The sequence below is a fragment of the Salvelinus alpinus genome, chromosome 10, assembly GCF_045679555.1.
Source record: "Salvelinus alpinus chromosome 10, SLU_Salpinus.1, whole genome shotgun sequence".
Classification (NCBI taxonomy): Eukaryota; Metazoa; Chordata; class Actinopteri; order Salmoniformes; family Salmonidae; genus Salvelinus; species Salvelinus alpinus.
This window is the reverse complement of record NC_092095.1, coordinates 22672067-22744155: the sequence shown is the minus strand read 5'-3', so window position 1 is coordinate 22744155 and position 72089 is coordinate 22672067. Positions and strand designations below refer to the sequence as shown.

At 41.6% G+C, this 72089-nt stretch overlaps 3 protein-coding genes across 3 annotated transcripts; all 3 read left to right on the top strand.

The window, feature by feature from the left end:
* The first annotated feature begins 40451 nt into the window (after positions 1-40451).
* Positions 40452-45154, top strand: LOC139531341 (E3 ubiquitin/ISG15 ligase TRIM25-like). The gene is made up of 7 exons (XM_071327817.1): positions 40452-41027; positions 41674-41769; positions 41989-42222; positions 42327-42486; positions 42586-42602; positions 42705-42747; positions 44616-45154. The coding sequence occupies exons 1-7, from the start codon at positions 40452-40454 to the stop codon at positions 45149-45151; spliced, it is 1662 nt and encodes a 553-aa protein (XP_071183918.1). The 3' UTR covers positions 45152-45154.
* A 7010-nt stretch (positions 45155-52164) lies between these two features.
* LOC139531728 (E3 ubiquitin/ISG15 ligase TRIM25-like) lies at positions 52165-57023 on the top strand. Its single transcript, XM_071328455.1, has 6 exons — positions 52165-52773; positions 53175-53270; positions 53506-53739; positions 53860-54019; positions 54416-54574; positions 54709-57023. The coding sequence occupies exons 1-6, from the start codon at positions 52195-52197 to the stop codon at positions 55224-55226; spliced, it is 1746 nt and encodes a 581-aa protein (XP_071184556.1). The 5' UTR covers positions 52165-52194; the 3' UTR covers positions 55227-57023.
* A 6655-nt stretch (positions 57024-63678) lies between these two features.
* On the top strand, positions 63679-70450 carry LOC139531727 (E3 ubiquitin/ISG15 ligase TRIM25-like). Its single transcript, XM_071328454.1, has 6 exons — positions 63679-64773; positions 65390-65485; positions 67150-67383; positions 67485-67632; positions 67863-67934; positions 68035-70450. The coding sequence occupies exons 1-6, from the start codon at positions 64198-64200 to the stop codon at positions 68541-68543; spliced, it is 1635 nt and encodes a 544-aa protein (XP_071184555.1). The 5' UTR covers positions 63679-64197; the 3' UTR covers positions 68544-70450.
* The last annotated feature ends 1639 nt before the right edge of the window (positions 70451-72089 follow it).

Sequence of the window (72089 nt, the reverse complement as noted above, 5' to 3'; positions counted from 1 at the left end):
GCTGCAACAGGAAACATGAATTGTTATGTGGATTATAATTAATGGACATTTTTGTAGGGGTTGATACATTTTTCATAAGAGGAAATCAATACTGAAATTTCAAAGCGGAAATTGCAAACTTTAGAATCCATTTTAAACCTCAAATACACTATAACTATGTGCTTTTCATACAACAGTACATTGCAGGAAAGTTGTCCCGCAACAGGGTAATCAAATTAAGATCCTACATCTGTATTGGTAGATAGCTTTCATCAGGCAGCGATGGATAAATGACTTATCGTTTGCCTAAAACGCTCACACACATGCCATCTCTACCTTCTACACTCGTTTAGTTCTCCCTGAGCAACGCAATTATCTTTTCATTCATTTTCAGACAGGAGGGAGAGCGCCGGCCAGGCTTTGTGGCACCATACAAAGGCAGCAATCGATATGCAGCAATAACTCGTGATCATAGGGAATGCTGTATGGGATGCTAAAACTCGAACATGCAATCTACCATGATAACCAGGAGGATATACACCCCAGCAAACTACTAGTGATACAGAATTAAGATTAAACGAAAACAAAATGGACAAATTGTGTTCATTGCGAAGATAATAAAGGGCTTCATTTTTTCTAGAATGGTACAACGGTCGCAAAGATGATTTGAGGTCTTCAATGTGAATTTTTGAGTCATAGCTGGAAATAAGAATATTTCTCCGTATGACACAATGTATTAATAAAAAAACGATATTTCTTCATATTAATCCTCTCTTCAGTTTAATGGCCTATTATATCTTGTGATGAATCATAAGTCATGTTCTGGGATGTACCTCTGCTTCTGTAATGTGAAGTTAATGGTGTATTTGCATTTCAGCCCAGTGTGCACTCTAAGGTAATATAACATGTCAAACACTTATAAATGCACATAAGTGTAGTGAGTGTGTGTATGCGTGATTGATACTGCATTTGTGTGCATAGACGTTTGTGTGTGTGTCTTTGTGTGTGTGTATGTGTACTTGTTGATACCACAGTGGCTAAGATGGGGAGAAGTCTGTCCATAATAAAGCGCTGCTCTGCCTTCTTAACAACACTATCAACAAGGCAGGTCCTACAGGCTCTAGTTTTGTCGATCCTGGACTACTATTCAGTCGTGTGGTCAGGTGCCACAAAAAGGGATTTAGGAAAATTACAATTGGCTCAGAACAGGGCAGCACGGCTGGCCCTTAAATCTACTGTACACAGAGATCTAACATTAATAATATGTACAGTATGTACATCTCTCATGGCTCAAAGTGGAAGAAAGATTGACTTCATCACTACTTGTTTTTGTAAATCAAATGAAATTGTATTGGTCACATACACATATTTAACAGATGTTATTGCGGGTGTAGCGAAATGCTTGTGTTCCTTGCTCCAACAGTGCAGTAGTATCTAACAATACACAACATTACATACAAATTTAAAAGTAAAAGAATGGAATTAAGAAATATATAAATATTAGGACAAGCAATGTCGGAGTGGCATTGACTAAATAGAGTAGAATAGAATACAGGATATACATATGAGAATAGTAAAACATTATGTAAACATTATTAAACATTATTGTAAGAAGTGTTGACATACTGAATGCACCGAGGTGTCTGTTTAAACTACTAGCACACAGCTCGGACACACATGCATACCCCAAAAGGCATGCCACCAGAGGTCTCTTCACAGTCCCCAAGTCCAGAACAGACTATGGGCGGCGCACAGTACTACGTAGAGCCATGACTACATGCAACTCTATTCCACATCAGGTAACTGATGCAAAAAAATTAAAAGATCAAAATAGAACTTATGGAACAGCAGGGACTGGGAAGAGACACACACATAGGTACAGACACACACATACGCACACTCACGCACTCTACACATATGTACATTGTAACATTGTTGTATGGTGGTATTATACATTTTGTGTTGTAGATACAGTATGTAGTGGTGTAATAATGTTATGTGATGTACTGTTTTATATTTTATCTTATGTGTAATGTAAGTGCCTTAATGTGTTTGGACCCCAGGAAGAGTAGCTGCTGCCTTGGCAGGAACTAATGGGGATCCCTAATAAATACAAATACAAATTCAAATGTGTGTAAACACTTAGTTTTCATGCAAAGCTTGCCCCCTCTCGTTATTCCCACAAAAGACCCCCCCCCCCCCATCACCCCCTCACTATTCCTGAACACTTGTACATGTGTGAAATAGGACAAATATAAGCACCCATACTCTGTAGACTCAGTATTAGCAACATTAACACTCCAGTCACACACACACAGCCTCGCTCTCTCTCTCTGCTTCTTAACCTGCAGCGTCAACTCCCATTGGGGAGGCATAATAGAGAGAGAGGGGTATAGAGGAGAGGAGAGAGGGGGATGGATTGAGAGATAGAGAAAGAGAGGGAATAGAAAAGGAGAGAGGAGGCGTGAAATAGATTGAACTCATATACAGAAAATGTTTTATTGTCAAAACCTGATAGGTGCAGTGAAATGTGTTTTACAGGGCCAGACATAGTTGTACAGCGCCCATGGAGAAAATTAGGGTTAAGTGCCTTGCTCAAGGGCACATTGGCAGATTTTTCATTTTGTCTGCTGGGGTAATTCAGTTACTGGCCCAATGATCTAACCGCTAAGCTACCTGTCCAAGATGAGATGAAGGGGTCCTTGTGGATGAGTGGTGAACACCTGTGTTTTCTGCAGCTATAAGTAGTGAGGGATGGTGCCCAGAAGCAATATGTATTGAGGGACGGTGCCCTACAGCTATGTGGCGTGAGGGATGGTGCCCTACAGCTATGTGGCGTGAGGGATGGTGCCCTGCAGCTATGTGGCGTGAGGGATGGTGCCCTGCAGCTATGTGGCGTGAGGGATGGTGCCCTACAGCTATGTGGCGTGAGGGATGGTGCCCTACAGCTATGTGGCGTGAGGGACGGTGCCCTACAGCTATGTGGCGTGAGGGATGGTGCCCTGCAACTATGTGGCGTGAGGGATGGTGCACTGCAGCTATGAGGGATGGTGCCTTTCTCCATCCTTTTCAAATCAAATCAAATTGTATTGGTCACATACATATGGTTAGCAGATGTTAATGCAAGTGTAGCGAAATGCTTGTGCTTCTAGTTCCGAAAGTGCAATAATATCTAACAAGTAATCTAACAATTCCCCAATAACTATCTAATACACACAAATCTAAAGGGGTGAATGAGAATATGCACATTTAAGTATATGGATGAGCGATGGCCAAGCCGCATAGGCAAGGTGCAGTAGATGGTATAAAATACAGTATATACATGTGATATGAGTAATGTAAGATACGTAAAAATTATTAAATTGGCATTATTTAAAGTGGCATTGTTTAAAGTGACTGGTGATCCATTTATTAAAGTGTCCAGTGATTGGGTCTCAATGAAGGCAGCAGCCTCTCTGAGCTAGTGATTGCTGTTTAGCAGTCTGATGGCCATGAGATAGAAGCTGTTTTTCAGTCTTTCGGTCCCAGCTTTGATGCACCTGTACTGACCTTGCCTTCTGGATGATGGTGGTGTGAACAGGCAGCGGCTCGGGTGGTTATTGTCCTTGATGAGCTTTTTGGCCTTCCTGTGACATCGGGTGCTGTAGGTGTCATGGAGGGCAGGTAGTTTGCCACCGGTGATGCGTTGTGCAGACCGCACAACCCTCTGGAGAGCCTTGCAGTTGAGGGCGGTGCAGTTGCTGTACCAGGCTGTGATACAGCCCGACAGGATGCTCTCGATTGTGCATCTGTAAAAGTTTGTCAGGGTTTTGGGTGACAAGCCAAATTTCTTCAGCCTCCTGAGGTTGAAGAGGCGCTGTTACGCCTTCTTCACCACACTGTCTGGGTGGGTGGATCATTTCAGTTTGTCTGTGATGTGTACGCCCAGGAACTTAAAACTTTCCACCTTCTCCACTGCTGTCCCTTTGATGTGGATAAGGGGGTGCTCCCTCTGCTGTTTCCTGAAGTCCACGATCATCTCCTTTGTTTTGTTGACGTTGAGTGAGATGTTGTTTTCCTGACTCCACACTCCAAGTGCCTGTCCCACCAACCCCTACCTCTCAATTCTCATTTACCCATCAATAACCCCCCTCCAGCCCACGCCTTCCACTCATCCCTGACCTCCAACCCCCACACTAACCCCCCGACGCGCTGAACCCACGCCCTTTACCCCAACCAGTAATCAACCTTAAAGGGATAGTTTACCTAGTCGTTACCACCAACCACTAACTTTAACATTGTTTAACCAAAAACCAACCGTCAATGTAGGCCAAATTAGCATGCTTTACACTTTCATGCTAACTGTCCATATCATTACCCACTCAATACCCACTCAATACCCGCTAAATACCCACTCAAAAACCTTCCTTCCCCTACTCTCCGGCCTTGTCCATCCTCATCCCCTGAAAGACAGCATCCATGGTATGCTGTCTTTCAACCATACAGATGTCGGATCTTCATTTGACCACCCTGTTACAGGAGAATTTCCTTCCAGGAAATGTAAAACTTGTAGTGAATTTGAGGTTTAGAAAGGCTTCTGAAGTTAATAAAAATCCACTTTGAAATTTCAGACTTGATTTTCCCGGTATAAAATGTATGAATTAAATTAAATATTAAATACATTATAATTTACATTTCCTTTTGCTGCCAGATTATTTTCCTGCTGTTGCAAACTGGCTCAAATTATAATCCTAAATCTGTATTACCGTGACCACACTTCCCTAACCACCAACACCTCAAACCTCTTCCCTGCTATCTTTTCCCATCCCGTCTTCCAGTGCCTTGCCTCCCATCTGGCGTCTTTTCCACCCACCTCTTGGCCTGCCACCATTCCTGGATGGCTCTGTGCAGTCATGCCAGCACTAATGTTAATAGGCAGCTCCCTTTAGAGCCACTCTGACCCTGATGTCTCATAAATAGTACGGCTATCAGAGGGACTGGCAACACAATAGCTCACCAAGCAGGCACAATGTATCTCACACGCCCATCACCAGCATGTGAATGTCTAGACTCTACTGTACATAGGCTCAATACAGACACAGCAGACATTAACATTTAATGGTCTTGTTGAAAACAGACTGACATGTGTAATGTGCAGTGCCAGGAGTTTTCAATAATGCATGGTTGTTTGTAAGATACTGTAGGACGCTCTGTTTGACTGTGTTGTCTCTTGAGTGTGCTAAAAATAGGAGCACATTGGAATTTGTGGATTTGGATTCCAGTTTGAAATGTTTCAGCTTTATTACTGAACAAAAATATAAATGCAACATGTATAGTGTTGGTCCCTTTTTCATGAGCTGAAATAAAAGATCCAAGAAATTTCTCTCAAATTTTGTGCCCAAATTTGTTTACATCCCTGATAGTGAGCATTTCTCCTTTGCCAAGATAATCCATCCACCTGACAAGTGTGGCATATCAAGAAGCTGATTGAACAGCATGATCATTACACAGGTGCACCTTGTGCTGGGGATAATAGAAGCCCACTCTAAAATGTGCAGTTTTGTCACACAACACAATGCCAAGTTTTGAGGGAGCGTGCAAATGGCATTTTAGAGTACAATTGAATGTTAATTTTTTTTACCATAAGCCGCCTCCAACATCGTTTTAGAGAATTTGGCAGTACATCCAACCTGCCTCTAAATCCGCACACCATGTGTAACCACGCCAGACCAGGACCTCCACATCCGGCCTCTTCACCAGCGGGATCGTCTGAGGAGGGGGAGGGGGGTGCTGAGGAGTATTTCTATCTTTAATAAAGCCCTTTTGTGTGGAAAAACTCATTCTGATTGGCTGGGCCTGGCTCCCCAGTGGGTGGACCTGGCTCCCAAGTGGGTGGGCCTATGCCCTCCCAGGCCCACCCATGGCTGTGTCCCTGCCCAGTTGTGAAATCCATAGATTTGGGCCTAATGAATGTATTTCAATTGACTGATTTCCTTCTATGAACTGTAACTCAGTAAATTCTTTGAAATTGTTGCATGTTGCATTTATATTTCTGTTCAGTATACATAAGCTTTGACATAAGCATTAATGAAATGTTTTGCACCTCTTCTGGATTCAGTATTGGTTAACAAGTCCTTATGTAGGTACCCTTAAAGATGGAATCTGCATTAGGGGAAATCAGCGCCACTGGTCGCCCCACCGCCTTTGTTATTGCTTTGTTGACGAACTGACATGAGGAGCTTTGCGCAGCATGGTAAACGTTTTTGCAGTACATGTTATGCTGTTCAATTGTGCGTGCAATGGTGTCCGAGGGACTAACTTTTGGGGTGTTGTAATATCCCAAACGGACGTGTCAGTTTCACCATTAAGGATTCCAGCTTTAAGTAACATGTAAAAAACGAATATTTGGGGTAAAGATATTGGTATTCGGACTCCAAACCGAAGAATGTCAGATTGCTACTGGAACTATAACATACCAATACAGAAATAAGACAATATCTGACTCATTGATTGCAGCATCTCAAATTACAACAGTGCCATAGGAACAATGCAAACAATACATTAATCCAATGAAATGTGACCACGGTTTTAGATGAGGATTTGCAATTCAATATGAATTGAATGTTTGTCCATTTCCTGAATTGATTAACCTTGAGCTAATCACACACATATGCACATATCCATTGATAACTAATTCAACATGCTAGTGTTTCAGTAAATACACAGGCAGTTTAAAAAGCAGTGGTGAGCATGCTTTGACTTGATAAGCAGACCACTATGCAAAACATAAGTATGAAAAAACACCCATTTGTGTGCCTAAGAGTGTCACACACACAGACACACACGCAAAACACACACCCACACGCAGTGGTTTTGTCACACCCGAGAGGCACTTTCTTGATGCATGAGGGAGCCTGTAAATAACCTGTAATCCCTCAACAAGATCTCTCTCTCTCACTTACATACTTACACACAACCACATACACATCTATGCATAATGGAATCATCACCTAGGGTAACGCACCAACAGAACTAGCGATGGGGCCTCAGGGAAGTCTTGCCTATGCAAGATAAAATGCCAGCTCTGCTTTCAACAGAGGGCGAAGGAACATAACTACAAAACACTTTCAGACACATACACATACACTCTTTGATTTTGTGAATTTTTGGGGACTTTTTGGGAGTAAAAATATATTCCCATTCAAAATCCTATTTTCCCTAACCGTATTCTCAACCTTAGCCTTTATTTTGTTGTATTTTTTTTTTAATCCCTTTTTCTCCCCAATTTTGTGGGATCCAATTGGTAGTTACAGTCTTGTCTCATCACTGCAACTCCCATACGGACTCGGGAGAGGCGAAGGTCGAGAGCCGTGCGTCCTCCAAAACACAACCCAGCCAAGCCGCACTGCCCGCTTAACCCAGAAGCCAGCCGCACCAATGTGACAGAGGAAACACTGTACTCTGGGTGACTGTGTCAGCATGCATTGAACCCAGTCCACCACAGGAGTTGCTAGAGCACGATGGGACAAGAACATCCCTGCCAGCCAAACCCTCCCCTAACCCAGACGACGCTGGGCCAATTGTGCGCCAATTGTGCACCGCGCCATGGGTCTCCCGGTCGCGGCTGGCTGCGACAGAGCCTGGACTCGAACCAGGATCTCTAGTGGCACTTAGACAACTGTGCCACTCGGGAGGCCTCCTAACCTTAACCTTAACCTTAACCCATAAACCTAACCCTAACTCCTAACCCTAACCATAACTTTAACCCAAAACCAGTCAGGTAGACTAGTCGTTAAGAGTGTTGGGCCAGTAACCAAAAGGTTGCAAGTTTGAATCCCTGAGCTGGCAAGATGGAAAAATAGCCCACTCTGCCCTTGAGCAAGGCAGGTAACCCCCAACAACAATTGTTCCCCAATGGATTAAGGCAGTCCCCTCACCTCTCTGATTCAGAGAGGTTGGGTTAAATGTGGAAGACACATTTCGGTTGAATGCATTCAGTTGTGCAACTGACTTGATATTGCATTTCCTTAAGCCTAAAATAGAATTTTAACAAATGAAGGACATGAGTCATGACTTTTCAAATATGTTCTTGTTTTCCTTTCTGGTCAGGACATTCTGGTGACTTGTCAGGAAATTGCGGTCCTTAAAAGGTAGGAAAACATGTACGCACACACTTTCTCTCTCTCTCTCTCTTTCTCTCTCTCACACACCAAAGTCATAATTGCTCAGAATCCTCACAGCGCACCTGTAAACTTGTTAAACTCTGGAGGACTGTAGGCTATAGCAGCAACATTGTTTCAGGAGAGAGAAATATTCACCAATCCACCACGGATCATGATTCACCTCAGGCCTCTCCATCTGGTGCCATGCAATCAATGTGACTGTTATAGGACAAGGCCTGTAAAAAGAGGGTTATACTGTATGTGGGTCTCGTAAGGGCTAGATTACAATGGATAGAAGCTTATCCTCAAAGGCCCAGTGCCCTGTGGCTTGGCTCCACTGTGTTCTTGTTGTTGTGCACACACACACATGTGGTCTTGGAGGGTTCAATTCCAACCCTAGAAGCTATTTTCCCCTTTTCTTATTTTTTCTGAGAGCAGAATTCCCAAAAAAGGAAACAGAAGACATGAAAGCATCTACTGACATTCCCACCTCACTTTGGGAGCACGGAATGGAGGGCTGGAGCGAGGGAGACCTCGGAGGACCTGGAGAAAAGAGGAAAGAAAAGGAGAGGGGGAAGAGGACGGAACTGAGGCTCTTTGAGTTCTTTATCTGTCCATAGACGAGCCCTTAGGGGAGCTCGCCCAATCACGTTGTCTAATGTAGCACCTCAACTTTAACCCCGGTAATGCAAGCTAAGCCGAAATAATTGATCCCAGAAGTAATTTATTTCCTCTCTCAATGTCAATGGGGGCAGAGGATAAAAGTAAAAGAGAAAAATAGTTGGTTGGAAGCAATGTAATGGTTTGGCCGCATTGCTCCAGTGTGTTAACATGTGCATAGCAGCATTGGGGGTAGAAAAAGAGGGTGAGAGAGAGAGCAGAGAGGAGGGAAGATAGGGGTTCCCTATCCACACTGCTGCTTGTGCATATAACATTGTTTATAATATAGAAACGGGAACGTGTGACTGGGAATTTATTCCTAAGGGTCAATAGTTCAGTTACATTTTCCATGTACATTTTTTCTGAACTGAAGTGATACAATCCCGTTACTATAGGGCCCTGACCAGTCTAAACTTCTACTGCTGCTGTACCTGTGTTTACAATGTGAACAACCTACAGGCAAAACATTTAAGTCACAAGTCACAAGAAAGTCACATGTATATGAATTCAAACATGTACAGTATAGTTTTGTAACAGTTCAGGAGTAATCACATTTGAAGCTTTAATTTGCCACCAACCAATGTTCCCTCTGATTGTTTTCGGGCACTGAGCAAATTTCAGGTCTGCTGAGCAACACCCTGGTGCGCATTTACTGTGAACACTGAGGCTGTACCCAATTTAAGTTACAGGTTGAACACTGGCCAAGTAGGCTGCTGTTGCTAGTTAATCATAATGTAAGCCTACCAGAGTGGCCTACCATAAAAAAAATGCATAACATAACATTTTAAAATGGAAATAGCTGTTCTGTCGTTCAGTCTAAAGTAGCAGCAAATGTGCAATGTTCAATGTAGGCCTAGATTCCATGAGACTTTTGGAAAAAAATGCTTCAGACAAGGAGGTGACTGAAAACGTTGTGTTGTTTGATGAAAGAAACCACTTTACAGAGTTCATTATTATTCCCATAACATTATTTGAGAGAATCAGACAAATTATGATACCCTCTGCCTATTGGCTACTTAGCTTATTCAAGACCGTATCTAAATACAACACTGCCTCTTTAAGAGTAAAAAAAAAGGATCTTTACCTGACTCGCTTTTCAAAGATGGCTAGATATGCACACATTTTGTGCTTTTGTAGGAAGCAACCACTGTTGACTAGAAATGAGCTATAGTTGGGCTAATAACTCACTAACTAGCAAAGAACAAGAACAAATATGAACTTTGATCTCAAAATAAGTGCATCTACTCACACCACTCATACTGTAAAAACAGTCCAGTTCAAAGTGAATGGCACAGATCCATATATAGCAATGGCTATTTGCATATAGGCCTATTGCAGCTCTGATTGGTTATGGCGCAGCGGCCTGTGTAGAGTACAGGACTGAGTCTTGCCTGTCAATGTTATAAAATCCTACTTCAATGCACTCTGCCTACAAGAAAATTGCTCGCACAGATAGTTTTGCACACTAATAAGTCTTGCCTAGTTTGTTGTATTTTGGTATGTTACATTGAAAGTGACTAATATTGCGTTGATTCAGCACAATTCCCACAGTAGAGCGAAACATTGATAGTGTTAACTAAAGGGGAAAAGTTCAATCTCTGTACAGCACAGGCTGATATTTCTTCTGCATGGCAGGGCCGTGCAGGAGCGCTGCTTAGAGGGAACATTGCCACAAACCAACCACCCACTTATGCTCATACACACAAACTACAGGATTTACCTTGCCTCTGTTTAATATCATTGGGGGTAAAGTATGCATTATGCATCACAATTCTGTCACTGTATGAGAAGTGTACAGATATTATTTACAGAAGGCATGGGTCTGCAGTGTGTGTGCATAGAGAAGATGTCAAGGGAAAGATTGAAGTTGGGACTCGTTTGTCTACAGTACAGTGCTAGTCGACCACAACAGACTCCCAGTTGAGTGGATATCCACACAGAATGTTATTTATATATATAAATAAAAAATGAGTTGCATCCCAATATTACACCTAACATACAATACCAGTCAAAAGTCCAAGTCTATTACTTGGACTTTTGCCTGTTATTGTATGTTAAGTGTAATATTGTATTAATAGTATTTTACTATTTTATACATTGTAGAATAATAGTGAAGACATCAAAACTATGAAATAACACATATGGAATCATGTAGTAACCAACAAAGTACTAAACAAATCAAAATATATTTTATATTTCAGATTCTTCAAAGTAGCCACCCTTTGCCTTGATGACAACTTTGCACACTCTTAGCATTCTCTCAACCAGCTTCACCTGGAATGCTTTTCAAACAGTCTTGAATGAGTTCCCAAGTATGCTGAGCACTTGTTGGCTGCTTTTCCTTCACTCTGCAGTCCAACTCATCCCAAACCATCTCAATTGGGTTGAGGTCGGGTGATTGTGGAGGCCAGGTCATCTCATGCAGCACTCCATCACTCTCCTTCTTGGTCAAATAGCCCTTACACAGCCTGGAGGTGTGTTTTGGATCATTGTCCTGTTGAAAAACAAATGATAGTCCCACTAAGCGCAAATCAGATGGGATGGTGTAACGCTGCAGAATGATGTGATGTTTTTGCGACTGCACTTTCAAAGTTCTTGAAATGTTCCGGATTGATTGACCTTCATGTCTTAAAGTAATGATGGACTGTCATTTCTCTTTGCTAATTTGAGTTGTTCTTGCCATAATATGGACTTTGTCTTTTACCAAATAGGGCTATCTTCTGCCTTCTGTAAATTATATCTGTACACTTCTCCCCCCCCCCCCCCCCCCCACCTTGTCACAACACAACTGATTGGCTCAAACGCATTAAGAAGGAAAGAAATTCCACAAATGAACTGTTAACAAGGCACACCTGGTAAATGAAATGCATTCCATGGGACTACCTCATGTAGCTGGTTGAGAGAATGCCAAGAGTGTGCAAAACTGTCATCAAGGCAAAGGTTGGCTACTTTGAAGAATCTCAAATATAAAATACTTTTTTGGTTACTGCATGATTCCATATGTGTTATTTCATAGTTCTGATGTCTTCAATATTATTCTACAATGTAGAAAATAGTAAAAATAAAGAAAACCCCTTTGAATGAGTAGGTGTGTCCAAACTTTTGACTGGTACTGTAGATCCCAGAAGACTGAAATATAACAAAACCATTTGACTTCGAAACTAGATTTTCTGTGTAAACATTCCGCGCATGAGGCCACTAGAGGGCGATTTGGTCATTTGACTGCAGGAAAGGGCTACCTTCTGCCTCCTGTCAATGTACAGACACAGCTGCCTAGAGGTGTTTACACTCTTTGGCCATATGACTGGCTTCTGAGCTCTCTCATGGGGCACTACTCTGCTCTAACCCTGATTCCCCCTTCTATCCATGTGGATGTGTTGCCTTCAATGGCTTTCCCCGTCGCCTCTGACTTCTCTCTTTGATGGTGTCGCAGCCTATCAGAGCGATGCGTTCCAGTGAACATGACAGGCTGGTAAGTTGGACTTTTTCCTTCTTAATACTGAATGATAGACGGTCATGTTTGAAGAGATTCCAGAATATTCCCCTGAGCCAAAGCATCTCTTTTTCTTTCTCGTGGTTTCAGCTTAATAAAATACAGTGCCGTCATTCACACCCTGAAAATGAGTGGTTATGTCATTGGCAGACTCTGCGAAGTACACTGACTGTTCTACTGCGTGTATATCCAGAAACTCACCAACCTTGAACGCATCAAGACACATTACATTTCTAATTCCTGAGCACATTGTGTAATACGTTTCTAAAAAGTTCAACTTCTGAAGTGAGAGAAGGTTCTCCTGTTATCTGTTTCCCCCAAGGATGACATCTATCAAAGCGCTTTGTGTGATACATTACATGTATTACGTTATCAGAAAGTCCTCTCTCCCACAGTCCTGGACCAACGAGGCCTTATATTGGTTTTACTTCCTCTCCTATTCCAAGGGGCAACAGATTATTACTGAGGCTAAAAATGGGCACAGCTTCATATGGGGCGCCCCCAATAGCGGAGAGAACAGGGCCTGGGATGTGGAGAGAGGGGACCTATCAACCAGAATACACGTTTTTTCCTATGTAGGTCGAGTCTCAGGCACTTTTATGATTTATAATTGCAGATCCCTGACACTTAAAAGTCCTCCACTCCACGCCTCCTCAGATGACCGAGCGCTGGTGAGACACAATTAAGGGCAGGCTGTCTGTTTTTTAGCTCATTTATTTTTTATAATGACCGCATCAAATTTCATTCTTGCTAATCTGCAGACACTGTGGGGATAGTCTATTAACATAGACTATACCCACAGTCAGAAACTGGGAGCATCTCAGTAAGAGAGGCATCTTTGAAAGTTAGAGCTAGACTTAAAAATCTTTGCCCTTTCAGAGTGATGACTCATCAATTGAACACGCCAGCCTGGTTACAGGGACTACGGTCTGGGCTTGGCACTCTAAAAAGGGCAAGGACTTTGTCTCCAAGGACATCGTCCTGACAATTTACCACACCATGATAACAACTCACCTGGATTACTGTGCCACAGCGTGGCTTCCCACCCTGCAACAGGGCAATAAGACAGGTCTTAGCCAGCTACAGCTTCCCACCCTGCATCTGTGCAAGAAGACAGGTCTTAACCAGCTACAGCTTCCTACCCTACATCAGTGCAATAAGACAGGACTTAACCAGCTACAGCTTCGCACCCTGCATCAGTGCAAGAAGACAGGTCTTAACCAGCTACAGCTTCCCACCCTGCATCCGTGCAAGAAGACAGGTCTTAACCAGCTACAGCTTCCCACCCTACATCAGTGCAAGAAGACAGGTCTTAGCCAGCTATATTGTATCATCAACAGGGCTGCTAGTATCAACACATAAAGAAAGAGGTTCTTCTGCAAAAATCTGAACCACTGACGGTCAGGATCCATTACAACACCCTAGTGACTGTTTTCAAGGCGACACAGCACAAACTGGCCGAATACATGTCAAACCTGTTCAGGTGGGAGTCTCCACCAGAGCAGCAGTCAAAGCCTATGACCAATGGGACCAGCACCTACTGGCACAACCCTCAGTTAAAAACGTTTCAAGGCAGTCTGCAGTTCTTTGGACCATCCCGGGTGGCGCAGTGGTCTAGGGCACTGCATCGCAGTGCTAGCTGCGCCACCAGAGTCTCTGGGTTCGCGCCCAGGCTCTGTCGCAGCCGGCCACAACCGGGAGGTCCGTGGGGCGACGCACAATTGGCATAGCGTCGTCCGGGTTAGGGAGCGTTTGGCCGGTAGGGATATCCTTGTCTCAGTATGTAAAAAAAAAAAAAAAAAAAAAAAAAATGTAATAAAATGTATGCACTCTACTGTAAGTCGCTCTGGATAAGAGCGTCTGCTAAATGACTAAAATGTAAATGTAAATTGCTCTGGAACAAGCTGGACTTATCCACACGACAGCTAGCTAGCATGTCCGCCTTCAGAAGAGCAGTGCACATTGCTGCAATGTGAGCGTGGTTTTGTACGTATGCCAATGTGTATGCTGTATATGTTTTCATTGATTCTATTGAACACAAGACTCAGTGGCGAATGTTACAGAGTGGACTATCCCGGCTAAATAAATGAAACACCTATTGTTTCTTATATCTGAAGGGTTATTTAAGCAACACGGCACAATGGGGTGTGGTATATGGCCAATATACCACAGCTAAGTGCTGTTCTTATGCACAACACAATGCGGCGTGCCTGGATACAGCCCTTAGCCGTGGTAAATTGACCATATATCACACACCCCAGAGGTGCCATATTGCTATTATCAACTGGTTACCAAAGTAATTAGAGCAGTAAAAATAAATGTTGTGTCATACCCGTGGTATGATATACCACGGCTGTCAACCAATCAGCATTCAGGGCTCGAACCACCCAGTTTATAATTAGTAATTTTACCTTTTAGTGTAATGCCCATTTCTTATGGCAGTGGGGTGGATAGGTATGTGGAAAAAAGATCAAACAAATACACTTTAATGCTAAGAATAGATTTATCCGATCATTCATGAAATCCCTATAAAGAATACTTGTTCATGCTTCATATCAATTATTATTTTATCAATTAACAATACATGAGTCATTGCATGCTATCACATGCATTACATCATACTCACACAATTTAAGTTGGGTTAAAGGCCCAGTGCACCCAAAAATGTGAATTTCATGTGTTTTATATACATTTCCACACTATGAGGTTGGAATAATACTGTGAAATTGTGAAAATTATGATAATGCCCTTTTAGTGTAGCATGCTTTGTGAAAAGGCCTGAAATGTTAATCACAACTGGATTGTAGAATATTTGCCCATTATTCTTTTATCTTCAAGTTGGTTTTTGATCATTGCTAGACAGCCATTTTCAAGTCTGCCCTAGGTTTTCAAGCTGATTTAAGTCCTAACTGTAACTAGGTCACTCAAGAACATCCAATGACGTCTTGGTAAGCAACTCCAGTGCATATTTGGCCTTGTGTTTTAGGTTGTTATCCTGCTGAAAGCTAAATTTGTCTCACAGTGTCTGTTGGAAAGCAGACTGAACCAGGTTTTCCTGTGCTTAGCTCTATTCCGTTTATTTTGATCAACAACAAAAATAACTACCTAATCCTTGCCAATGACAAGCATACCCATGACATGCTTGAAAATATGAAGAGTAGGTGCCTCTTAACATTTTTTTAAAACAATGACAGGGATAGCTTGGCAAAATCAGGCGGGAATGAGTTACAGATAGGTAACTCAGAATTGAGAATTAGTTGTTCTTGAATATGGGTGACATAGCTGTTGTCTGTTTCTTGATGAGTAGTTATGGAATTCATATGTGACTGTAAAATAGTTTTTGAAGAAAGAGGGTAAAAAGTGATTTAAAGTTCCGTAAACAAATTGAGAAACTTGAATAATTTTTGGGGGGATAAATATAAGGGAGAAAAGCGGTGCTGAATGGTCTCTAAAACCGCCAGATGAAATTATTCTTACAGAGCGTTTTTGCAGGAGATAGAGTGATAGCAGTATAGTATGGTGTGTGCTGGCCCATATAATGTTACAGTAACTGATGAATGGGAAGATCATTGTGTAATAGAGACTGAGAGCAGTGCTTCTGTTTAGGAGATCTAATATTGCCAAGTATTTTTGGAGATCTTAGTGGTTATTGTCTTTATGTGTGGTTTCCATGACAATTAAACATCAATCAGAACACCAAGAAAGCAGATTGTAAAGGCATGATCAACAGGTATATAATGAATATGGATCCCTATATAATTTGTATTGTATTTTCTTTTCTTTGGACCAAATATTCTATATATAAATTTTTTTATTCAGTGACAATTTGTTAATTTTAAACCATTTTGAGTGTAAGGGTTGCAGAACTGGTGGCAGGGAAGTCAGATGCAGGAGAGCAGAGATAGGTAATAGCCGGAGTAGTTTAATTAATAAACCCACGGCAATACAAAAATAACTTACATGGGTACAAAACCCAAAGCGCACCAGTAACATAGCGTACAAGCACTTACAAACAAACAATTACACACAAGGACATTGGGGAACAGAGGGTAATATTTACACAACAATTAATGATGGAAATGGAAACCAGGTGTGTAAGAAAACAAGACAAAACAAATGGAAAATGAAAAGTGGATCAACGATGGCTAGAAGACCGGTGATGCCGACTGCCGAACACCGCCTGAACAAGGAGAGGAAACAACTTCGGTGGAAGTCGTGACAGTACCCCCCCTTGACACGTGGCTCCAGCGCCGACACCAGCCTCGGGGACGACCCGGAGGGCGAGGTGAAGGGCGATCCGGACGGAGACGGTGGAACTCCCGCAGCATTGAAGGGTCCAACACGTCCTCCACCGGAACCCAGCATCTCTCCTCCGGACCGTACCCCTCCCAGTCCACGAGGTATTGAAGGCCCCTCGCCCAACGTCTGGAATCCAGTATGGATCAAACGGAGTACGCCGGGGCCCCCTCGATGTCCAGAGGGGGAGGAGGAACCTCCCGCACCTCAGACTCCTGGAGCGGGCCAGCCACCACCGGCCTGAGGAGAGACACATGGAACGAGGGGTTAATACGGTGTAGGCGCTGGAAGAACTCCCTGTCTCTCCCAGCGGTCTGTTGTCTGGACAACGCGATCCATGGCGACGCCAAGATGGTGAAGCATAACTGCATGCTCCTGGACGCGCTCCTCCACCTCAATGGCCGGGGTACCTTCTCCTGCTGACTCCATAGTTGTGGTTGGAGATTCTGTAAAGGGTGCGTGTTGGTGGCAGGGAAGTCAGGCGCAGGAGAACGAACTTGGTATTAAACAGAGTCGTTTAATAAGTGCTGACAAACTCCAGCAACCAAAATATACAAACTAACAAAAGTGGGTACAAAACCCGTCGCACACCAACACATAACTTGCACATCACATACAATCAAACAATCTCCGACAAGGACATGAGGGGAAACAGAGGGTGTGAAGGAAGACAAGACAAAACCAATGGAAAATGAAAAATGGATCAGTGATGGCTAGAAGGTCGACCGCCGAACACCGCCCGAACAAGGAGAGGGGCCGACTTCGGCAGACGTCGTGACAAATATCCATGCAAAGAATACCAGAAAATAATTCCTTATCAAAAACATTTGTCAATATGCAAATATAAATTGTAAATATATTATCAGTCAAGGTTGCTGAGTTTTCTGTAATTCTAGTTGGTTTAAAAATAACAGGATAAAAACAGTGTGAATACATGGTATCCAAAAAATACTTTAGTAAGATGATGATTGACAGAGTTTATGATTTGAATATTGAAGTCTCCCATAATATAACAGTTATTTCCCTCCCTGGTAACTATAGCATGGGTGTCTGTCAAGCTGAGGTTGAATCATTTTCTGTTATAGTTAGGTCTGTAAATACACCCATTGATTGTGTTATCACTGGTTTCCACAAACAGATTCTCCAGACAGCAAAAAACTATATTCAATATAATTTCTTTGAGAGTATTCTATGTTCTCATTAATATACAAAGAGACTCCTCCACCGGTTCGGCCTTCTTTATACCTGTAGATATTATTATAGTTTTCAATATGGTAAAGCTCTACATTATCTTTATGCAACCATGTCTATGTAGCTACAAAAATAGAACAACTGTCATTGATGCTAGATAATCCAAAGATAAGGTTATCAAAATTGTTTGGAAAACTACAAGCATTTATATGCAAAAAAGATAAGATATGTCTAAATGTATTTTTCTGGTTGATGGAATACAAAACTCTCTTAGCTATGTCGCGATCACTCACGCAGTAATCTACAATTTGTCAATGATTATCTAACGTAGTGTGGTAATCCTTGTTGTGGCAATCCTTAAAGTTATCACTTAAGTTAAAATTACATTTGTTTGCTTGTAAGTCCTCTGTTCTGCTTGTAGCCGCAAGGTATGGCACCACTGTGAACGTCCAAAAAGGAGAAGTTGTAAATGCAACAAGTACGGATATTGTATCATATAATAGCACTCACAGCTTTCCAAGAAAATTAAATCTGAGACATTTATGGTCTGTTTCATATATCTTAGAGGCTATTTATACAGACAATGGTTATAAAACCTGTATAAGCTGTATTTATAATTACATGACAATACTTTTGGTTGACTATACTTCCTGTACACAATTTCTGATACATCACATACCTTACTTTTATTTTCATGCATAAGTAAAAGCAAGAAATGCATCAGGAAATGCGATCCAGAGGACTGATCTCGCTATCCAAGGCCGACATGAGTAAGGTCTTTAATCAGGTCAACACTGCAAAGTCAGGGCCGGATGGTATTCCGGGGAGGGGGGGGTGAGCGTTCTCAGAGCATAGCAGATCAACTGGCAGGCATAATCGCAGTCATTTTCGACCTCTCCTTGTCCCAGTCTGTAATCCCCATGTGTCTTAAAATGACTACAATAATTCCTGTTCTCAAAAACACTAAGGCTTTATGCTACAATGACTACCGCCCTGTAGCACTCACATCTGTAATCATGAAGTGATTTGAAAGGCTGGTTATGGCACACATCAACTCCATCATCCCAGACACCGTAGACCCACCTCAATTTGCATACTTCCCCAACAAATCCATAGATAACGCAATCTCAATTGCACTCCACACCGCCCTATAGGAATACCTATGTGAGAATGCTGTTCATTGACTACAGCTCAGCGTTCAACACCATTATCCCCTCCAAGTTTGTCCATCCAGGACCTCTATATCAGGCGGTGTAAAAGGAAGGCTCGGAAAATCATTAAAGACTCCAGCCACCCAAGCCATAGACTATTCTCTCTGCTTCCGCATGGCAAGCGGTACCGGTGCATCAAGTCTGACACCAACAGGCACCTGAACAGCTTCTATCCCCAAGCCATAAGACTGCTAAATAGCTAACAGAATGGCTACACGGACTATCTGAGTTGACCCTTGTATTTCATTTTTATTTTTGCACTGTCTCTATGTACACTCACATGACTCTACACCTCATGCTAACAGCTAACAGAATGGCTACACGGACTATCTGAGTTGACCCTTGTATTTCATTTTTATTTTTGCACTGTCTCTATGTACACTCACATGACTCTACACCTCATGCACACTGACTCTCCAACACACAAATAATACACACACACATTTACACAGGCTCTACACACACGCACTCAAATACAATCATAATTTACACTGCTGATATTCTGTTTATCATACATGCTGATGCTTATACATACAACCTTATACATACACTATACATACAGTATACTATATACAAAAGTAGGTGGACACCCCTTCAAATTAGTGGACTTGGCTATTTCAGCCACACACCTTTTGCTGACAGGTGTATAAAATTAAGCACACAGCCGTGCAATCTTCATAGACAAACATTGGCAGTAGAATGGCCTTACTGAAGAACTCAGTGACTTTCAACGTGGCACCGTCATAGGGGACCACCTTTCCAACAAGTCAGTTCGTCAAATTTCTTCCTTGCTAGATCTGCCTCGGGCAACTGTAAGTGCTGTTATTGTGAAGTGGAAACATCTAGGAGCAACAACAACTCAGTGGAGAAACTGTAGTCCACACAAGCTCACAGAACATGACCGCCGAGTGCTGAAGTGCGTAGTGAGTATAAATAATCTGTCCTCGGTTGAAACTCTCACTACTGAGTTTCTAACTGCCTCTGAAGTAAAGTCACACAAACTGTTCGTCTGGAGTGTCATTAAATGGGTTTCCATGGTCGAGCAGCCTCACACAAGCCTAAGATCACCATACGCTATGCCAAGCTTTGGCTGGAGTGGTGTAAAGCTCAGCGAATCTGGGTTTGGCGGATGCCAAGAGAACGTGCCCCAATTGCATAGTGCCAACTGTAAAGTTTGGTGGAGGTGGAATAATGGTCTAGGGCTGTTTTCATGGTTCAGGCTAGGCCCGTTAGTTCCAGTGAAGGGAAATCTTAACGCAATAGCGTACAATTACATTCTAGATGATTCTGTGCTTCCAACTTTGTGGCAACAGTTTGGGGAAGGCCCTTTCCTGTTACAGCATGACAATGCCCCCGTGCACAAAGCGAGGTCCATACAGAAATTATTTGTCAAGATCAGTGTGGAAGAACTTGACTGGCATGCACAGAGCCATGACCTCAGCCCCATCGAATACCTTTGGGATGAATTGGAAAGCCAACTGTGAGCGAGGCCTAATCGCCCAACATCAGTGCCCGACCTCACTAATGCTCTTGTGGCTGAATAGAAGCAAGTCCTCGCAGTAATGTTCCAACATCTAGTCAAATGCTTTCCCAGAAGACTGGAGGCTGTTATAGCAGCAAAGGGGGGACCAACTATGATTTTGGAATGAAATGTTCGATGAGCACGTGTCCACATACTTTTGGTCATGTAGTTTATCTACCTCTATCACTCTAGTATCCCTGCACATTGTAAATATGCTATTGGAACTGACCCTGATTATAACTTCTTACTTCTCGTGTTCATCTTATTTCTTATTTTTATTTATTGTGTTTTTGTTCTACCTTATGGTATTTTTTGTACTACATTGATATTGATTACTGCACTGTTGAGTTTGGAGCTTGCAAGAAAGGCATTTCACTGTACTTGTGCACATGAAACTTGAAACAACTTAAAACTTGACCTATGTCTCTACTGCCATGCATTCTATTTAGACTGGTTTTGGATTTCTGCCTGGCCAAGATGGCTGCCATTTTGTCCCATTATGTAACTTTGAGGGTTTATGACATAGCCCCTCTAGTGATTTAATAAGATCTCTATTGTCATTGATCTGATAGAACTAGATAGGTAAGCAAAATGGTTAGTGAGGTCTCCAGAGAGACATGGCAAGGTAGAGGTACAGCAGGTGGTATATGTTAGGAAATAGCCGTTTCAGGACCGAGTTTGGGAAACAATGCTGTAGAGCAGTGATTTCCAAACTTTTTATAGTCTCGTACCCCTTCAAACATTCAACCTCCAGCTGCCTACCCCCTCTAGCACCAGGGTCAGCGCACTCTCAAATGTTGCTTTATGCCATCATTGTAAGTCTGGCACACACACACTATACGATACATTTATTAAACATAAGAATGAGTGTGAGTTTTTGTCACAACCCGGCTTGTGGGAAGTGACAAAGAGCTCTTATAGGACCAGGGCACAAATAATAATAATAATCAATCATTTTGCTCTTTATTTAGCCATCTTACATATTAAACCTTATTTGTTCATCCAAAATTGTGAATAACTCACCACAGGTTAATGAGAAGGGTGTGCTTGAAAGGATGCACATAACTCTGCAATGTTGGGTTGAATTGGAGAGAGTCCGTCTTAAATCATTTTCCACTCACGGTCTGTGCCTCTATTTAGTTTTCATGCTAGTGAGGGCCGAGAATCCACTCTCACATACTGTAGGTATGTAGTTGCAAAGGGCATCAGTGTCTTAACAGCGCAATTTACCAAGGCAAGAAACTCTGAGCGCAGCCCTATCGAGAAATCTGGCAGTGGCTTCTGATTAAATTCAATTTCGATGAGGCTCTCTTGTTCAGATATCGGTAAGTGGACTGGAGACAGGGCATGAAAGGGATAATGAATCCAATTGTTTGTGTCGTCCGTTTCGGGAAAGCACCTGTGTAATTGCGCACCCAGATCACTCAGGTGCTTCGCTATATCACATTTGACATTGTCCGTAAGCTTGAGTTCATTTGCACACAAAAACCCACACAATTATGAAAGACCTGTGTGTTGTCCTTGTTAATGCGGACAGAAAAGAGCTTCAACTTCTTAATCATAGCCTCAATTTTGTCCCGCATATTGAATATAGTTGCGGAGAGTCCCTGTAATCCTAGATTCAGATCATTCAGGCGAGAAAAAACATCACCCAGATTGGCCAGTCGTGTGAGAAATGAAGACATTGTCTGTATAGTTTTTTGGCCTTTTCCCCCAGCATTGTCCCAGCCATGTCTGTGGCAGCAGGAATAATTAAGTCCCCCATAAAAGTATGGGGCTTGCCTGTCCTTGCTACTCGGTAGCTCACCGTATAAGATGCTTCTAGCCCCTTCTTATTAACGGTATCTGTTGCTTTTATACATGTCTTACTACTCGAAAGTCATCTTTATTCTCGCTCAAAAAATTCCCGTGGCTTATTTTTCAAATTGCATGTTTCATTTCTAAATGTCTGCGCAAGAGTGAAGGTTTACCGTGAGAGAGTAACGGTTAATGTGATTGGATGTTAATTATTTGACTAGGCTACCTGTATTTGACATTGTGTTGTTATTTCACTGAACATTAGATGGTTTCATTTTATTTTTGGCAGTGAAATGAGGCTATTCAGGTGAGAAAAAAACCTCACCCAAATGTATAGCCCCGTTGGAAAATATAAATGTACTGGTTGAAAATGTGAAAAAATATATATATTTGGCGTACCCCCAACGGCATTGGGTGTACCCCTGGGGGTACGCGTACCCCAGTTTGGGAATACCTGCTGTAGAGGACCCTTGTGTAAACTGAAATTACATTTAATTAAAAAATATATATAATTTGTATTTATTTGCACCAAAGAAAATAAATGATAGACAACAATACAGATAAAAAAATAAATTAAAAAAAAGTGTGCAGGTGTGGTTGGAAGCACAAGGGCTTACACAAAAACAACATACAATACATAAGTACAAAAATAAAAAAGTTTGTTGAAACTGAGTAATTATAAATGTATAAATGAATTAATCATGAAAAACTGTATTTGTTTTGTTTAAATGTGTGTGTGCATGTGAGTGTGTGAGAGTTAGGCTATATGGAGAACATTACTGAGTAGTTTGGTTCATCAGTCTGACCCGCAGTCTTCACTTGGAGTTATTGAGGGATGATGATGTTTTGGCAATGTGAAGATAAGAATTCCAGAGTATGGTACCTCTGTATCTGATAGAGAATTGACTATGTGAGGTGCGGCAGTGGGGAGGGTGAAGGTTATCGCAGTGGTGTCACTCCTCTCCTTGTCCGGGCGGTGCTCGGCGGTCGACGTCACCGGTCTTCTAGCCATCGCCGCTACACCTTTCATTTTCCATTTGTTTTGTCTTGTTTTTCCGCACACCTGTTTTACATCCCCTCATCACTCTACGTGTATATTATCCTCTGTTCCCCCCATGTCTGTGTGTGTAATTGTTCGTTACGTGTCATGTGTGATGCTTCATGCTGGTTTTTCGCCTGGTCTTGTTTGGAACCCGTGGTATTGAATGCTGTACATTAATTGTGTGACGAGTGTGCTATTCGCTTTTGCCTTTGGCGGGAGTGTCGTTACGCAGTTGCGTCCGACTGTTTCCCTTCTGCCAAATAAAGTGTGCCTGTTTACTCATCTCTGCTCTCCTGCATCTGACTTCAGTTAACCAGTTGCGCACACAGTTGACAAGTGGATTTCAGAATTAACCTGTAAGAATCCATCAAAGGGTTTAGGTAAACTGTCTGGGAGGTATGAATAACTGTAGATGAAAATGCGTAATTGGAGTAAATTTATTTCGTATGATGTTGTCACGTTCCTGACCTGTTTTCTTTTGTCTTGTATTTATTTAGTTGGTCAGGGCGTGAGTTGGGTGGGTTTGTCTATGTGTGATTTTCTATGTTGGGATGTTTGTGTTCGGCCGGGTATGATTCTCAATCAGAGGCAGCTGTCAATCGTTGTCCCTGATTGAGAATCATACTTAGGCAGCCTGGGATTCATGTGTGTTTTGTGGGTGTTTGTATCTCGTGTCAGTGTTTGTGCCACACGGGACTGTTTTCGGTTTTGTCACGTTTGTTGGTTTTTTTGTATTTGTAAGTGTTCAGTTTCGATTTAATAAATTATCATGAGCACTACCCACTCTGCGTGTTGGTCCGATCCATGCTCCTCCTCGTCTGAGGAGGAGAACGACTATGACGACCGTTACAGATATGTAATTTGTGTAGGTAGGAGGCATATGTACTGGCCCAGACAATATTACAATAAATGAGATATGGGTTAATTAAGCTATAGTATAGAGTTAGGAAGCAAGCCTGATGAACCAAACCATTCATCTTTCTGATGATACCAACAGATTTAATCACTTTGCTGGAGACAAGTTGAATACTGTATGATCTTTCTAGGATAACTTTTCATCAAATAGAACTCAGAGAAATCTAGTGGATGTGACTTGTTCTATTTCATTCCCACCAATTGAGATTATGGCTCATTTTTATACAACATTTCTTATTCTTACTAGTAAATACAATAAAGTTAGATTTTTTTTACATTTAAAAATCATTTGTTTATCTGGAACCATTCAGAAAATTAGGCCATGCCTGAGTATACTACATTAATTAGTGAATCTAAATTATTGTGTGATAAAATCAAATTGGAGTCATAAGCAAAGAGAATAGAAAGTACGACAGAAGACACAGCAGCAAGGTCATTGATATAGATTAGGAAGAATGAAGGTCCAATTATCGAACCCTGTGGGATGCCATAGGATATCTTGGCCCTGGTAGATGCATAGCCGTTTGCATAAGCAAATTGTTCTCTATCATAAACATAACAACAGCATATAACTAATTATATGTCTAATCATGAAACCGTAATAATGCAATTTAGAAAGTAATATTTCATGATCAACTGTGTCAAACACTTTGGATCAATCTAAAAAGATGCCAAGAGCGTATTCATTGTTGTTAAGGGCTGTAAAGATTTCATCCACAAGTTCCAAAGAGACGTATCTGTGGAATACTTTTTACGAAAACCATATTGGCTCTCATATAGAACACAGTGTTGATTTAAATATTTCAACATTCTCGTAAACACCCATTTTTGGGGTATTTTTCAAAAACATGGTAGTACAGTTATTGAGCGATAAATTGTAAAAGAAAAGGAGGATTATTTGTTGGCATAAGCGGGGAGCCCACCCAACAGTGAGTTGCAGTAGTCCAGATGGGAGAGGACAATTGCCTTGATTAGGACCTGCGCCGCTTCCTGTGTGAGGTAAGGTCGTACTCTACGGATATTGTAGAGCATGAACCTGCAGGAGCGGGTCACAGCTTTGATGTTTGCGAAGAACGACAGGGTGTTGTCCAGGGTCACCAATGTTCTTTGCACTCTGGGAGGGCGACACTGTGGAGTTGTCAACCGTGAAAGAGAGGTCTTTGAGCGGGCAGGGCTTTCCCGGGAGGAAGAGAAGCTCCGTCTTGCCAAGGTTAAGCTTTAGGTGATGGGCCGACATCCAAGTTGAGATATCTGCCAGAAATGCGGATCGGGACCTGGGTGTCAAAAGGGAGGAAGACGAAAAGAAGTTGAGTGTCATCCGCATAGCAATGATAGGAGAGATCATGTGAGGATAGAACGGAGCCTAGTGACTTGGTGTATAGAGAGAAGAGGAGAGGGCCTAGAACCGAGCCCTGGGGGACACCAGTAGTGAGAGTACGTGGTGCCGACACAGATCCTCTCCACGTCACCTGGTAGGAGCGGCCTGCCAGGTAGGATGCAATCCAAGAGTGTGCATAACCTGAGATGCCCAGCCCTGAGAGGGTGGAGAGGAGGATCTGATGGTTCACGGTGTCCAGGAGGATGAGAACAGAGGAGAGTCAGTTTTGGCAGTGCGGAGGGCCTCCGTGACACAGAGAAGAGCAGTCTCGGTTGAGTGACCTGTCTTGAAGCCTGACTGGTTAGGGTCAAGAAGATCATTCTGAGAGATTATTGAGTTATTGAGATGGGATTGTTGTAGATGTCTTTATCTTATTCAACAGTTGATTGATGATTATCCAAGTTGACTTTAAATTATTTAATGGTTCTTGGAACTTGTTAGTTAAATATATTTAGTTGGATATCCGAAGAAGGTGACTAAATTTGTTCTTATACTTTTAGTTATTTTCAGAATTCATGGAAGAAGGATTTGTGATAAACTTTTTTTTTAACAGGATTTTTTGAGACTGATTGTAAACCAGGGTTTCCAGAACCCTTCTGCTGCTCTCTTAAGTGGCATAGCTAAGGGGAAACAATTCAAAGATGTGATAAAAGTCTGGTAAGCAGACTCCACATAAGCCTGATTATAAAAATGTTCCCATGAAATATCATCAATCAACATCTTAAAGCGCTCACAATTACTTTAAATTTCCAGCTGCCAAAAATAAGTGGAAAATTGGAAAGTGGTCAGAAATGTCAGCATAAAGTATGCCTGTATGAGCCACAATATTCAAAGAATTTGTAAAAATAATATCAATAAGGGCGTCAGATGAACTGGTCATCTGGGTGTGAGCGTATAGATGAGGGGATACAGATAGCTGGAGTATAAAGTACTCGAAAAGACAGATCAGTGAGTGGTTCTCACTTTTAAATAGGTTTATGTTGTAATCACCCAATAGAAAACACATTTTATCTTCTATTACAGTTTTTTCCAACTGCTTACACACAAAATCTTTTCATGTCACACAATTTTTGAAACCTCTCACTCAAAGTACAAAACTACACACCAAATATCCAAAACCATAAGCTATTTCTCAGCCTTTGACTCAGTTGTCAATTGCATAAAACACTTTTTTCAAAACACTACACACAATTCTCTACCTAAAACACACAAATCTAACAGGAAGTGACTTGCTTTCCTTTTCCAAACACAACCAATCAAAATGCTACACTTATTCACCAGGTCACACACACACTCCTCACATGTGCAAACACTAATAGCTTAACTGATCACTAACCAATCACTGTTTTACTGTAGTATAGGCCTATAAATAGGTCAAAGGTCAGATTACCTGTTTTGAACAATGGATGCCAACAATGGACAGAGAGCAAGAGGAGTAGGAGGGAGAGGAAGAGGAAGAAGAGGACAAGGGCAAAGAAGAGAAGGAAGGAAAGCCATCTCTGATGAGATTAGGGCAACACTTGTTGATCATGTGATCAACCACAGTTTGACCATGAGAGAGGCTGGACTGAGAGTCCAGCCCAACTTGAGTCGATTTACAATGGCGTCCATAATTCGAAACTTCAGAAATGAGAACAGGTATGCAACTAGGTATGCAACTATCTAATGACTATTTTAGCATTACAGTAATGTACTGTAAAATACGTATGACTGCATAGTATTGCATAAACATTTCTAACTCTAAGCCATCCATTTACTGCACTGCATTGAATGAATGAGGTTGGTTATCATGCTGTACTACATTTTTTTGTACATTGTTTACAGTTCCTATGCTGAACACATACTGTGTTTGAATTCTGTACAGAGTGGAAAGGCAAAGACATCATGGAGGACGAGGACGCTTGTTTACAGATGTACAAGAGACTGCAATTATAAATATGGTTTTGGCCAACAATGCAATTAGGATTCGAGAGATAAGAGAGCATATCTTGAATAATGACACCATATTTAACAACATCAATGCTGTAAGCCTGTCGACCATACAACGCATCCTCCAACGGCACCGAGTGACGATGAAACAACTTTACAAGGTGCCATTTGAGAGAAACTCTGACAGAGTCAAGAATATGCGACACGACTTTGTAGAGGTATGTATGCAACACTACTTCCAGTACTTCAGACATACCATATTTACTCATCTGTATATCCTTTTGTCTGTTACAGAGAGTATTGGAGCTGGATGCCCATGTAATTCGCCATTAATTTATTTATGTGGATGAGGTTGGCTTCAACCTCACCAAAACCAGGCGCCGCAGAAGAAATGTAATAGGACAGAGGGCAATTACCAATGTCCCTGGACAGCGTGGGGGTAATATAACTATGTGTGCTGCCATCACTCAAAACGGGGTCCTCCATCACAATGCCACACTGGGTCCGTACAACACCGGCCATATGCTCACTTTTCTGGATGCAATTTACACAATGCTTGTCCCTGATCCAGATCAGGAGCCTGCTAGATTTGTGGTTTTATGGGACAATGTTAGTTTTCACCGGGCTGTTCTGGTACAAAACTGGTTTGCCACCCATCCACAATTTGTAGTTTTGTACCTACCCCCATATTCACCTTTTCTAAATCCCATAGAGGAATTCTTCTCAGCCTGGCGCTGGAAAGTGTATGATCGCCAACCCTATGCCCGTATGCCGCTTCTCCAGGCAATGGAGGACGCATGTGGGGACATAGAGGTTGCCTCTGTCCAAGGTTGGATACGCCATGCTAGGAGATACTTCCCTCGATGTTTGGCAAGAGAAAACGTATCTTGTGATGTGGACGAAGTATTGTGGCCAGACCCAGGCCGGAGAAGAGATGAAGCGTAGCTTAGCACTGGTGACTGCCCCCCCCCTACCAATTCCTGGACTGCCCCCCCGGGACCCCACACACACAATTGTGTTCTTTACTGTATTCTAAAGAATATACTTTTGGTTTACATATGTTTATGGTTTTGTTGTATGCTACTGTATACAACAGTAATGTTTGGCCTAATAAACATTTTCTGTTTCTACATTGCATTTGTGTTTACAGTGTACTTGTTACCCCTCTCAGCAGATTACTTTCACTGTAGAACATTGTATTGAAATGTAGATATAAGCCTATGAAAGACCAGAGAGCTTTAGATTTAGAACAACAGTGTTTACATGGTATATCCAAAAATGTACTATTATGAAAGCAGTGTTTGTCATTTGATGCAAATGCTTCATTCTGACGTGTTTATGGCATTTTGAATGCAGTGTTACATTTTGAAGGAGATGTGAGGCATTTTGCATTTTGTGTGTGCAGTTTTGGGAATTGTGTGTAGAGTTTTGAAAAAAGGAGAGAGTTTTGAAAACGTGTGTAAGCAGTTGGAAAAAACTGTAATCAAATGTAAGGTTGATGCAAGGATATCAATGAAACTACCAATATCAGAATCGGGTGGCCGATAGATGCATCCAATTATCACTTTTTTATCACCAAAAAATGAACAGGAGGGAATTTCTATGAAAAGAGATTGAACATCAATGTTATCATATGTAAGTGCAAGGTCCTCGCTTACAAAGAACTGAAAATGTTTCTGAACAAAAATGGACACTCCTTCCACTCTTGATGTTCTACAGTGCTGAACAGCATTATAAGGAGACATGTCATGAAGCATGGTTGTCTCTTCGGTCAACTATGTTTCTGAATGGTCAACAACTATCACGTTTCAGGTATGACCCAGATGCAGACAGTGTCGAAGAAACAAAAGTTAATTTCTAAAACAGGGGCAGGCAAACGACAGGTCAAAGTCAGGCAGGGATCAATAATCCAGAGAGGGTGCAAAGGGTCCAGAACGGCAGGCAGTCTCAGCGTCAGGGCAGGCAGGGGTCAATAATCCGGAGAGGTGGGGTAATGTACAAAAACGCCAGGCAGGCTCAGGGTCAGGGCAGGCAGAACGGTCAAAACCGGGAAGGACTAGAAAACAGGAACAAGAAACAGGCAAGGGCAGGTGAACAAAACGCTGGTAGGTTTCACAAACAAAACAAACTGGCAACAGACAAACAGAGAACACAGGTATAAATACACAGGGGATAATGGGAAAGATGGGCAACACCTGGAGGGGGGTGGAGACAAGCACAAAGACAGGTGAAACAGATCAGAGTGTGACAACAACGGAAAGTTCATGACTGAAAGAAGACGGATAATGAACAAGGCGGTCAAGATTTTTAGGAAGACTGTAAACGTTCAAACGGAAGGTAGTAAATAAGATTGTCTTGGTATTAGATAAAACTGCTATACAGGTTGTTACATTGCTTAAGTTTATAGTAATCACAAGTGATAGACTTATTTCTGGTAAATTTCAGGAAATTTGAATCTGGATCAACACAATAATTCTATTTATTGTTCGCTTCATTACAGTTTTTTTTGATTGCTTAAGCACGATTTTCAAAACAGGGCCCGTGTTTTCAAAACACTACACACAATTACCACAACCACACACCCAATTAGCAAAACAATACAGATCCTTTGCAAAATTAAACACTCTTGTAAAAACTATACACTTCTTTTTAAAAACCACACTTTGTTACCATATGAAACACACACGTTTCACATTACTATACTCTGTTTGCACGAGTTACACTCTGCTGTGATAAACCTAAAACACTTTTAGCACTTCTACTTCCCTATGATTAGAGTAGGCTACTATCAACAAAGTACAAATATAATGTCAATTCACCAAACACTACACAAGACCAATGTTGCAGACTGAAGAAACTCATTTATTTCTCAACACGCCCAAAATGTTGACATGGAGATTCATAATACTGTAACCAAACGTCACTTTACGTATTGTAAGTTCAAAATAAAAATTAAAAAAATAACTAGACATTGTCTCTTCGCCTAGCTGGATCTGGCCAGAGAATTTCATCAACATCGCAGGCAATGTTGTCATTAGCAAGATATCTTGGAAAGAAACGTCTTGAATGACGAATCCATCCTTGCATTGCTGCTACCTCCATCTGGTCACAGGCCTCCTCCATGGCTTGGATGAGGGGTACCTCAGCCTGGAGACGGAGATCATATACCTTCCACCGCCATGCCGAGAAAAACTCTTCTATAGGGTTGAGGAATGGAGAGTATGGTGGAAGATATAGGACGGTGAAATGTGGATGTTGCTGAAACCAGTTCTGAACCAGAGCAGAGCGGTGGAAAGACACATTGTCCCAGACAACAATGTATTGCATATGATCGATTTGATTTGCTGCTGTTATGTTGTGCAATTGGTCCAAGAATGTAAGTATGAGTGCTGTGTTGTAAGGGCCCATATGGGCATGGCGGTGGAGGACCCCATTCTGTGTAATGGCTGCACAGAGTGTTATATTACCCCCACGTTGCCTTGGGACATTGACTATAGCCCTGTGGCCAATGATGTTTCTTCCCCTCCTTCGTGTTCTCGTCAGGTTGAACCCAGCCTCATCTACGTAAATGAACTCATGCTGGATCTCCTCTCCATCCATTCGTAAAACTCTCTGAAAAACAGTGTCAGGCAAAATTGTGTAGTTCAGTGTAGATCTAGTATACATATTACAGTACAGTAAAAGATTATGAGACAGTATGCAAGATCACACTGCTAAAGTGAATACATACCTCTGCATAATCATGCCGCAGTCGTTTCACCCTTTCGGAATTGCGCTCGAAAGGCACTCGATAAATTTGCTTCATTTGAATATGTTTTTTTTTTTTTTTGAATGCGTGCCAGTGTTGATGTTGAGACCTGATGGATATCGTTGAAAATGGCGTGGTTATTGACAATGTTAGCTTGGAGCTGCTTGAGTGTTATAGCATTGTTGGCCAAAACCATGTTTACTATCTCCCTCTCTTGCTGTTCTGTGAACATAGGAGGCCTTCCCCCTTGTCGTCCCTGACCCTCAATCCTATGTAGAAAAAAAACTGTATACAATAGTACAGTAATTTCACAGGAAAAGGTAACAGAAGTGCTGATAGTGCATAGAATACAGTACTGTAAGCAGTTACTGAAACCGTGCAGATGTTTTTGATATGATGATATTTTTACAATACCTATTTTCCAGTCGAAATGTTCTCATCACACTTGCCACTGTATATCGGCTTAGATCTGGCTGTACTCGCAGTCCAGCCTCCCTCAGCGTCAGGCCGTGGTTGACAACGTGGTCAACCAGTGTTGCGCGGATCTCATCTGTCAGATTCGGTCCTCTTTGAGCACCTTCTTGTCTTCCTCCTCCTCGTCCTCCTCCTCCTCCTCGTTCTCCTCGTCCTCCTCGTCCTCCTCGTTCTCCTCGTCGTCCTCGTCGTCCTCGTCCTCCTCCTCCTCCTCGTCTTACTCTTACTCTTTCTCTGACTCTTTCCATTGTGCTTGAAGACCGATGAACTCACCTGCTGCTTTTTATAGTGCTTATACACCTGATTGGTGTGTCTACAATTAAGCAAACGAGTGTTTGCACACCTGATGACTGTGTTGAACCAATTGGTTGGACGGTGTGGTAATTTGACAGTCAGTGCTTTGGTATTGCAAGGACGTGACTTCATGATAGATTTTTGTGTGTAATGTATGTTAAGTGTGTTTAGTGTTTTGCAAATCACTGTGTGTAGAGTTTTGCAACAAGTGTGAGGTTGACAATGTGCTTATAGTTGTGCAAATATGGGCTGATGTTTTGCTTCTTGAGTGTAAGGTTTTGCTAATAGTGTACTACTTTTAATTTTAGTGTGTAAGCAATCCAAAAAAACTGTAATATCTAAATGGGTTAAAGACCATGTTTTCAGAGTTGATATCCTGCCCAACTAAGAGAGATACACAGTCGGAATCAACCAGAGAGTGGAACGGAAACATAGAAGTGCATGCCTCACATGTCCAATACAACCATACAGTTGTGTTAGTTTTATCAATACGGGTGGACATCCTATGGAATGCATATTGACCCAGTCCACATAACACCACTGAAGACTTCAGAGGGTTATGGCATTTAGAGCAATGTGTGTTTTTGGTCATGAGGTTAGATGAAACACATGAACAAAGTAGAGTAAATGTGTGTGTGTGTGTGTGTGTGTGTGTGTGTGTGTGTGTGTGTGTGTGTGTGTGTGTGTGTGTGTGTGTGTGTGTGTGTGTGTGTGTGTGTGTGTGTGTGTGTGTGTGTGTGTGTGTGTGTGTGTGTGTGTCAAATCAGTTGACTATAGCAGAGCCACTTGCCATAGGCCTACGAGAGGGGGGTGAACGACCAGCTGATCATACTTCAGGTATACTATGCTGCCTTTCTTTCTTACGTTAGTCGTGGCAGCAGTTCCTTTCTACATCCGTCAGCTGAATAATGGAAAACCTGCAGCAAATACATGTGCGTGTCTTTGTGTGTGTGTGTGTGTGTGTGTGTGTGTGTGTGTGTGTGTGTGTGTGTGTGTGTGTGTGTGTGTGTGTGTGTGTGTGTGTGTGTGTGTGTGTGTGTGTGTGTGTGTGTGTGTGTGTGTGTGTGTGTGTGTGTGTGTGTGTCTGTGTGCTCCACAGGCAAGGAAGTAATCAGCCCATGCACATGATTCCACAAAAGTATTGATTTCTATGTTTGTTTTCCAATGGTTGAATTATGGTATGAAGATCTGTGAAATATCATCAACAACAATTAAAAACACCTGTTTGTTGCTCAGATACAACCAATAGAACTGACAGAAGGTCTCAACTGCCATATGTCTTGGTCAAATATGCAAAGGTTGTATAACACTCAATAACAAACGACGACAGTTCTGTACAACCTCTTATGCTTTTAAACAAAAAGTTTGATTGTTGGGCTGAAAAAATGATCTGGCAATGAGTCTTGTTGGTTCTGATTTTTTTTTAAAGTGATTAAATGATTTTGTTGGAGCACATATATGCTTAATGGCGTTGCCAAATTAGTACAATTAATCAGGAGTGCAAATTAGTTATTGATTTAGCGCTTCAAAAGGAAAACATTCCATTCCGGCGTTCTAGCGAGGTAGCTATGAATCATGATGAAATGACCACCTTGTTTACTTTACTTTCTCATACTAGTTCAGAATCAATTGAGGCATTATATAATCATTTACTCACCCTTACAAAAAAGACTGCCGTTTTAAAACGGCAGTAAAAGTGCAGAAACTGCAGTCGACTGTGGTATTTTGGACCCAATAACTGCAGAATAACTGCAGTGTACTGCAGTCGAACTGCAGTTATACTGCACTCTAACTGCAGTTACACTGCAAAATTACTGCAGAAAAAAAACTGTTATTTTGGACAAAGTATTTTTCGCCTACTGCAGTTATACTGCACTCTGACAGAATTGTTTTATTCGTAAAGGCATAAATAACTTATCATATTAGGCCTCCCCAAGACAAAGTCAATCCTCAGGTATGAATACTTGCTTCAATGACGACAAATGTGCATTTCTTTATTGAATACTGATACTGCATTTCAGTCACACAACTCATATAATAACGTCCATATTAAAATATCATGGCAATATGCACAGGTTCATCATGTGAGATTTGAATTTCTTTTCAGGGTTTTATTGTTCCTAATATAAGCACATTGTAGGAGGTTATGAAATCTGAAATCTGTTTCACATTACATTTAGGATGTTACGTAAGTGACATCATCATCATGGGACTGACACGCATAACTGTGAGAGAGGCATTATCACTGACGAGTCATGGCAGTGTGGATTGGATTCAACAACTGGGCTTTGATGATTGCAACATCTCAGTGCTGGAGAAAAATGATATGCTCCATCAAAGTGCTGAGGGGTAAAGCAGAAAACTAGAAATGCTTTAGTGCCATCTAGTGGTGGATCTGGGGGGAACAGGTGGAATTCACAGCGAAAACTGCACTGTATTTGAAGTCCCAACCAACAAACAGTTACAAAGAAAGGTCAGGGACCATGGATCCTAATAATTGTATGAAATGTTAATGTATATAGAGGATGTGTGTGTAGATCATTAAACTGTACTTCATTTGGATGGGAGTAATCGTCATTGGACTTATTAAGAGAAACATCATTGGACTTATTGGACTTTAACATCATTGGACTTGCAATGAACAATGCAGATAGTTTGTGTCCTCACTCATCTGGGTATCATTGTCAATTCTGTAAATATTTGAATAAATTCTAATCAAGTCTTGGGCGTTTAGTTTTTTCTCCCTAAAATCACATTCTGATGCCTTCATCGCTCACTTAGATCATTGTGACAGACATCTGTATGAATGAGCCTCAAGACGGCATTGCCCAGAATAAATTAAATTGCTCACTCAACAATTTCCAGGAAAAAAAAGGCATTTTCAGGGAGTCCATTTTCATCTAGCCACCAAGCTCATCATCTCTGTTACGCCATGATAACCATATCATTATGCCTAGACACTCTTGCACTTCAAAATGATTGTCTTTGCCCACATATGCAAAAACAAAACAGGTCATCTTCTGTTAGATCCATGAAGAGCAAATAAGGAAAGAATAAAATTGAATCTAATTTAACAAAGACTATACATTTATCTTTCACACTTTATATCACACACGTTTGTCTGGTCACAGACACACACACACACACACACACACACACACACACACACACACACACACACACACACACACACACACACACACACACACACACACACACACACACACACACACACACACACACACACACACACACACACACACGCACACACGCACACACACACAAAACACACCTTGCCCTCATGCACATTCATGAGCACACTCCATACATACACATCCTTAAATCCAGTTCTGTCCTTGACAGGGTCACATACAGCTCAGCTTGCACTCTCTCTTCCCTCTTTCTCACTCCATGGTTTAATGTTATATACAGTGGGGAGAACAAGTATTTGATACACTGCCGATTTTGCAGGTTTTCCTACTTACAAAGCATGTAGAGGTCTGTAATTATTATCATAGGTACACTTCAACTATGAGAGACGGAATCTAAAACAAAAATCCAGAAAATCACATTGTATGATTTTTAAGTAATTAATTTGCATTTTATTGCATGACATAAGTATTTGATACATCAGAAAAGCAGAACTTAATATTTGGTACAGAAACCTTTGTTTGCAATTACAGAGATCATACGTTTCCTGTAGTTCTTGACTAGGTTTGCACACACTGCAGCAGGGATTTTGGCCCACTCCTCCCTACAGATCTTCTCCAGATCCTTCAGGTTTCGGGGCTGTCGCTGGGCAATACGGACTTTCAGCTCCCTCCAAAGATTTTCTATTGGGTTCAGGTCTGGAGACTGGCTAGGCCACTCCAGGACCTTGAGATGCTTCTTACGGAGCCACTCCTTAGTTGCCATGGCTGTGTGCTTCGTGTCGTTGTCATGCTGGAAGACCCAGCCACGACCCATCTTCAATGCTCTTACTGAGGGAAGGAGGTTGTTGGCCAAGATCTCGCGATACATGGCCCCATCCATCCTCCCCTCAATACGGTGCAGTCGTCCTGTCCCCTTTGCAGAAAAGCATCCCCAAAGAATGATGTTTCCACCTCCATGCTTCACGGTTGGGATGGTGTTCTTGGGGTTGTACTCATACTTCTTCTTCCTCCAAACACGGCGAGTGGAGTTAGACCAAAAAGCTCTATTTTTGTCTCATCAGACCACATGACCTTCTCCCATTCCTCCTCTGGATCATCCAGATGGTCATTGGCAAACTTCAGACAGGCCTGGACATGCACTGGCTTAAGCAGGGGGACCTTGCGTGCGCTGCAGGATTTTAATCCATGACGGCGTAGTGTGTTACTAATGGTTTTCTTTGAGTCTGTGGTCCCAGCTCTCTTCAGGTCATTGACCAGGTCCTGCCGTGTAGTTCTGGGCTGATCCCTCACCTTCCTCATGATCATTGATGCCCCACGAGGTGAAATCTTGCATGGAGCCCCAGACCGAGGGTGATTGACCGTCATCTTGAACTTCTTCCATTTTCTAATAATTGCGCCAACAGTTGTTTCCTTCTCACCAAGCTGCTTGCCTATTGTCCTGTAGCCCATCCCAGCCTTGTGCAGGTCTACAATTTTATCCCTGATGTCCTTACACAGCTCTCTGGTCTTGGCCATTGTGGAGAGGTTGGAATCTGTTTGATTGTGTGTGGACAGGTGTCTTTTATACAGGTAACGAGTTCAAACAGGTGCAGTTAATACAGGTAATGAGTGGAGAACAGGAGGGCTTCTTAAAGAAAAACTAACAGGTCTGTGAGAGCCGGAATTCTTACTGGTTGGTAGGTGATCAAATACTTATGTCATGCAATAAAATGCAAATTAATTATTTAAAAATCATACAATGTGATTTTCTGGATTTTTGTTTTAGATTCCGTCTCTCACAGTTGAAGTGTACCTATGATAAAAATTACAGACCTCTACATGCTTTGTAAGTAGGAAAACCTGCAAAATCGGCAGTGTATCAAATACTTGTTCTCCCCACTGTATGTCTACTATATACAGGCTGGTTTAATGTTATATATGTCTACTATAAACAGGCTGGTTTAATGTTGTATATGTCTACTATATACAGGCTGGTTTAATGTTATATATGTCTACTATAAACAGGCTGGTTTAATGTGATATATGTCTACTATAAACAGGCTGGTTTAATGTTATATATGTCTACTATAAACAGGCTGGTTTAATGTTATGTATGTCTACTATAAACAGGCTAGTTTAATGTTATATATGTCTACTATTTAAAGGCTGGTTTCATGTTATATATGCCTACTATATACAGGCTGGTTTCATGTTATATATGCCTACTATATACAGGCTGGTTTAATGTTATATGAGCCCTATATTCGTGCCAACACTGGAATCTCAATCGAGCCCGATGCTAGCGGACTAAGTCATACCTCCACGGCAAATGCCTGTGAATCTTAAGTGTGGCCCCGGACAGCGCCACTGAGCATGATGAATGGCCCTGTGCTGCACTGCGTTCCGCTGCTGTCACAGTTTGCCAGTTGGATGGCTCGCCTGATGGACATAATTGGAATGGACAAAGTCTGGATGGTGGCTGTTTGTAACACTACAGCACGGCATAGGTGCTCACATTTACAAAAACGAATACGTTTCGTCTGTCACGAACGTTGAATACAAATATTTATTTGAACTAACTCTGCCAATTGTCCGTGGGGTCGGTCCTTCAGTGGGTCAACATTTTTGACAAAATATCCCCATTAAAGTATTATTAAACCGACTTCAAAATGCGGATCTCTGTCTGTGGCAATCAAGACGTGTTTGTTCCTGACCTAAGACATGTTCACAAGACGGAAGGACATGCAAGCTGATGCATGCATACTCACTGACGTGTTGCAGGTGTTTACATGGTTTTGCGCATGTGTCAGGTAATAGAAATATCAATGCAGGCATTCTAAAAAGTTGGGTATTTAATACTTTCCTTTTCAAAATTTGACCCACTGTAGGACTAACCACACAGACAACCGGTAGGGTATGTTCAAATGTAACTTTACTCAACATTCTGGCTTGTAAGGAAACGTTCCACGTTTTTCCACTGCTTAGTTTTATGCTGTATACCAAAAGCTGGTTTCACAGGCTGATTCATCAGCCGACACAACTGTTATAACATATTCTACTCACACACTCTTCTTTTCAGGGGTTCTGGATGCAGGATAAACACAGAATTGATTACACCATGCACTACTGCCCACTGCCAATGCTGAAGAGCATCAATCACGTATTAAGAGGATCTTCCCATGTCTTCAAGGAGTAAGATAATGAAGCCGGACACTGTCCTTATGTGAGCATCAATACAAAACTTACTCAGATGAGATTGTTTGCTCTGCTGTGCTTCTGTCATGATCAGGCTGTGATCAGTACAGTACTGTGTCTCATTTGAAATATTTACAACTCCTTTCACATTCAAAGTCATCAATACAGAATCGTTCGTTCCTATCCTTGTTGGCCACTGTGCTCATACATATACTGAGTTTGTTCCAAGCTGTGAAAATACTTCCTGTTGTTATTCACCACCCCTTCAGCCATTACACTTGTTTTCTAGAGGGAACTGGCAGTTAAGTGCATTAGTGCAGCTAAATGCAATCCCCTGTGGAGAGGAACTACTGGTTCATGGCCATCGGTTTGTAAGAGAGGAGCTAGACTGTTTGCAGACATATCAATCAAATTCAATCAGTAAAATGTATTTATAAAGCGCTTTTTTACATCAGCAGATGTCACAAAGTGTTATACAGAAGCCCAGCCTAAAACCCCAAACAGCAAGCAATGCAGATGTAGAAGCATGGTGGCTAGGAAAAACTCCCTAGAAAGGCAGGAACCTAGGAAGAAACCAAGAGAGGAACCAGGCTCTGAGGGGTACCCAGTCCTCTTCTGGTTGTGCCGGGTGGATATTATATTAGTACATGGCCATTAAGGCCAGATTGTTCTTCAAGATGTTCAAATGTTCATAGATGACCAGCAGGGTCAAATAGTAATCACAGTGGTTGTTGAGGATGCAACAGGTCAGTACCTCAGGAGTAAATGTCAGTTGGTCAGAGGCAGCAGGTGCGGTAGGGAGAGAGAGAGAGAGAGAGAGTCAAAAACAGTTGGTCCTGGACAAGGTTGCACGTACAGTGAACAGGTCAGGGTTCCATAGCTGCAGGCAGAACAGTTGAAACTGGAGCAGAAGCCTGACCAGGTGGACTGGGGACAGCCAGGTGTCATCAGGCCAGGTTGTCCTGAGGCATGGTCCTAAGGGCTCAGATCCACCGGGAGAAAAGGGAGAGAGGGAGAGAGAAAATTAGAGGGAGAATACTTAAATTCACACAGGACACCAGATGTGACAGGAGAATTACACTAGATATAACAGACTGACCCTAGCCCCCCGGCACAGAGACTATTGCAGCATAGATACTGGAGGCTGAGACGGGGGGGGGTCGGGGGACACTGTGGCCCTGTCCGACAATACCCCCGGACATATCTGCCCATCATCAGTTAGGCGGTTGTATTCGCAAGTAAATAGGCTACCTTTCACAACTCCCACACAATATTTGCATGTTATAATGTCGCCACAGTGTTGTGTTGGCAACAACCATAATTCAACAAATAATTACTTGTGTACTACAGTATATAGAGGTTAGGGTTTTTCCCATTTCTCCAGTGTTAGCAAGCCTCCCTTTCTCCTAGCCTGAGTGTACAAGGAGTGGAATGTTAGCACAGACAGGTCTGGATTTCAGGCTACCTTTCTCCACCGTCGATCTTCTAACTAACCCGTTTGACAGGATGAGCTGAGCAAGGCACTGTACAGAATCACTGATCTACAAATCATATTCCATCCCAAATAGATTTTCATTATGTTCTCGCAGCACCTTGCACACACCCATCCCCTGGAACACCCTATAGTCTATTACCATTGAGGATTGCCATTGCTGCAGTACCAAGTGAGATGGCAGCCCAGGACTCCAGTTCACATATTCTAAAATCTTCCCTTGACTTTCCATTCTGCCGCCTTGTGACTTTGTCCTCCTGAATTGTCCCTTTATGAGCCGTATTATCTTCCTCAATAAATCTTTAAATAACTATGTACTTTGAGGTGTTGAGTCAAGAGAATTGGGAAGTGTAGAGTATTGCTTGGCACACATACGTACCATGAATGGAACTTCCACAGGCACCAATTACAACCCTCTTCCTGGTCTCTGTCCAATGCCACATCACCTACAGGTACAAAGTATAAACACATCAGGAAATGTTCCTACTTATAAGCACAAACATGTCTTGAGAAATGATCATCTTTAATACTCTGCTGCTCAGTCTGTTAGTGTGTGCACCACAATGGCAGCAGCCATTGATTCAATCAGTTGTTCAATATGTCTGGATCTACTGAAGGATCCGGTGACTATTCCCTGTGGACACAGCTACTGTATGGGCTGTATTAAGGACTGCTGGGATCAGGATGATCTGAAGGGTGTCTATAGCTGCCCTCAGTGCAGACAGACCTTCACCCCAAGGCCTGTTCTGAAGAAAAGCACCATGCTAGCAGAATTGGTGGAGAATCTGAAGAAGACAGGACTCCAAGCTGCTACCCCTGCTCACCATTATGCTGGACCTGAAGATGTAGCGTGTGATGTCTGCACTGGGAGAAAACTCAAAGCGGTCAAGTCCTGTCTGGTGTGTCTGGCATCTTACTGTGAGACTCACCTCCAGCCTCACTATGAATCTCCTACCTTTAAGAAGCACAAGCTGGTCAAAGCCTCCACACAACTAGAGGAGAAGATCTGCTCTCATCATGACAAACTGGTGGAGATTTACTGCCGTACCGATCAGCAGTTTATCTGTTATCTGTGTACAATGGATGAACATAAAGACCATGATACAGTCTCAGCTGAATCAGAAAGGACTGAGAGACAGGTAAGGACAACAACTCTGTAATAGTTGTTTATTCACAGTATCAATGTAAGAATACTATTAATTACAGAATGACATTGAAAAGGAAGTTAGCCCAAACCCAATAACCTAGGCTGGCAGGTAGCCTAGCAGTTAAAAGCGTTGGACCAGTAACTGAAAGGTCTCTGGTTTGAATCCCTGAACCAGCAAGGTGGGGGGGGCAGGACCGTGTTAAGGAAATCCTGGATTAAGGCAGCCACTGTCACCTCTCTGATTCAGAGGGGTTGAGTTAAATGTGGAAAACACATATCGGTTGAATGCATTCAGTTATGTGTATCCCCTTTCCCTTCCCACATATGCACACATGAATATAACAGAGGTGGTTTGATTACAACACTCACATGACGTGTGACCTTGACTGAGACATGAGGAGTTGCATTGGCTCCCTGAGCTAATGCCTAGGCTTTGAGTGCTTTTGCAGGCTTGTGTGCTTTTTTGGCACACAGGAGACCTGGGATAGCAAATGATCAGTCATGCGCATACAGACACGCATGTGACTTTTCTTCCTTAAGTCATGGACTTTGACCTATCATGAAGTTTGATCTGTTCTCAGTAAGACAGAGTCACTTGTACACATGAACAATGGACTGGCATTTGTTTTTTACACCAGAGTCAACTGGGAGAGAAACAGAAGGAAACCAAACAGAGAATCCAGAAGAGACAGAAAGAGATGCAGGATGTGAGACAGGCTGTGAAGTCACTCAGGGTGAGTGTTGTTGACCATTTGGATGTATTTACTTAGAAGATAGTCCCCTTTAAAGTAAACTACAGTAAAACTGAAGCCAGTGATCAGCCCAGTGCTGGGCCATGTTCCATTCCCACTGAGCCCCACTGTTGGGAACAAGTTGTCTGGGGTTCTTGTGAGAGCTGAGTGAATGAACTGGTTGAAATGGAACCCCTCCTCTCTATGTTTGTTTCCTAACAGCGCTCTGCACAAGCAGCAGTGGGGGACAGTGAGAGGATCTTTACCGAGGTGATCCACTCCATTGAGAGAAAGTGCTCTGAGGTGAAAGAGCTGATCAGAGCCCAGGAGAAGGCTGAAGTGAGTCAAGCAAAAGGACTGCTGAAGCAACTGGACCAGGAGATGGCTGAGCTGAGGAGGAGAGAGGCCGAGTTGGAGCAGCTCTCACACACAGAAGACAACATTCAATTCCTCCAGGTGATATCAGTGACTCTCTGTCCCCAGCATCACGTGTTACTGCTGAAAGTGAAATGTTTGTATTTCTCAACAATAATCTGTTCTGTTTTTTTATGTCTCTGTAGAGTTTCCAGTCTCTCTGTGTCCCTCCTCGATCTGAACACTTACTCAGCATCACTGTCAACCAACACGTCTTCTTTGAGGATGTAAGGAAATCAGTCGCTGAGTTAAAAAGCCAATTAGGAAAAATCTGCTCTGGGGAAATTGCCAAGATCTCTGTAAAAGGTAGGTAACCTAGGCAACTACTGAGCCCTTTGACTTTCTGTAATGTTTTTGTCATGATCAGTATTGAACTGTGATATTTAATTTCCTATGTTTCCATAGTGACAAAAGTCCACATTGTTCCACCTTCTGAGCCCCGTTGTCTTCCGTCATTTGGCACAACTCAGTCTACACTGTCAGTTGGAGGACTAGCATCACATGGGAATGATACCACTTGTCAGAAGACAAGGCCTGAACCCAAGACCAGAGAAGAGTTCTTAGAATGTGAGTAAAGAATATACCCCAGCTAGTGCATAACGTTCTGAGAACCATATGTTTCTTAGAGCTTTGTGAGAGCATGGTTATTTTGCATACAATCTTTCCACAGTATTCTGAGAATGGTGCAGGATACCCAACTAGCACATAATGGTCTGAGAACCATGTTTCTTAGGTGGGAAATTCAGTACTTCAGCATACGGATTTCTACATGCTTCCTTCAGACAAGTGCCGTGACACTTGTGGGGGTCGTAGAGCAAGTTAGTTTGTAGCCCAAATGGTTCGGACACTACCAAACAGAAGTTGGCACATCGACATCACCACTTTACATAAAAACCACAAGAAAACATTAAGAAAGTTCAAAGAACATTCTATGAGTGTTATTTAAAAACATATACATTCCGTTCTCAGCATCAACAAAACTCTATCTTGTTAAGTGTGTTCAGGTGTGTCGGCCGCATCCACTAATTGGCCACAGTGCTTGCTAGCTAGCACATTTTGTTCCTTGGAAGTTATGGGAACGTAAGTTTTTGGTTTCCCATTGGTTCTGGGAACGAAGCCATACATTTCTTAACCGGTGTTTTTTAAATGTTCTGAGAATGGATGTAAAAAAAAAATGTATTACTAGGTTGCAGGAGGTTCTGAGAATGTTTTACTATGGTTCCCTGAAAGTTTTTCTGGGAGGTTTTATTAACTTTCTGAGAACAGAAATTATAGATTATTTGAAGGTAATTAAATAACATTCTGAGAACATGTTTCAATAAGACTTTTAATAACACTGCTAGCTCAGTTTGTGTTATCTGTTTAGAACTCCAAGCACAGATAGGACACCTTGGAAAGTCATTTGCTTAGGCATTAATCATGCATTTATTTTTCTATTGTGGCATGGCGTCAGTGAGCGTCAAACCTATGATCTTCTGTTCTCTATTCATGGAATTAGTCCACTACCCCACCAGGACAGCTGTGTTTCATTTTTTTAACTTATACAAACCTGTTCATTTTAGTCTATTCAAACAGACCTTATTAAAACATAAAAAAGCACTCATTAATATCAGGTATGGCCAATTAGTGGGCGTGGCCAGCATACCTAAACACACTTAAGAAGATAGAGAGAGTTTTGATGACGCTGATAACTGTTTTCTCCTTCCCACCTTCTGACACCCAGGTGGCAGCACACATCTTTGCGTGCCTAGCAGATATCTTAGCTTGGATGTTGGCCCACCACCTTAAGCTCAACCTCGACAAGATGGAGCTGCTCTTTCTCCCGGGGAAGGCCTGCCCACTCAAAGACCTCTCCATCATGTTTGACAATTCCACAGTGTCCCCCTCCCAGAGTGTAAAGAACATTGGTGTGACCCTGGACAACACCCTGTTTTTCTCTGCAAACATCAAAACAGTGACTCGCTCCTGCAGGTTCATGCTCTACAACATCAGTAGAGTACAACCCTTCCTCACACAGGAAACAGTGCAGGTCCTAATCCAGGCACTTGTCATCTCCCGTCTGGACTACTGCAACTCTCTGTTGGCTGGGCTCCCCGCTTGTGCCATCAAATTCTGCAATTTGTCCAGAATGCTGCAGCCCGCCTGGTTTTCAACCTTCCCAAGTTCTCCCATGTCACCCCACTCCTCCGCACACTCCACTGGCTTCCACTTGATGCTCGCATCCACTACAAGACCATGGTACTTGCCTACGAAGCAGCAAGAGGAACTGCCCCTCCCTACCTTCCGGCTATGATAAAACTAAAAACTTACGTTCACACAGCTTCCAAGGAACCAAATGTGCTAGCTGGGACTGTACAATGCACATTAATATACTACACACACACACACCTGGACGCACACATACATTTCACCTGTTGTTTTGTCTTCATCCTCAGATTACTGTCAGCTCACATTGGATCCCAACACGGCATTTAACTGTCTGTGTCTGTCTGAGGGGAACAGAAAGGTGACACGGCGTTATAAGGACCAGCTTTATCCTGCCCATTCAGACAGATTTACCACCTACCCCCAGGTGTTGTGTGGAGAGGGTCTGTCTGGAGCCTGCTACTGGGAGGTGGAGTGGAGCGGGGACTGGGTTGATATAGCTGTCTCATATAAAGGGATCAGCAGGAGAGGACCTGATGAGGGTTTGTTTAGAAGCAGTAAACAGGCCTGGTGTTTGGAGTGTGATGCTTCTGGTTGCTCTTTCTATCACAATGATAAACAGATTGTCATACCTGTCTCCTGTTCCACCAGAGTAGGAGTGTATCTGGACCACAGTGCAGGAACTCTGTCTTTCTACAGCATCTCTGACACAATGACCCTCCTCTGCAGAGTCCAAACCACTTTCACTCAGCCCCTCTATCCTGGGTTCACTGTCTCTAGAACTGTGAATATACTGAAACCGAACAAGATTATTATAGCAAACTAAAACAAAAACGAATCTTGAAAAAACGATTTAGTAAACTGAAATAAAATAAAACAAATTGTAAAAAAATAAAAAGTAAATAAACAACCTAACTAGGCAAGTCAGCTAAGAACAAATTCATATTTACATTGACGGCCTACCTGCGAACAGTGGGTTAACTGCCTTGTTCATGGGCAGAACGACCGATTTTTACCTTGTCAGCTCGGGGATTCGAGCTGACAAACCCGTTTTAAAAACTAAAACTATACTGAAACTATTATCTTTGACTCAAAAATAAAATAAAACCATCATGAACTATGTTCAGTTTGAGGTTTTTTTCTCAAAAATTTGGGCAAATATCTAATAGGGTTTTCAAGTTTTTAGGGTGTTTTCAAGCTACTGCATCAGGAGAAGCCGATGTTTAAAATAGACCTAGCTTGTGCATCACTATCAGTAGGGACGGACTTTGATTTGGAGGCCACAGGCAAATGCCAGTCTGAGCCCACCCTCCCCCTTGAATGAAGCAGAATAAAAAGGCTAACTGAAAACCTTTGAAATACCCTTCATTAGTTAAGGTCTTTGCGTCACCACCTACAGGGGTGGGCAATCATTTTGGCTCGAGGGGCACATCTGGATTCTGAAATTCAACAGACTTTTTTGGGACCAGTTTGTGTGTCAAAAGCAATTTGCGGCCCAGAAACAGGGCAGTTGTTTGAAAATAAGTATCATTATAGTTTCTACATACAGTGGTTCCTCCTTTGAAAGTTACTTCATACTGAAGCACACCTTGTGTGCTGCCGCAGCGTTCTGTTGCCCATCATTTAATTCTCAGCCATTTCTTCTGTTACTGCAAGTTATTGCTAGTTTGACCACCAGAGGGCATCTTAGAGAAGCATTTGATAGTACTTCCGTATTGGCATTACCAGAGAATTTAAAACCTTTTTTGTAATAACATAGTATATGGGATTGATTTTAAGAAATGTGGCTTAATTAATTTGATTAATATTATGGTGTTTCTATTCATAGAAAAAATATGCACAATCGTTTGTCTCTACATTAACTAACATATTCCTCTCAATTTGTACATTTTTTGCTTGACTCGTTATGATGTAATAACTACTTACATTTGCCTCCCCGTAATGTTTTGTCAGCCATCTTTGCTGAAGAAAGTCACCAGGGAGGGGTGGCTCATGTCAAATTCATCATTGGAACCACTCGATATGATTGGTCATATAAAATGCATAATGAGTGCTCTAACTCACCCTTGTGGTGTTCTGGAGCAATGAAGCCGTGATGCTGGGTACCTCTAAGTCCCGCGGTGTAAGCTCACAACTTTTAAAGGAGGAACCACTGTACTTTCTGTCTGGTTTTAGTTACTCTGCCTTCAGAAAGTATCCACACCCCTTGACTTCTTCCATATTTTGTTGTGTTACAGCCTGAATTTAAATCACTTAAGGATAGGACCCTTTTTTTCAATTTTCACCTAAAATGACATACCCAAATCTAACTGCCTGTAGCTCAAGACCTGAAGCAAGGATATGCATATTCTTGACACCATTTGAAAGGAAAAACTGTGTGGAAGTTTGTGGGAATGTGAAATTAATGTAGGAGAATATAACACATTAGATCTGATAAAAGATAATACAAACAAAAAAAATATGTGTTTTCTATTTATTTTTTTGTTCCATCATCATTGACATGCAAGAGAAAGGCCATACACTTAGATAGGATTTTAGGTGTAATTTAGATGTTGTCCCCAAGATGACAGCAGTGTGTGTGCAAAGTTTCAGACTGATCATGTGAAGAATTACATCACTACACAACATTTTGTATCAAGTTTGCCAAAAGTTTGCCCAAATGTGCCAAATTGGTCAATTTATACATTTTCAAGTACATAACTATAGAGAACATACAACAATGCTATGGTAATAAAACATTTAAGTTTGCACATTCCAAGGCCGGGCAGGGGTTAGAGACAGAAGTAAGTACATTATTTACCTTCAGAGGTGAATGTATCAAACCAGTTGTTGTGATAAAAGTGTTTTGTTGTTGTGCACTATTCTCTAACAATAGCATGGTATTTTTGTTTTTGTAATAGCTACTGTAAATTGGACACGGCAGTTAGATTAACAAGAATTTAAGCTTTCTGCCCATATAAGACATGTCTATGTCCCAGAATTGGCTATTGTTTACAACGTCATTCTAGTCACATTATCGCATATTGAGCAACAACCGTCCCGGTTTAGGGACACCGATCCCATTAATCCATTTTAGTCACATAATAAGTCACATAATAAGTTGCATGGACGCACTATGTGTGCAATAAGTATTTAACATGATTTTTGAATGACTACCTGATCTCGGTACCACACACATAAGGTCTCTCAGTCGAGCAATGAATTTCAAACACAGATTAAACCACAAAGACCAAGGAGGTTTTCCAATGCATCGCAAAGAAAGACACATATTGGTAGATGGGTAAAAAAAAGCAGACATTGAATATCCCTTTGAGCATGGTGAACTTATTAATTACACTTTGGATGGTGTATAAATACACCCAGTCACCACAAAGATACAGGCGTCCTTCCTAACTCAGTTGCCAGAAAGGAAACTGCTCAGGGATTTCACCATGAGGCCAATAGTGACTTTAAAACAGTTGCAGAGTTGAATGGCTATGATAGGAGAAAACTGAGGATGAATCAACGACATAGTAGTTACTCCACAATACAAACCTAAATGACAAAGTGAAAAGAAGGAAGCCTGTAGAGAATATAAAATGTTACAAAACATGCATGTTGTTTGCAATAAGGCACACAAGTAAAACGGCAAAAACTTTGGCAAAAGAAAATAACTTTCACTGACTGCCACTCTTCATATTTTCAAGCATGGTGGTGGCTGCAATATGTTATGCGTGTGCTTGTCATCGGCAAGGACTAAGGAGTTTTTTGGGATAAAAATAAATGGAATACAGAGCTTGAAGAATTGTTTAAAGAATAATGTGCAAATATTGTACAATCCCATTTTTTTTATACATTTGCAAAAATTTCTAAAAACATATTTTCACTTTGTCATTATGGTATATTTTGTGTAAATGGATGAGAAACAAATACATTTAATCAAAGTTGAATTCAGGCTGTAATGCAACAAAATGTGGAATTAGTCAAGGGGTATGAATACTTTCTGAAGGCGCTGTAGTTAGGGATGCACTGATGTGGAAATTCTGGGCAAATGACCTATATCGGATATTTTCTTTTGCAATATCAAGCCAATATGTATATTTCGTTATTGCCTTTTGAACCATTCTCGAACAGATATACTTTGCAACCAAGTGTTTACATGTATGTTCATAAACCTAATTATAAAATATGTCAAATGTATTTAATATTGGAAAGGAGTATACATTTTTATTTGCATCAAAAAGTGAGTAAAATGCATCCGGAAGGTATTGTTCAGGAAATGATAAGGGAAGATTGGTAATAAATGTGTAGAAAAACAGTTCTGCACTCTTTTCAGTTGTGCTTTTGTCACAATCCTTTCTAACGAGTCTTGTACAGCTTGCGTCGTAGAGGGAAATGGAATACATATACGTGTTCGGGAGAGTCTTAGCTTTCAGAAATGGGGTCATAGGGGTCATAATAGCTAAAAGACCCAACCATTCAAAATCTTCAAAAGCTAAAGCCAGATTCGGAGAAAGAAAAAGAAAACCTCTCCGTTTGACACAACCAGAGACAGCTACAACCGCTAAATTGCGTACATCGCCGGAGGGCCTCGAGCAGAAGAGAAAGGCAAGATATCAGAGACATAATTGTGCGAAGTTCTGAGCCCTTAAGTCCTCACCACTGACTATCACTAACTATCAGGGAAAAAAATGGCAAGGTAGCTAACTTGATTCCTCTTACATTTACAGGCAGTACTAAAGTTAAAACGCATTGGATTGGTGTAAACATGGGCAAGAGAGAGAGTTTGCTTCCACAGTATGTTTTGCACCAGTCACATCACTATTAAACAATTGGTGAGGAAATATTACCAAGTTTAAATAAATGTTTACATGAATGATCCTGACAATCTTTTCCTTGTGAATTCTTATGGATTCCATATACAACTGCCCAGTCCACTAAAGGTCTTTCACAGTCAGCATGAGCCCTTTACCAGGGAGGAACACAGGCAGGTACAGTAGTAATATAAATAACTTGGTACAGCTGAATGGTTAACTGGTACAGCTATTGGAATGTGCAGACTAGATAGAGTTTAGTTATCTGTGATAACCTTTACAGCCAAATGGCAACTGGATCAGTAACTACAGTACCAGTCAAAAGTTTGAACATACCTACTCATTCAAGGGTTTTTCTTTATTTTTACTATTTTCTACATTGTAGAATAATAGTGAAGACATCAAAGCTATGAAATAACACATATGGAATCATGTAGTAACTAAATAAGTGTTAAACAAATCAAAATATATTTTATATTTGAGATTCTTCAAAGTAGCCACCCTTTGACTTGATGACAACTTTGCACACTCTTGGCATTCTCTCAACCAACTTCATGAGGTATTAACCTGGAATGCATTTCAATTAAAAGGTGTGCCTTGTTAACAGTTAATTTGTGGAATTTCGTTCCTTCTTAATGTGTTTGAGCCAATCAGTTGTGTTTTGAGAAGGTATGGCTATCTTTTGTATACCACCCCTACCTTGTCAAAACACAATTGATTGGCTCAAACACATTAAGAAGGAAAGAAATTGTGTTATGACAAGGTAGGTGTGGTATACAGAAGATAGTCCTATTTGGTTAAAGACCAAGTCCATATTATGGCAAGAACAGCTCAAATAAGCAAAGAGAAACAACATTCCATCATTACTGTAAGACATGAAGGTCAGTCAATGTGGAAAATCTCAAAAACGTTGAAAGTTTCTTCAAGTGCAGTCGCAAAAACCATCAAGCGCTATGATGAAACTGGCTCTCATGAGGGCCGCCACAGAAAAGGAAGACCCAGAGTTACCTCTGATGTAGAGGATAAGTTAATTAGAGTTACCAGCCTCAGAAATTGCAGCCCAAATAAATGCTTCACAGAGTTCAAGCAACAGACACATCTCAACATCAACTGTTCAGAGGAGACTGCGTGAATCAGGCCTTCATGGTTGAATTTCTGCAAAGGAATAACTACTAAAGGACAAGAAGAGACTTTCTTGGGCCAAGAAACACGAAAAATGGACAACAGACTGGTGGAAATCTGTCCATTGTCTGATGAATATAAATTTGAGATTTTTGGTGTGAGATGCAGAGTAGGTGAATGGATGATCTCTGCATGTGTGGTTCCCACCATGAAGCATGGAGGAGGAGGTGTGATGGTGTGGGGGTGCTTTGCTGGTGACACTGTCTGTGATTTATTTAGAATTCAAGGCACAATTAACAAGCATGGCTACCACAGCATTCTGCAGCGATACACCATCCCATTTGGTTTGCGCTTAGTGGGACTATCCTTTGTTTTTCAACAGGACAATGACCCAACACACCTCCAGGCTGTGTAAGGGCTATTTGACCAAGAAGGAGATTGATAGAGTGCTGCATCAGTTGATCTGGCCTCACAATCACTCGACCTCAACCCAATTGAGATGGTTTGGGATGAGTTGGACCACAGAGTGAAGGAAAAGCAGCCAACAAGTGCTAAGCATACGTGGGAACTCCTTCAAAACTGTTGGAAAAGCATTCAAGTTGAAGCAGGTTGAGAGCATGCCAAGAGTGAGCTAGGTGTCATCAAGGCAAAGGGTGGTTACTTTCAACAATCTCAATAACACTCATGATTCCATGTGTGTTATTTCATAGTTTTGAGGTCTTCACCATTATTCTACAGTGTAGAAAATAGCAAAAATAAAGAAAATCCCTTGAATGAGTACATGTATCCAAACTTTTGACTGGTACTGTATGTGTAGCACGTTATTTTACTTTAGTCATAATTTTATCTAGAAGTGTGCATCACTGAAGAACTGGTAGTTCATTGCTGGACAGATGTCCGGCGCCCTAACAACTGGCCCCTAGCAACCAACCAGTGGTCAGAGCCCCAGGTCACAGAGGGGGCAGAGATCATCAGGCAGACACCCTGACTCTTGCTGGGGAGGGCTCCTACTACAGAGGTTTGAAAGGGCTGTGAAATGGTGTTAACAGACACCGACAGGGAATTCATAACAATTGCCGTGGGTTTGCAATAGAGGAGCAAACAATCAGTTTTGTGGTTATGTGCCCAAGTAAATAAGCTACTTTTCACAGCTTCACCACACAATATTCTTTTGCCACATTGTTATGTTGGCAACAACCACAATTAAACTAAACGATTGCTTCTGTGCTACAGAATGTGGAGAATAGGGTTTCCATGTCTCCAGTGTTTGCAAGCCTCCCTCCTTTCTCCTAGCCTGGGTACCAGAGGGTTTGTGCTATCATTCCACTCCTTGCCACTTCTTGTCATGTGACACAGAGTACAAGGAGTGGAACGTTAGCACAGACAGGCCTGGATTTCAGGCTACATTTCTCCACCCTCTTATCTTCTAATTAACCCGTTTGACAGGATCGGCTGAGCAAGGCACTATACAGAATCACTGATCTACAACTCATATTCCATCACAAATAACTACTCATTATGTTCTCGCAGCACCTTGCTCACACCTATCCCCTGGAACACACTGTAAGTCTATGACCATTGAGGATCGCCACTGTTGCCAAGTGAAATGGGAGCCCAGGACTCCAGTTCACATACTCCAGGTCACCCCCTGATCTACCATCATACTGCCTACAGACTGTTCTCCTGAATCGTCACTTTAATCTTCCTCAATAAATCTGGTTATAGCTATGTACTTGGAGGTGTAGTGGACTGTATCGAGTGAATTGTCATTTTGGGAGAATGGAGTGTTACATACTATAAATAGAACTTCCTTAACCACCTCTGTCCAATCACAACCCTCTTCCTGGTGTCTGTCCAACACAACACTGTGTACAACCAGGAATGTTCCCACTCAAAAGCACAAACAATTCTAGAGCAACGAAAGTAGTATCATTCGGCTAGTGTGTGCACCACAATGTCAGCAGCCATGGATTCAATCAGTTGTTCAATATGTCTGGATCTACTGAAGGATCCGGTGACTATTCCCTGTGGACACAGCTACTGTATGGGCTGTATTAAGGACTGCTGGGATCAGGATTATGTGATGGGTTTTCTGATCAGCTGCCCTCAGTGCAGACAGACCTTCATCCCAAGGCCGGTTCTAAAGAAAAGCACCATGCTAGCAGAATTGGTGGAGAATCTGAAGAAGACAGGACTCCAAGCTGCTACCCCTGCTCACCATTATGCTGGACCTGAAGATGTAGCGTGTGATGTCTGCACTGGGAGAAAACTCAAAGCGGTCAAGTCCTGTCTGGTGTGTCTGGCATCTTACTGTGAGACTCACCTCCAGCCTCACTATGAATCTCCTACCTTTAAGAAGCACAAGCTGGTCAAAGCCTCCACACAACTAGAGGAGAAGATCTGCTCTCATCATGACAAACTGGTGGAGATTTACTGCCGTACTGATCAGCAGTTTATCTGTTATCTGTGTACAATGGATGAACATAAAGGACATGATACTGTCTCAGCTGAATCAGAAAGGACTGAGAGACAGGTATTGACAATCTATAATTCCGCTCATTCAAAATATCACTGTGAAAATAACATTCATTGCTGAACATTAGTCACTACTGTACAGGAAGTCAGCCAACACCCAATAATTTAGCTGTGCTAATATACACACTCATGTGATGTTACCTTTACTGAGACCTGAATAGTTGCATTGGCTCTTTCAGCTAATGCCTAGGCTTTGGCTTAGCAAGCTAATGATATTTTCTGGCACGCAGGAGATCTGTGATCGAACACGATTGGTCACACTCATACAGACTCACACAGACACGCGCATGCCTTTTCCATATTGCATAGACTTTGACCTATCATAAAGTTTGATCTGTTCTCATTAAGACAGAATCACTTGTACAAATGAACCATGGAATTACATGTGTTTTCCTGCAGAGCCAGGTGGGGGAAAAACAACAGAAATCCAAACAGAGAATCCAGGATAAAGAGAATGAGATGCAAGAGGTGAGACAGGCTGTGTATTCACTCAAGGTGAGTGTTGTTAACCATTTACATGTATTTACTTAGCAGTTAGCCCTCTAAAGTGACTTATTCCTCCTAAACTAAACTGCAGAAAAACTGGAGCCAGTGAGGAGCCCAGTGCTCGGATATGTTCCAATCCTATTGAGCCCCACTGTAGGGAACATGTTTCTGGGGTTCTGATGAGAGCTGAGTGAATGGGCTGGTTAAAATGCAACACATCCTCTCTTTCGGTTTGTCCTAACAGTGCTCTGCAGAGGCAGCGGTGAAGAACAGTGAGAGGATCTTTACTGAACTGATCCGCTCCATTGAGAGAAGGCGCTCTGAGGTGAAACAGTTGATTAGAGCCCAGGAGAAGGCTGAAGTGAGTCGAGCTGAAGGACTGCTGAAGCAACTGGACCAGGAGATGGCTGAGCTGAGGAGGAGAGACGCCAAGCTGGAGCAGCTCTCACACACAGAAGACAACATCCAATTCCTCCAGGTGATATCAATGTCTCTCTGTCCCCAGCATCAGGTGTTACTGCTGAAAAATATTTTTTGAACTTTCACAGCAATAATCTTTTTCCTGTTTTCTAATCTTTTTTGTTTCATGTATCTGTAGAGTTTCCAGTCTCTCTCTGTCCCTCTTGGATCTAAGGCCTTACCCAGCATCACTTTCAATCAACACGTCTCCTTTGAGTATATAAGGAAATCAGTCGCTGGGCTGAAAAGTCAAGTTGAAAAGATCTGCTCTGGGGAAATTGCCAAGATCTCTGTAAAAAGTAGGTAACATACAGTATTAGGACAGTATATACGATGCAAGTTAGGGCTCGATTAAATCCATAGAGCAGGTAATCTGCGTTGTAGCGCGCATGATATTTAAAGGTAATTTCCGATTGAGCCGACACATGCAGCGTTTACTGTGAATGCAGTCTCCACGAACGCGGTACCATTGCCTTTAAATGCCATTCGCGCTACAACGCAGATATTCCACGCTACGGAATTAATCGAGACCCTAATCTGCCATTTAGTAAGTTCAGTACAGTAGGTGAACTTATGGATGAATGTTTGTTCTCAATGGAGAACCTTTTTCAGTTACTTATCCCATTAACTTGCTGTAATGGTTATGTCATGATCAGTGTACACAAGTGATACTTGATTTCCTATTGTTTCCATAGTGACAAAAGTCCACATTGTTCCACCTTCTGAGCCCCGTTGTCTTCCGTCATTTGGCACAACTCAGTCTGGACTGTCAGTTGGAGGACTAACACATGGGAATGACACCACCTGTCAGAAGACGAGGTCTGAACCCAAAACCAGAGAGGAGTTCTTGAAATGTGAGTCAAGAACATACTGTACATATACATGTACAAAAACACACACACACATGCATACGCATATGCATGCGGACACAAACATGCACACATTGTGTGCACACAAACATTCACCTGTTGTTTTGTCTTCTCCTCAGGTTCCTGCCAGCTCACATTGGATCCCAACACAGCGCATAAAGAGCTGCGTCTGTCTGAGGGGAACAGGAAGGTAACATGGAGTGATAACGACCAGCTTTATCCTGACCATCCAGACAGATTTACCACCTACGCTCAGGTGTTGTGTAGAGAGGGTCTGTCTGGAGCCTGCTACTGGGAGGTGGAGTGGACCGGGTTGGAGGTTTGTATAGCTGTCTCATATAAAGGGATCAGCAGGAGAGGACATAATGAGTGGTTAAGAAGCAGTAATCAGGCCTGGTGTTTGGAGTGTGGTGCCTCTCGCTGCTACTTCTATCACAATGATAAACAGACTGACATACCAGTCCCCCGCTCCACCAGAGTAGGAGTGTACCTGGACCACAAGGCAGGAACTCTGTCCTTCTACAGTGTCATTGACACAATGTCCCTTCTCCACAGAGTGCAGACCAATTTCACTCAACCCCTTTATCCTGGGTTCTATGTCACTACGTCTCTCAAGATACTGACACCGACACAGTGATGAGTTACAGTGAGTTACAGTTATACAGTTAGAATTAAGACAAGCAAAAGGGTCAGAATAGTGACCGGAAAGATCCATATTATAAGATGTTAAGAAGTATTACCAAGTTTAAATAAATGTGCACATAAATTATCCTGATTCTATTGCCTTAGTGCATTTTTCTAAAATGGGTTTTGTATAAAACTCCCACTTCCACAGTCAGCATGAGCCCTCTACCAGGGAGGAACACAGGCAGGTACAGTACGTAATATAAATACCTTGTCTTTATACAGTGGCGTGTATTCACGGACGGCAAGGGTGGCCAGGCTTCCCCATATATAAAAAAAAAAATGTCTCATTCTTCTCTCTCAGTGTGTTAATAATTTTCCATCAATTCGCAAGGGGCTGAGCGAGGGATTTGAGCGAGGGATACAGTGCTCCTCTGTTTCAGTATGTGTAGCCCAAAATAGTATAACATGTTGCCGCCGTAGCATTTGATTGATCGATGCCAGCAAGCATTTGGCCTTCCTTGATAAAAATATTATAAAATAATTAGCCAATCAGCTAATGTGCTGAACTCTGGGTTGTCCTGGTGCAGTAAAACGCCCCCCAAGGGAGGGTAGTTTGGATTTGGCCTCACACCATTTAAATCACCTCCTATGCTAAATGTAATTTTCATGAAAACGTGTCTGTTTCTGGTCTACTTGTGTTGATGTCTTGCAGTAGCTAGCTTTCTAAATCGTCCCTTTCCTAAGCTGTGGATGGAGATGGGGATTTGGAATTGTGGTTTTGGCTTAATTCTTTGTACAGTCAATGATTATGATCTAACCATAAATGAAAAGGTTGTGCCACTGGCCTTTTTAGCTAGGTAGCCTCTGACAACAGAAACAAAAAGTGTACTGTATGACAGAGTGACAGAGTCATAGACCGTTTTGCCAACATGAAAGATAGGAGGATGGTATTGGCGTTCAACTAGTCTACAAGAAGGGTGAACACGCAGACATACACACACACACACAAACCAGTACCATGGACAGCCACATGATATTTAGCAACATTGATTGGACTAAATTGTTTTTGATATCATTAAGTATGTTTTCAGTGTATTAAACTAAGCATAAATAGCCTTATTGATTTTATGATGTTTACATTTTTTAATTGAAATGGTGCTGGAATAGCAGAGGCAGTGCTCCTGTTGTGTTTGTGCTGACTTGTGGTAACTCCGGGATTTTAAATCACTAGTTGTTTAGTGAACTGTCGAAAACATTAACTTGCTTGACCATGCTGCAGGTGATATAACTGTTTGTTACAGCTTTGTGGGCTTCACCGGCATAGCCAGAAGAGGACTGGCTACCCCTCATAGCCTGGTTCCTCTCTAGGTTTCTTCCTAGGTTTTGGCCTTTCTAGGGAGTTTTTCCTAGCCACCGTGCTTCTACACCTGCATTGCTTGCTGTTTGGGGTTTTAGGCTGGGTTTCTGTACAGCACTTTGAGATATTAGCTGATGTACGAAGGGCTATATAAATACATTTGATTTGATTTGATGTTGCTCTCCGGTTTTGTGATGAAACAAATGTACGTGTAGTTGAATTTATTCCGCAACTGTGTGATTGTTGTCTTTTTGTTGTCACTGCCTTATTGTATATCATGGTGGCGTATGAGCGAATGGATTATAGAACAAAACGCTATTATCACAACATAGGTTGTAATATGTCTTTTTTACTGGCTTGGCTTCCTCAGTGATTTTACCACACACACTACTACTGTCTTTATATCACAAACAGTATTGCTACATTACTATTACTATCAAAAACAGTATTACTACATTACTATTACTATCAAAAACAGTATTACTACATTACTATTACTATCAAAAACAGTATACTACATTACTATTACTATCAAAAACATTATACTACATTACTATTACTATCAAAAACAGTATACTACATTACTATTACTATCAAAAACAGTATTACTACATTACTATTACTATCAAAAACAGTATTACTACATTACTATTACTATCAAAAACATTATACTACATTACTATTACTATCAAAAACATTATACTACATTACTATTACTATCAAAAACAGTATACTACATTACTATTACTATCAAAAACAGTATTACTACATTACTATTACTATCACAAACAGTATTACTACATTACTATTACTATCAAACACAGTATACTACATTACTATTACTATCACAAACAGTATTACTACATTACTATTACTATCACAAACAGTATTCCTACATTACTATTACTATCACAAACAGTATTACTACATTACTATTACTATCACAAACAGTATTACTACATTACTATTACTATCAAAAACAGTATACTACATTACTATTACTATCAAACACAGTATACTACATTACTATTACTATCACAAACAGTATTCCTACATTACTATTACTATCACAAACAGTATTACTACTTTACTATTACTATCACAAACAGTATTACTACATTACAATTACTATCAAAAACAGTATTACTACATTACTATTACTATCAAAAACAGTATTACTACATTACTATTAATATCACAAACAGTATTACTACATTCAATAATCTTATTTTCTGAGCATTAATACCAATTACTTTCATATTTGGATGAACTTCTCTGGGACCGTTACAAGCATCAAATTATCATAGACAGATGCGATTCTTATAGATGGAAGACACTACTTAATGTTGACAACCTGTATACTCCTATACTATAGCGGTCCCTATGTTATGCACATTGCTATAAAATGACAAGATTGTTACATTGTAAATGCTACATCATAATCATAAATACTCTCTTTGTAATTTCTCATTTGCACAGACTAATGTGTTTGATACTATTCAAACATATGATCAGTGTTAGGCATGAATAAAACCCAGTCTTTGAGAATAAGTTGAAATAGTAATAGAATTATAATTATTATTCTGTTTTTCACATTTTGTAAAAACATACTTTACCATAAATTAGTGCTTAATATTTCAGTAAAACTGATATTTTCACAATATGTATTTAAACAAGCAGCAATGAATCTGTGCTGTATAGTTCAGTTCAGATTTGTGTTGATCGTTTAGTCCACCAGGTGGCAAACTATGCATAGTTTACGAGACTATAGTAAGGTAGGCAGAGCACTGGTGTTTGGAGTAGTACAGAGCTAGGATTTAAACCTAATCCCAATCGCATCTCTCATCATTTTAAAGGTAACGAGATAAATGCACATAGGATTATCAATTAAGGACATGCATACACCAAGCAGACTATAGTGCTGCTATTGAGGACAGTAAAGATACAGTAGTTACCATTCTGCCTGATTTAAATAAGATAAGTGGTTTAAACTATGATCACATGAAAAAAATGCTAAGCGCTGGATAGGTTTTAATAAAACTTGATCTTGAACGTATTGCTATTGACACTTGATAATAAAGAATGTATCTTCAAATGGATTTTTAAAAGTTACCATTGTCCAGTCGTCAATGTTGTGAAATGGCTGAAAAGCTGAAATGGTTGTGACTAGTATATGCCAGAAATTGCAGACAACCATTGATTTCATTAGGATCCCCATTAGCCGACGCCAATGACGACAACCAGTCTTACTGGGGTCCGACACATAAAGAAAAAGACATACAAGAGAACACAATTTACATACATTTAAAACATTAATGTGTGTGTGTGTGTGTGTGTGTGTGTGTGTGTGTGTGCGTGTGTGCGTGCGTGTGCGTGCGTGCGCGTGCGTGTGTGCGCGCACATGTGTGTGTAGAACTTTGTAGTAGCACTTTTGTTGGTAATTACAGCTTTGAGCCATCTTGGATATGTGTGTATCAGCTCAGCGTTCAACACCATAGTGCCCTCAAAACTCATCAATAAGCTAAGGACCCTGGGACTAAACACCTCCCTCTGCAACTGGATCCTGGACTTCCTGACGGGCCGCCCAAAGGTGGTAAGGGTAGGTAACAACATATCCGCCACGTTGATCCTCAACACAGGGGCCCCTCAGGGGTACGTGCTCAGTCCCCTCCTGGCTGTCCAACACCATCATTAAGTTTGCCGATGACCCAACAGTGGTAGGCCTGATCACCAACAACGACGAGACAGCCTATGTGGTGGAGGGACAACAACCTCTCCCTCAACGTGATCAAGACAAAGGAGATGATTGTGGACTACATGAAAAAGAGGACCGAGCATGCCCCTATTCTCATCGACGGGGCTGCAGTGGAGCAGGTTGAGAGCTTCAAGTTCCTTGGTGTCCACATCACCAACAAACTAACATGGTCCAAGCACACCAAGACAGTCGTGAAGAGGGCACGACAAAACCTTTTCCCCTTCAGGAGACTGAAAGGATTTGGCATGTGTCCTCAGATCCTCAAACAGTTCTACAGCTGCACCATCGAGAGTATCATGACTGGTTGCATAACTGCCTGGTATGGCAACTGCTCGGCCTCTGACCGCAAGGCCCTACAGAGGCTAGTGCGAATTGCCCATTACATCACTGGGGCCAAGCTTCCTGTCATCCAGGCCCTAAAAATTGTCAAAGACTCCAGCCACCCTAGTCATAGACTGTTCTCTCTGCTACTGCACGGAAGCGGTAGCAGAAGGATCCGCCCCTTTTTTTAAATTTTTGCCTAAAATGACAAACCCAAATCTAACTGCCTGTAGCTCAGGCCCTGAAGCAAGGATATGCATATTCTTGCTTCCATTTGAAAGGAAACACTTTGAAGTTTGTGGAAATGTGAAAGGAATGTAGGAGAATATAACACAATAGATCTGGTAAAAGATAATACAAAGAAAAAACGAACCGTTCGTGTATTTTTTTGTACCATCATCTTTGAAATGCAAGAGAAAGGCCATACTGCATTATTCCAGTTCAAGTGCAATTTATATTTTGGCCACTAGATGGCAGCAGTGTATGTGCTAAGTTTTAGACTGCTCCAATGAAACATTGCATTTCTGTTCAAAATGTTGTATCAATACTGCCCAAATGTGCCTAATTTGTTTATTAATAACTTTTCATGTTCAAAATTGTGCGCTATCCTCAAACAATAGCATGATATTATTTCACTGTAATAGCTACTGTAAATTGGACAGTGCAGTCAGATTAACAAGAATTTAAGCTTTCTGCCAATATCAGATGTGTCTATGTCCTGGGAAATTTTCTTGTTACTTACAACTTCATGCTAATCGCATTAGCCTACGTTAGCTCAACCGTCCCGTGGAAGGGACACCGATCCCGAAGAAGTTCTTTAATAACTCTACCTACATGTACATATTACCTCAACTAACCGGTGCCCCCGTACATTGACTCTGTACCCCCTGTATATAGTCTCGCTATTGTTATTTTACTGCTGCTCTTTAATTACTTGTTACTTTTATTTCTTATTCTTATCCATATTTTTTTAACTGTATTGTTGGTAAGCGCTCGTAAGTAAGCATTTCACTGTAAGGTCTACACCTGTTGTATTCGGCGCATGTGACTAATACAATTTGATTTGATTTGATGAGCTTTGCATCTGGATTTGTGGATTTTCTGCCATTCATTCCTTGCAGATCTTCTCAAGCTCTGTTAAGTTAGATGGGGAGCAGCGGTGAACAGCAATCTTCAAGTCTTCCCACAGATGTTCATAGTATAGTATTGATATTAGCTCTCTGATCACAATGAAGAGCAAAACGTGCCGCTCTGTTCTGTGCCAGCTGCAGCTTAACTAGTTCCTTCTTTGCAGCACTTGACCATATGACCGGACAATAATCAAGAGAAGATCAAACTAGAGCCTGCAGGACTTGTTTTGTGGAATGTGGAGTGTGGAGTCAAAAAACGATCTAAGTTTTAACAGCAAGTAATTCAGTCTCCTCAACTTGCTCAACAGCTACAACAATCATTACCAGATTCAGCTGAGGTATAGATCTTAGGGAATTATTTGTACTAAATACAATCCTTTAAATTATGGGTTAAAACTTTATATGGTATTCTTCTGTATTTACAAAATCTCAATTGCATGGCTTGGTCTTTTGGTCTCCTAAATGAAGAATACACATTATTGAAACATTCAAACCAGCACTTCAGAAATGCACTGTGGTGAAAAACAGACTAAAATGAAAAATAATTCTAATTTTAATTGAAAGGTACATACATTCTATTTTGTGACTATATTATGACGTGTTCGGAAGAGTTTAAGTTTTCAGGAATGGGATCATAGAGGTCATATTAGCTAATAGACCCAACTGTTCAAAAGCTTCAAAAGCTAGAGCCAGATTCGGAGGAAGATAACAGGGGGCGTCTGTGTATGTGAGGTGTGCACATCTACCACTTTGTGTAGCCATTAGCGATGTTGCTAATGAAAAGTCTCTAGTAGATGGGAACGCTTCCCCAAAAACCTTCTCAATTACAGTAAATGTCAGCTACAAAGTACCTTATGTTAGCTGGTAGAATGATATCATGATTATTTGCATCAATCCAGTGGGTATTTGTTTTTTAAACTCTACCATCACATGTGCACTACAAAAACAGCTAAACAACAGCCTCTTGCTGGTGAACACTGGAAATAAAGGATTACTACAACCAAAAATGTAAACTCAAAAAGATCTCAAAAGTGGTCTCCTGATGTGGATTAGAAAATCTAATTTAGATTGACCTCTTTGGCATGAATGCCAAGCGTCACATCTGGAGGAAACCTGGCACCATCCCTAAGGTGAAGCAGGGTGTTGCAGCATGATGCTGTGGGGATGTTTTTCAGCAGCAGGGACTAGGAGACTAGTCAGGATCGAGGGAAAGATGAACGGAGCACAGAGAGATCCTTGATGATAACCTGGTCCAGAGTGCTCAGGACCTCAGAATGGGGCGACGGTTCACCTTCCAACAGGACCACGACCCCAAGCACACAGCCAAGACAATGCAGGAGTGGCTTCGGGACAAGTCTCTGAATGTCCTCAAGTGGCCCGACCAGAGCCCGGACTTGAACCGAGTGAGTCGAGTGAGTCCTTTGTCTGATGAATACAAATTTGATATTTTTGGTTCCAACAGCCGTGTCTTTGTGAGATGCAGAGTAGGTGAATGGATGATCTCCGTATGTGTGGTTCCCACCATGAAGCATGGAGGAGGAGGTGTGATGGTGTGGGGGTGCTTTCCTGGTGACACTGTCTGTGATTTATTTAGAATTCAAGGCACAATTAACCAGCATGGCTACCACAGCATTCTGCAGCGATACACTATCCCATTTGGTTTGCGCTTAGTGGGACAATCCTTTGTTTTTCAACAGGACAGCTGTAATGGAATGTATCTGCTATTTGTATTTACAGCTAAGTTCTCTCATGTTCCCTGATTAAAAGGTGATGACTACTCCACTCCACTACCATTATCAACTTTCTCCTGACATGAACTGAAGCCATGACTTCTCATGTGCCAGCTCATCCACTGGCACATTGAACGTTTCCCTTCCAAGCACTGTGAATACCCCTATCAATTTTCTCTCATTACTGTATGTGGAGTCAATCACATACACAAGCACATTACTACACATCAAAGATTTTACTCCTTGCTTGGACTAACTCATTCTTAGCTCTTTTGCACTGGTCAAGCCTCTGAACACCTCAACCCATGCCTCATACCCTCATTCAATCACTGCTGTGATCCCTTTCCAACACTGTAAGTGGCCCTCTCATTCCTATTCCCCATAATAGTGTACTATAAATGTCTTTATTAAATGCTTTAGGTTAAAATAATTCGTCTTTGATGATTTTTGAAAGACACTTTGTGGTCTCTGTGTGTTCCGTCTCCCATCCTCCTCAATTTTTCAAGTGACCAGCCTCCACTGGTGTGTCTGTACCTGTGTGTGTGTCCCTTCACAATCCCGCTGTTGCATAAGGTGTAATTGTATCTGTTTTTTTATCTGATTCTACTGCTTAAATCAGTTACCTGATGTGGAATAGAGTTCCATGTAGTCATGGCTCTATGCAGTGCTGTGGGCCTCCCATAGTCTGTTTTGGACTTGGGGATTGTGAAGAGACCTCCGGTAGCATGTCTTGTGGGGTATACATGGGTGTCCGAGCTGTGTGCTAGCAATTTCAACAGACAGCTCGGTGCATTCAGCTTGTCAACACTTCTTACAAAAAAAAGTAGTGATGAAGTCAATCTCTCCACTTTGAGCCATGAGAGATTGACATGCATATCATTAATGTTAGCTCTCCATGTACATTTAACCTCACGGGATCTGTGTTCCTCCTTCGGGACGGTTCAGCTAACGTGCGCTAATGTGATTAGCATGATGTTGTAAGTAACAAGAACATTTCCCAGGACATAGACATGTCTTATATGGGCAGAAAGCATAAATTCTTGTTAATCTAACTGCACTGTCCAATTTACTATAGCTATTACAGTGAAAAAAATACCATGCTATTGTTTGAGGAGAGTGCGCAACAACAAAACACTTATCACGGCAACTGGTTTGATACATTCACCTCTGAAGGTAAATAATGTACTTTAATTCAGTAATCTTGCTCTGAATTGTCATCCTAAGGGCCCCAGAGATCAAATGTAGCATAGTTTTGTTTGACTAAATCAATGTATATATTCAAATGTAGGAACTGGGTTCTAAAGTTTGAACCCCTGATGTTTCTGGGATATGGGAGAATTAGAGGGATCTAAGTTCACACAGGTAAACAGATAAGACAGGAGAATTACAACAGATATAACAGACTGACCCTAGCCCCCCGGCATTCAGACTATTGGAGCATAGATACTGGAGACTGACGGGGGGGCATCCAAAGTTATCCTTGGACAGGGACAACCAGGCAGGATATAACCCCACCCACTTTGGCAAAGCACAGCACCAACACCACTAAAGAGATATCAACTCTCTTCCTAGTCTTTGTCCAACGCCACACCCTACACAGGTACAGAGTACATACAGACAATCAGGAAATATTCCCACACAAACATAACATTTCTCAATCGGCTCAGTCTGTTAGTGTGTGCACCACAATGTCAGCAGCCATGGACTCAATCAGTTGTTCAATATGTCTGGATCTACTGAAGGATCCGGTGACTATTCCCTGTGGACACAGCTACTGTATGGGCTGTATTAAGGACTGCTGGGATCAGGATGATCTGAAGGGTGTCTATAGCTGCCCTCAGTGCAGACAGACCTTCACCCCAAGGCCTGTTCTGAACAGAAACACTATGTTTTCTGATCTGGTGGAGACTCTGAAGAAGACAGGACTCAAAGCTGGTACCCCTACTCACCATTATGCTGGACCTGGAGATGTTGCGTGTGATGTCTGCACTGGGAGAAAACTCAAAGCTGTCAAGTCCTGTCTGGTGTGTGTGGCCTCTTACTGTGAGACTCACCTCCAGCCTCACTATGAATCTCCTACCTTTAAGAAGCACAAGCTGGTCAAAGCCTCCACACAACTAGAGGAGAAGATCTGCTCTCATCATGACAAACTGGTGGAGATTTACTGCCGTACCGATCAGCAGTTTATCTGTTATCTGTGTACAATGGATGAACATAAAGGCCATGATACAGTCTCAGCTGAATCAGAAAGGACTGAGAGACAGGTAAGGACAACAACTCTGTAATAGTTGCTTATTTAGAGCATCACAATGAGAATACTAGTAATGACTGAATATTAGTCACAACTGTATATATATGTACCGTATAGACCTGGCTTTGAAATTGAAAACAGCAAACACCCCAAAGATTTAAGCTGGTGAATATGCACACATACATGTAACTGGTGGTTTGATGACCACATTCACATTATGTGTAACCTTGACTGAGACATCAGGAGTTGCATTGGCTCCCTGAGCTAATGCCTAGGCTTTGAGTTAATGCTCTTTTTTGGCACGCAGGAGACCCAAGAAAACACATGAACGGTCATGCGCATACAGACATGCATGTGACTTTTCATAAGGCATGGACTTTGACCAATCATAAAGTTTGAGCTGTTCTCAGTAAGACAGAGGCTATGTTTACACAAGAAGCCCAATTCTGATATTTTTTTTCCCACTAATTGGTATTTTAACCAATTAGATCAGCTCTGAACAATATCTGATATGATTGGTCAAAAGACCAATTTGTGGAGAAAGGGTCAAAATTGGGCTGCCTGTGTAAACACAGCCAGAGTCACTTGTGCACATTAACATTGGATTGACATAGTTTTTTTCCCCCCAGAGGAAGGTGGGAGAGAAAAATAAGGAATCCAAACAGAGAATCCAGAAAAGACAGAAAGAGATGCATGAGGTGAGACAGGCTGTGAAGTCACTCAAGGTGAGTGTTGACCATTTAGATGTATTTACTTAATAGATAGCCCTCTCTAAAGTAAATTTGGCGCCCTGCACTTTCACTGGCTTGTTGTCAAATCGATCCCGTTAACGGGATCTTAGCCCGTCTCAGCCATAAGAGGTTTTAATGCAACCGCTGTGTCAGATTTTTTTTTTAAATTACGGAAAAAGCACACCATGCAATAATCTGAGTATGGCACTCAGACAACAAAACAAGCCATACAGATATCCGCCATGTTGTGTAGTCAACAGAAGTCAGAAATAGCATTATAAATATTCACTTACCTTTGATGATCTTCATCAGAATGCACTGCTAGGAATCCCAGTTCCACAATAAATGTTTGATTTGTTCGATAAAGTCCATCATTTATGTCCAAATACCTCCTTTTTGTTTGCGCGTTTAGTACACAATCCAAACTCACGATGCGCGTGCAAGTCCAGGGGAAAGATCAGACGAAAAGTCATATTACAGTTCGTAGAAACATGTCAAACGAAGTATAGAATCAATCTTTAGGATGTTTTTATCATAAATCTTCAATAATGTTTCAACCGGAGAATGTCTTTGTCTGTAGAAATGTAATGGAACAGAGCTAACTCTCACATGAACAAGCGTCACGAGCTCATGGCATTCTGCCAGAGCCCTGACCCATTCCCCTCTTATTCGCCCTCACTTCACAGTAGAAGCATCAAACAAGGTTCTAAAGACTGTTGGCATCTAGTGGAAGCCTTAGGAAGTGTAACATGACCAATATCCCACTGTATCTTCAATAGGGAATGAGTTGAAAAACGACCAACCTCAGATTTCCCACTTCCTGGTTGGATTTTTCCCCAGGTTTTTGCCTGCCATATGAGTTCTGTTATACTCACAGATATCATTCAAACAGTTTTAGAAACTTCAGAGTGTTTTCTATCCAAATATACTAATTATATGCATATATTAGCAACTGGCCCTGAGTAGCAGGCAGTTTACTCTGGGCACCTTATTCATCCAAGCTACTCAATACTGCCCAAAGGAGAAGTTTATCTAAAGTTCCATGTATAACAGTTGTATCTTTTATCAATGTTTATTATGAGTATTTCTGTAAATTGATGTGGCTCTCTGCAAAATCACCGGATGTTTTGGAGGCAAAACCTTACTGAACATAACACGTCAATGTAAACTAAGATTTTTGGATATAAATATGAACTTTATCGAACAAAACATACATGTATTGTGTAACATGAGGTCCTATGAGTGTCATCTGATGAAGATCATTAAAGGTTAGTGATTCATCTTATCTCTATTTCTGCTTTTTGTGACTCCTCTCTTTGGCTGGAAAAATGGCTGTGTTTTTCTGTGACTAGGTACTGACCTAACATAATCAGATGGTGTGCTTTTGTCGTAAAGCCTTTTTGAAATCGGACACTGTGGTGGGATTAACAACAAGTCTATCTTTAAAATGGTGTAAAATACTTGTATGTTTGAGGAATTTTAATTATGAGATTTCTGTTGTTTGAATTTGGCGCCCTGCACTTTCACTGGCTGTTGTCAAGTCGATAACCGTTAACGGGATCTCAGCCGTAAGAAGTTTTAACTGACTTGCCTATTTAAATAAAGGATATTTAAAATAAAATATGAAACCTCTCCTCTCTTTCTGTGTTTCCTAACAGCGCTCTGCACAAGCAGCAGTGGGAGACAGTGAGAGGATATTTACTGAGCTCATCCGCTCCGTTGACAGAATGCGCTCTGAGGTGGAAGAGCTGATCAGATCCCAGGAGAAGGCTGAAGTGAGTCGGGCTGAAGGACTGCTGAAGCAACTGGACCAGGAGATGGCTGAGCTGAGGAGAAGAGAAGCTGAGCTGGAGAAGCTTTCAAACACAGAAGACAACAACCAATTCCTCCAGGTGATATCAATGACTCTCTGTCCCCAGCATCAGGTGTTACTGCTGAAAATGAAGTGTTTGTATTTCTCAACAATCATCTTTTTTCTGATTTGTCTCTGTAGTATTTCCAGTCTCTCTATGTCCCTCTATTACCCAGCATCACTGTCAACCACCACATCTCCTTTGAGGATGTAAAGAAATCAGTCTCTGGGCTGAAAAGTAAAGTTGAAAATATATGTTCTGCGGAAATTGCCAAAATCTCTGTAAAAAGTAGGTAACATATCTGGTCGTTGATAATACTAAACCAATTACCTAAACCTCTTTCAACTACTGAGCCCCTTGAATTACTATAATGTTTTTGTCATTATCAGTATTGAAACAGTGATATTTGATTTCCTGTGTCTCCATAGTGACAAAAGTCCACATTGTTCGACCTTCTGAGCTCCGTTGTCTTCCGTCATTTGGCCAAACTCAGTCTAGACAGTTGGTTGGTGGATTAGCATCACATTGGAATGACACCACCTGTCAGAAGACAAGGCCTGAACCCAAGACCAGAGAGGAGTTCTTGGAATGTGAGTAAAGAACATACTGTACAATACACATTAATATACTACACACACAAACTCCTGGACGCACACATACATTTCACCTGTTGTTTTGTCTTCTCCTCAGATTCCTGCCAGCTCACATTGGATCCCAACACAGCACATAAAATGCTGTGTCTGTCTGAGGGGAACAGAAAGGTAACACAGAGTAACAACAACCAGCTTTATCCTGACCATCCAGACAGATTTACCAATGGCTGCCAGGTGTTGTGTAGAGAGGGTCTGTCTGGAGCCTGCTACTGGGAGGTAGAGTGGACCGGGGTGGAGGTTTATATAGCTGTCTCATATAAAGGGATCAACAGGAGAGCCTGGGATTGGTTTGGAAGCAGTAATCAGGCCTGGTGTTTGGAGTGTGGTGCCTTTGACTGCTCTTTCTGGTACAATGGTAAACGGACTGCCATATGTGTCCCCCTTTCCACCAGAGTAGGAGTGTACCTGGACCACAGGGCAGGAACTCTGTCCTTCTACAGTGTCTCTGACACAATGACGCTCCTCCACAGAGTCCAGACCCCATTCACTGAACCCCTCTATCCTGGGTTCGGTTTCAATTATGGATCTGTGAAAATAATGACATAGACACAGTCATTCACTTTGATGAGAATACAGACAAGCTTTATCCTCTTAAGACTACAGTGCCCGATTTCGGGCACTAGATTTACAGGTAATTATTGATCATATGTTTATTTATTTTATTTATTTCACAACGTTTATAAGTCAGAACAAAACAAACTATACAGTTAAAGGACACTCAGAGGCAGGTGCATCAAAGCTGGTACCGAGAGACCGAAAAACAGCTTCTATTTCCAGGACATCAGACTGTTAAACAGTCATCACTAGCTGGCCTCTGCCCGGTTACCTTCCCTGAACCCCAAACACTGTCACTAGCCGGTTACCACCTGATACTCTGCCCTGCACCTTAGAGACCGCTGTCCTATCTACATAGTCATTGAACCCTGGTCACTTGACTAATGTTTATTACTGTTTTACCCACTTGATATATATATACTGCGTTCTAGTCATGGCTCATCCTATATAACTACTGCTGTATACACCTTTTCGATTCACATACTGTCCATACTGTCTATACACACCATTTACATACAGTACAGCGGAGGCTCATCAGAGGAGGAAGAGGAGGACCATGCTCCTCAGCGAATTTCATAAAAAATAAAATGGTAAAACATTAAAAAGTTATAATTTTTAGATAAAGCTCTACTAAATATATTCACGTCACCAAATTATTGATTAAAATACCTCAACAGCACTCTGTAAGGTAGCACCATGGAGTAGCAGGAGGGTACATTAACTTCATTACAAAACCTAGAAGGCTCATGGTTCTCATCCTCTTCCATAAACTTACAAAGTAATTATGACAACTTCCGGAGGACATCCTCCAACCTATCAGAGCTTTTTCAGCATGAGCTGACATGTTGTCCACCCAATCAAAGGATCAGAGAATCAATCTAGTACTGAAAGCATAAGCTACAGCTAGCTAGATTAGCACTGCAGTGCATAACATGCAGTGAGTACTGTTGGTTGACTTAAAAAGAGAGAAAGACAATAGTTTAACAGTTTTTTTCTTAAAAAATGGAGGAGAAGCAACAGATGGCTATATATATATATTTTTTCCACTTTCACTTAATTAGCTAGCTAATGCAGCTAGCTAGTTTAGCCTACTCCTAAACCTGGCTCAAAGAGAAGGATGCTATGTTAGTTAGCTGGCTATGACTATCCAACACAACACTGGAGCTCTTCCTAGTCAAGGTAAGCATTTGGTTTTACTAATGTATTGCCACTGGGGCCCGCTGTTGTAAATGCTTAACTGCTTACTGACTGCACACTGCAATGTTACTGCGTGATTGTAGCGGGTTTACTCACCGACAACAATGAGACAGACAATAGGGAGGTCAGAGACCTGGCAGTATGGTGCCAGGACAACAACCTCTCCCTCAACGTGAGCAAGACAAAGGAGCTGATCGTGGACTACAGGAAAAGGAGGACGAACACGCCTCCATTCACATGGATGGGCTGTAGTGGAGCGGGTCGAGAGCATCAAGTTTCTTGGTATCCACATCACCAACAAACTAACATGGTCTTGTAACGGGCGTCTAAGTCGTTCTCCTCCTCGGACGAGGAGGAGCAAGGATCGGACCAAAATGCAGCGGGTGATGAATACATGTTGATTTATTAAACAAGACGAACACGAAGCAAACTTGAATAACTACAAAACAACAAAACGACGTAGACAGACCTGAACATGAGAACTTACATAAAACGAAGAACGCACGAACAGGAACAGACTAGACAAAACGAAACAGTCCCGTGTGGTAATTAAACTGACACGGAAGACAATCACCCACAAACAAACAGTGAGAACAGCCTACCTTAATATGGTTCTCAATCAGAGGAAACGTCAAACACCTGCCCCTGATTGAGAACCATATAAGGCTAATTAACCATGAACCTAAACAAGAAACAAATAACATAGACTGCCCACCCCAACTCACGCCCTGACCATACTAAACAAATACAAAAACAACGGAAAACAGGTCAGGAACGTGACAGGTCCAATCACAACAAGATAGTTGTGAAGAGGGCATGACAACACCTTTTCCCCCTCTTGTTTTGCACGCTTTGTACAAAATAATAAAATGCAGTACTACAGGATATTTCTTAACGTAGCTCTTTATTAGCTAGCTACAACTGGCATGTTCACGTATCTCCAACCATGATCAACTGACCATGACCTAACCATCCGGGTGGTCTTAACCAATCCTAGCACAGTATGATACGGCGGTAAAATGCATCTAATTAAAATTCAGTATGTTTACACATATGAATATTACAGAGACTGAAAATATTTAGCATTGGTCTCCACATCCTCAAAAAGATCTACAGCTGCACCATCGAGAGCATCCTGACTGGTTGCATCACCGCCTGGTATGGCAACTGCTCGGCATCCGACCATAGTGCGTACGGCCCAGTACATCACTGGGGCCAAGCTTCCTGCCTTCCAGGACCTATATACTAGGCGGTGTCAGAGCAAGGCCCAAAAAATTGTCAAAGACTCCAGTCACCCAAGTCATAGACTGTTCTCTCTGCTACCGCACAGCAAGCGGTCTAGTCTAGTTCCAAAAGGCTCCTTAACAGCTTCTACCCCCAAGCCATGAGACTTCTGAACAGTTAATCAAATGGCCACCCGGACTATAAATAAAGAAATGTAACCAAACAAACATATTAATGGCAGAAATGTTCCTTCCAACAGTCACCTGTTCAGTCATTTCACCATTTGTTTTTACACTGCTGCTACTCGCTGTTTATCTATAGCATGGTCACTTTACCCCTACCTACATGTACAAATTACCTCGAATAAACTGTACCCCCGCACATTGAGTCAGTACTGGTAACCCCTGTATATAGCCTTGTTATTGTTATTTTATTGTATTACTTTTTTTTTTTTTTTTTACTTTAGTTTATTTGGTAAATATTTTCTTAACTCTTTCTTGAACTGCATTGTTGGTTAAGGGCTTGTAAGTAAACATTTCACGATAAGGTTGTATTCGGCGCATGTGACAAATACGATTTGATTTGATATTGCTTGGTCTGATATTTCTGAATATCATTTTTTTGTGTGTGTGTGTATTGTTATTGTATTGCTAGATATTACTGCACTGTTGGAGCAAGAAACGTAAGCATTTCGCTGCACCTGCGATAATATCTGCAAATCTGTGTAAGCGACCAATATTCTTTGATTTGATTTTGTCTAATAAACGTGTCTCTGACTCCGTCCAGTGGTCGGCGGCGTCATTACAATCCATTTTGTCGCCTCTTTTCCACATCATGTCAAAGGGCCGGTCCTTAGAAAAGCTCCTATCGAGCAGGACTTTCTAAATATACTGAACAAAAACATAAAAGCAACATGTAAAGTTTTAGTCCCATGTTTCATGAGCTGAAGTAAAAGATACCAGAAATGTCCCATACGCACAAAAAAATTATTTGTCTCAAGTTTTTTGCAAAAATTTGTTTAAGGATTTCTCTTGACAGGTGTGGCATATCAAGAAGCTGATTAAACAGCATAATCATTACACAGGTGCACCTTGTGCTGGGGACAATAAAAGGCCA

Bases quoted from the DNA above. Each gene is read 5' to 3' on its own strand.
- LOC139531341 (XM_071327817.1), top strand. From the start codon at position 40,452: ATGGCAGCAGCCATTGATTCAATCAGTTGTTCAATATGTCTGGATCTA. The intron at 41,028-41,673 runs GTAAGGACAACA...TTTTTACACCAG, and splicing joins CAGAAAGGACTGAGAGACAG to AGTCAACTGGGAGAGAAACA. The intron at 42,748-44,615 runs GTGAGTAAAGAA...CTTCATCCTCAG, and splicing joins CAGAGAAGAGTTCTTAGAAT to ATTACTGTCAGCTCACATTG.
- LOC139531728 (XM_071328455.1), top strand. From the start codon at position 52,195: ATGTCAGCAGCCATGGATTCAATCAGTTGTTCAATATGTCTGGATCTA. The intron at 53,740-53,859 runs GTGATATCAATG...ATGTATCTGTAG, and splicing joins ACAACATCCAATTCCTCCAG to AGTTTCCAGTCTCTCTCTGT. The intron at 54,575-54,708 runs GTGAGTCAAGAA...TCTTCTCCTCAG, and splicing joins CAGAGAGGAGTTCTTGAAAT to GTTCCTGCCAGCTCACATTG.
- LOC139531727 (XM_071328454.1), top strand. From the start codon at position 64,198: ATGTCAGCAGCCATGGACTCAATCAGTTGTTCAATATGTCTGGATCTA. The intron at 64,774-65,389 runs GTAAGGACAACA...TTTTCCCCCCAG, and splicing joins CAGAAAGGACTGAGAGACAG to AGGAAGGTGGGAGAGAAAAA. The intron at 67,633-67,862 runs GTAGGTAACATA...TTGGTGGATTAG, and splicing joins TGCCAAAATCTCTGTAAAAA to CATCACATTGGAATGACACC.